Below are 72,089 nucleotides of genomic sequence, written 5' to 3'. Positions count from 1 at the left end.
AATGCTTCTAACGTTGCACTGATAAAATTCTACTACAAACCATTTCAGAAGATTCATCATCATAATCTAGATTATACTAAAATATGGTCTTAACAGTCGATATTTTCTCAACCTGATTGTATGAACGTTCGTCATTGAGCATGAACACTAATTTTCAATTACCAAATTATATATTAAACTTAATTATTATTTGCAATTATATTTATTATTACTATTATAACTGTGGTGAATTGTATATGTGTGAATAAAGAAAACAAAAGGAAGAAAAAAGGAAAATTTATATATACTAAAACTAAGTTTTAGATGGCACTATTGATCTATAGTGTGGGGACGGATTTGCCCCCTCACTTTCTTCACAACATTTAGCATTCTTTTAGATCTTGCAGCAAATTGTCGATTTTGCCCATGGTAGACGCGTGTTGGTAAGGGAACGAGGCTGAATTTACGCATTTTAGTCATCTGGGAAAAGAAGAAAGGTGGAAAACTAGAGCTCTTCCATTTGCTTCCATAGATTTCTCGAGCTTTCTCTCAAGCCTGGAACCCTAGCCTCCGTAAGCGAACCAAGTTTGTCTCCGGCTCTCTCTCTCTCTCTCTCTTTCACATATTTTTTTTCAATTCGGGACCGAATTTCAATCATCATTGGAGCTCCTGCTTCCAGTTCTTTTCCATTTTTCTTTTCCTTTCATTTCTCTCTCTCACTCTCTGTCACGATTCTCACCTTCTTCAAATTTTCAGTTTAATTCGAAGAAAATGTTACCCAGAAAAGCTAGGGTTTCCTGGTCAGTTTTATGTCGACAGTATACTTTATTTTGAACGTTTGATTTGAGTTGTTTGAATGTTTTATTTTACTTGAATTAGAGTCTTTGTGCTTCCCTTTGTTGATCGTTGTTTCTTTCGAGCGAAGGCTGGGTGGATTTTGGGAAAACAATTTGTTGTGTTTGTCTTTTTTTTTTTTTTTTTTTTCCTCCATTTGAGATTTTCAATTTCTGTCCGAAATTTTGGTTGATTTCCAGCCCAATTTGGGGGTAACTGCCTACTCCTTAATTAATTTTTTTATTAATTTCACTTTAAGCACTAATTATTACAATTCTTTCATTTTTGCTGGTGAAGGTGCAGAGAATGGTGTGTACTATGAAGGAAGCTTGCCTTGTATTAGAAGTATGTTGATGTCTTGGGCTCCCATCGAAATCTCTGATATCGCTCCTGATAGGTTTTTGTTGTACATTTTTTTCTCCTTTCATTTTTTAAAATGTATACACGAAAACTTTGGAATGTCAATGATAACGTGTCTATAGAATTGCACCAACACAATGTACCACTATGTTATTTCGATGCATTTTCTACAAATTTAGGATTTAGACAGAGTAATGATTGAGATAAGGGTACGATGTGGCTGATATGAACTCAATCCAATTCTTAGCTTCTTAACGTGGATGTTGAATGCATGCACCTTTTTAATTTTATATGCAAACAAAATCAAACCTTCTATTTGCGTTTGTTTTTTTATTTTTTTTATTTTTTCTTGCTTGCTTCTGTTTTCAAATTTATTTTAATATAATTTTTGTTTTGGGATTGATTACATGCTTAGAGTTTAGTAGATTTGGATTGAATTTTGGTTGAACAGATTGTGCAGTTGCGAATCTTGATATGATGGATAGGATTGTATAAAGAATTCATGGATTTATCTCATCTAAAATTATTTATATTTTTAAGATTTTAAATTGTTTTATGATGCCAAACTTAGTAGAAAGAAAACGCCGAAGCCACAGCAAAACGGGCAATCTACTGGTGGAGCTGTGAGTCATGGGAGTAGTAATTCCTGCGTGACAACAAATGGGAATATGCGAAGAGAAAACTGACTTGGTCATCTATGAGCAATTTCAAAACCAGGTTGTGGATTTGATCGTATCATATGGTGCAGTGCATTTGACTCATTGCACAGACTTTGTAGAGTTGGATTCATTTGACTCATTGCGGTCCTCTCAAATCCTTCGTACTTTATTTCGCAAAATATTCACTGAAATTGGCCTCCAAAGTTTTATTTTGTTCTAAAATCCTACGTTCCTTATTTTTGGTTTTGGGGAGGTTGTGTGTTTGTGTAAAGCTGGATTTGCAGGTACGAGCTCTACTCTGTACAATAGTTATGAACTACAGTTTGTGTTTGGATGGCTGTGATTCATGTTACACGTTCTTGGTTTATATGTTTAGTCTAACAAGAAAAGTGAAGGGAAAAGTTGAGATTTAAGTGGGATTTCAGGTGACTAGCATGCATATTCAATTCAAAATTAACATACATAAGCAACGGAAGCATATTATCAAAGCTATAGTCATGCAAATCTCCTTCAAGAAGCATAGATTCATATTGGTTGCATCTAAGAAACTTATTGAAAAACAAGTTTAAGGAGAAATGTGTTTTACCTTTGGACCTTGACTTGAGTCCAATAAGTGACCACCTCCAAGACCTCTCCTCTTGGAAGTTCTTAAGCCTAGCCTCCCTCCTTGCTTCCTCCACCTTGATAGGTTTGGAACTCCTTTGATTCTCCTATAGTCTCCAAGGTAGAAGACCTCTAAAGATCCACACCCACTAGTGTAGTGAGATGGATGATGGAATAACCAAAAGGAGAAGATATGATTAGCTATTTTCTCCTCTTGGTGGCCAGCTATGTGTCTGTAAAGAGAGAGAGACTTGTTTTTCTCTTGTTGAAAAGAACACACAAAAGCCCTAATGAAACTTTTTCATTAAACTCCTTTTATAAAGGTAAAAGAAGTAAGTCAACTAATTGACTATTTCTCTCTCTCTTCTTTCCTCATCTTTGGCCGGCCATTTAGTGTTGGTTTGGACTTTGGGTTTTTATCATTTCAAGTCATCCTATGCTTGAATAAAGGACCCAATGGATTTCGGCCCAATGGGCCCGAATGAACCCAAACTTTTCTTTAAGCCCGAAACAATCTTTCATCGCTTATATGGTTTCTTTAGACTTTCTAATTAATCATAACACTTAATTAATCCAATTAATTAATTCCTTCATCCTTTAGTTGTGTCACCACAAGAGTGTATTGGTGTACAATCGTTTTAGGTTCTAATTAGCGAGGCAGTGAAATAATTGATACCAATCCAATTGATTAGTATTTATCCAATCACTTAGTGAATTAAAACTTACTTTTAATTCTCCTTCTTCTTTGATGACTACTTATTCAATCATCAAAAAGGACCCACAAGCCATGAGTGACATCTAACCAGATATCATGGCTACCCAAGCTAATGTAGAATTTGGTCGGAGAACCTATTCAATTGGAATTACAATGTAATTTGATCATTCTCTAAATCAATACTCTTAATCACATTACTAGGTACATATACTTTATGTCAAACCCTTAATGTGATTAAACTATGTCATATGATTCAATTGAGTCGTATAGGAATGTCTTCCATCATTACGCTCGATACTTCGACCGAAGATTCTCGAATCATATCTTAGAGTATTCTTTCTCTCGTACTGAGGATTAAAGATTCCTTGTTGATCATTCACATGCCTCTGAGAATAAATCACTGACCTCAACAATGCATCAAAGATGAGATGCGGTCACGTCTCATTATCAAATGATCAGCAACGTATCCCCAAGACAACTATGATGTCTCAGGTCAAGGGATTACTTACATTATTCCAACCAGTAGAGTTACTTGCGTGACATGTGAGTAGACCTCCATGCAAGTACTCTAGTTTAATTGTGTTCAGTGAACTCATTCATTTAATGAGCACCTATATACTTGTCTTAGTGTCACTACACGAATTGCTTGAGATTTTCCATCCTTCCAATTTGAAGGGGACATAGTATGTACTAGTCTATGTATTGTTAGTGTCCCTCTGACAATCCTATGACCAGGAACCTTTTGGACATTATGGTTATGTGAAGAAGGTATCTGCAGTCTAACATCATTAAATTACTTCTTCCATCGATCCATTGTTCATGGATTCACTATTTTGGACGTATATCGTTTATTGAGATAGTCTTAATGAGTGACTTTGCCCTTTGCTATATTAGAGTTATCTATACATACAGACATTGTCCTGAAAGGTTTCTTCCAAATATTGACTTTCAGGGCATATCTCCAACAAAAAGACACCCCCAAATCAAACTCTGGTAAATATCAATTTCTTTTCTATGATGATTAAACTTGGGTCGTTGCTTCTTCTGCCGAGTTGTTTCTGTACCAACACCGGCGCACCATGTACTGCGCTGTTCACCACAATCCTCTTTGCTTTATCTCCGGCGTTCAAGCCATTTAGGGTAAGCAATTTCATATTTATAAAACGAATGAGGGATTACGATGTAGAGCTTTTGAATTAGGGTTCAAATTATGGATTTACAAATTGGGGATTTGGAGATTAATTTTTTATTAGGGTTTTAATTTTGAGAAATGAGTAGGGTAGTAGGGGATTAATTTGATTGCATCAGAATTTGTGATTTGGGATTGTTGATGTGTTCTTTTTTGGGGCTTTTAGATCGAGGTCCAAAAATATAGATGGTTTTTAGGAGTGAGTCCAATTACCTAATTATATGTATTTATTTCTTTAATGCTCATTTTATATTTTCTAAAAATATTAAAAGTCAATTAAAATCTTCTAATATTATTAATTTTCAACCCCAAAAAATATAATTAATATCTTATAACAAAAAAAAAAAACATATTGACATAAATCTATCTGCAAATCATTCTACCCTAACTCAAGTAACAAATATATGAATGTATATCATACCTATAAGTAAGATATGAAACTTAACTAAAAGGTAGAAAAAACATAATATATCTACAAGCAAGACACATCAATCTTACTTGATTATAAAAAATAAAAAAAATGTTATATAGGTAGATAAATATAATTAACCTGTGATATAGGTTGATTATAAAAATAAAAAATAAAATCTATTAATGAGGTTTAAAATGGGATAAAAAACAAGAAAGAACAAAAAAATAAATAATCAAAGAGATAATTAGGAAGCAACCCAACCACTAAATCCATGTGTGCTTCCAAAGATGGTGGAAGGACTAAGAAAGATAAGCAAGAGTTATACTCTGCAATCACTAAAGTTGAGGAGTTTGGGGAGCACACGATATTAGGGACAGGAGAACTCTACTTGGATTCAATAATGAAGGACCTAAGAGAGCTTTATTTGGAATTAGAAGTCAAGGTAATTGTTTGCTCCCAATCCTCATCCTCTCTTCACGTTTTTTTCTTTTTAAAGTAACTTTTCCACCCCTTAAGAACGTAAAATTTTATTTTCTTCTTTTCTTGATGGATATGCTTTTGTTTGTAGGTTGATCTTGTTGTTTCATTTTGTGAAACAATGGTATAGTCTTTGTCCATGAAATGTTTTGCTGAAACACCCAATAAGAAGAATAAAATAACTATGGTAAGAAGCAACCTACAACAACAACAACAAAGCCTTTTCCTACTAAGTGGGATTGACTATATGAATCCTAGAATGCCATTGGGCTCGAATTCTGTATCATATCTTCCGTTAAATCCAAGTACTCTAAGTCTTTTCTTAAAGTCTCTTCCAAAGTCTTCCTAGGTCTTCCTCTACCCCTTCGGCCTTAGACCTCTGTTCTGTAGTCATATCTTCAAACCGGAGTGTTAGTAGGCCGGTAAGAAGCAACCTAATTTCAGAAATTTTATGTGATTCAGTTTTTATATTAAATCTCCTAAAAACCTTTTGTAGATTGCCGAGCCATTGGAGAGAGGACTTGCTGAGGACATTGAGAATGTATATAAGCTACAATGTTCGTTTCTACAATGCAGGTTGAGTATGATTTTTGAGATTATTTATTCATTGTCAAGAACCTTCTTAATGTATGTTGTATTAGCTATTGACAATAACCTTAACCTCATTTGTGATTGAATTTGACAGATTATTTCCTTGGCACAAGAACATGAATTAACCCCAGACATCCTCAAAACTACAGGCAAGAAAGTTTGTTTCATATCATATTTTCTATTTTCATAAAATATGGAAGAATCCAACACATACATTACTTAAGATTAAAGTTGGGTCTTCTTTCTATTTTTCATTTGGGTTTCCTGGTGGCTCAATTTTAGGCGGGGGTTCACTAGACTCAGTTTGATTGCCTATCCCTGAGTATTCATGTCATATTGTATTCTTCTTCTTTCTTTTTAAAGATGACTTTTGAGTCCTATGATTTTCAGGTACTCAATCTTCAATCCTGCGTAGTAGCACCACACACCACCTATTTGATAAAAGGTACGGGAGAAACATGCACGCGCACACACACTGACACAGTGTCTAGGTTTTTTTGTTTTGTGTTTTTATGTGTTTACAGTAGTTTCTTAATCGTAAAATACTTGCAGAAATAGCTTACAAAAATAGGAGTTGTCTTTATATGATTTCTAATGAGATTATAAAATAAAGAGATTGGAAGGAATCAATTGGAATAGTTTAAATGGACTTCTCTGGATAATGAAATTTGGAAAGATAGAGTAGAAATTAGGATGATAGAGTAGAAATTAGGATGGTAAAGTAGTTATTCTTCTTCTCTCATTTTACAATTTTCCGAATGTGATGGGTTTGGTCTTGGATGCATATTGCATTGCAACTATATTGTCAAATGGTTGTAACATAAAGCAGAAGAACCAATAAACTGAACATTTTACTAAGATCATTTCATTAAGCAATTATCCCTCGAAATTTGGGGGTTTCTTAAGATAACAATGTTATCAAAATCCTTTTTCTTTTTTTTTTCTTTCTAACTTTATGATTCTGGGGTAGAAGTCAACTCTTTATCTCATGTTACTGTGGTCTTTTTATTATTAAATTTTGGTGAAAACATTGTTTAGCATAAATCTTATCACAATACAAAATAACAGAGAGATAATTTTGGTGATATTGCATCTCTGTTTGTTTTTTAACCACGTTTATGCATACTGTTCATTCCAAGCATGTCAATGTGATAGCTAAAGGATTCAATTTGTAGAACATGCTTAAAAAATTATAGCTTTAACTAATCACTCATCTTTCATCTCTTTCCCTCTCTCATTTTTGCAGTAACTCACGACGTATTTCGTTTGCTTTTGCTGCTGTTGGTCTGCAGGTAAATTTTCACTTTCCATATAAAGTATGCTTTTTTCTATTCCTGGCACAATCATTTGACGCTATATTTTCTTTGAAGTTGGTATGTGAGTGCATTTTCAACTGATCTTTTTGTTGAACTCTAAACGGAGTTCCAACTTTGATCACAACATTATTTGAATTTTTTCCTCTATCCTACGTCGTTTTCCACTGATTTCAACTTCTAATTTCTCCACATTAAATGTTCATGGTTTAAAGGCATTGTTCCAATATTAAACTATTTTATTTATTTTAACAAAGTTGCTGACAATATACTTCTTCCAGTAGAATATAATTTTGCACCTGAGATCAAATATGATACCATTCATTCAAATGCACACAACTGACTAATTCTACAAATATGTGTTATCAAATGGTTTGCATGATAGCTATGATTCTAATATGACTTATAGGTTGTTAGATACATGTAGAATATTGCAATTCGAATAAGAAATCGTATTTGATTAAAAAAAAGAATTTAGATACTAGTCTGAAAATATCTATATTTCACACTTTATGACTACTGCTTCTATATTCTATGGTCTAAAATGTACTTGCTTGCTAGGTTAGTCGGTATGACTAGGCACTAAATTGTTTTTCTGTTCTTGGGTGCAGGGAAAACGGAGGAAGAGAGAATAAAATTCTGGATTTATCCGGAACTTTGTAGATATTCCATGCATTTTTGCAACTGGAATGATTTGGTAAGTACTTAACCTTTTAATCAAAGCCTACATATGCCAAGGTTTTGTAATTAGCATCAAATAAGATAGCTTCTTTTTTCTTTTAATGGCTCTATTAGTTGTGCAGATATAAACAATAGTGTGTTTGAAATAACTTTTGCAGTATGGTTATATATATCGTGGCACATATGGAGGTGCTGTTGCTAAAATAATCATGCTAAAGGTCATGATTTCACAATTAAAGTGTATGCCACTCAGTCTCCGTGGGGCACTACAAATTCTGGCCAAGTAGCTTAGATATAGTCAAGCTTGCCTGCATATAGAACTTAGTAGGTGTTCCTTTTTTCTCTTTGATATTACAATTGAGTCTGGCATCTCTCTAAGAACCAGTATGGCGTATTCATTCATTTACACACTCATCTTATTCATTCTATTTCTTTTAGCAACTTATCCAAATTTTGGAAACCATTTTGCCAATGTTGAATATTTACGAGAGCGAGCTATTGTTACGTTAAAAAATAATATTGTAACGGAAATAAATAATTATGCAATAAATTTGTTATATGGTCAAATTAAGTTCAGATTCTTTATGCCCATCTTCTGGAAATTTTGAGAATTTTTAATATAATGTATTCTATTGAATTCCTCAACACACTTGATTTTAATAGCTTACCTTCCTGTAAGTTGATTTTAAAGATAAGAATGCCCATTATGCTGCTTCAAAATTTAAATCAATCTATTGGCTTTATGCTATTGTCATATGTAAATAATACACTTATTCTCTTTACATTATAAATCTGATGTCATGGATCTCATATAAAATATAAATTCAGTCTCTTGATTCACAGTTTCAATGAAGCCAATAAACCTGCATTCACAACGGAAACCATCTTCCAGTCAACAACTTTTATGATCTTTTTTTAATGTAAATAGAACAATAGTTTGTCATCCTTTTTGCATGTAAATAGGATAATGTTTCATAATCTTTTGTCTGTAAATATTACTATCAATCCAAAACCACAAAAACTATCCTGGTAGAATGTGTCAATCTAATTTTTTTTGCATGTAGGTAGGACAAAGTTCTAATATATTTTGAGCAAGTATTACTACCTATGTGGACTGTGTGGATCAAATTTTTTTGTACATAACAATTCATCTAACATTTTCAATGTAAATAGTGTTAATCTTTGTGACACAATCTCTTATATCTTTCAACATAATTTTTTATACATATTTTAATCCCGCAGCAACGCGCGGGTACCAATTTCTAATAAAACCTAAATCACACTAGGCCACGGCTAAAAGACGTGAGCTTGTGCCGAGCCGCTGAGCTGTTTAGGCCCCGGCTTGAAGCCATGAGTCGCACCGAGAAGCCACGGAAGCGATCTCCCACAGTCTTCCCAAACCTCACTGGGCTGCCGTCTGGCAGAGCCGAACGACGATCACCGCTGACGGCTTACAGTCGTCTTTCTTCAATGAACCTAGTCGTCTCTGACGACAACCAACGAGTTTCCAGTTGGAATCAGTCGGATTCGTCGAGATAGTTTCTAGACCTCCCTCGACGTAGAGATCCTTCTCCGTCAAAGATTTGTGGGTTCTAATTAACCTATGCTTACCTCGACCTCCGTTTGGTCTGAGATTTTCGACGAGTAAAAACTGCAGATATTAGTATATTAAGATTAAGAAAACAAGAAACTTTTCCTGACTAATAAAAAGATCAACTTTCTATAACATCCAAGGGAAAGATCACCTCATTAATATCAGATTGCTTGTCAACTTCGATGAAAATAAAACACACGATGTGCTCAACTACAAACGCAGAAACAATCTGGCTTATAGGTTATGTGCTTTCCCTGGGTCATTATGGCTACATGTTCTGTTTCAAATTCTTCTTCAATAAAATCTGCAATCAATAATCTGCACTGTCGCTCGCGCAAAAAGTTCATACGGAGAGGGAGGCTGAGGGGGAGAGAGACAAGTGGGGGAAGAATACGGAAGGGTTTCATGCGTGCAAAATTTTTCTTCAGTCGAGATTATTATTTTGTTAGGGTGTAACATGAATAATATAAACTTATTGGTAAGTCCATCATCAGATTAATTCAAAGATTTAAATGAAAGAGGACCTTAAGTGAGCATTGCTGTAACATGAATTAATTGATTTTGTGCTGTTGTACTTCACACATTGGTCAACATGGTCTAATATCATGAAGAAAGTTGAGGTTTCACCATAAAGTCAATTGACAATATGAAGAGTAATTCAACTTACTTATAAGCACATACAAGATCTATTGTTTCATTTATGCGATTTATTCTCAACACAAACTCAGTATAACCCAAATATGTAGCTAATTATTTCATTCAAAGTCGTTGAACGCGTTATGGAGTTGTCTCTAGCTAGGCCTAGGCTATGATATATGGAATGAGATTATTGGCTCGTTAGTTGGTGGTAGCAACTAGCAAGAAGGGCAGAAGACCAATCGCTTTCCCCTGTCGAGATAATTGGCTCGATCATGAAACAAAGTCATCAGTCATGCATGCATGATTGTTTAACGTTATCCGTGTCCTTGTCTTCTTTGATTAGCTGATATGATGCTAAAACAGAAAATTTAGGAAAAAAACAATAAAACCTTGCCCAAAGGATTCCTCGAGAATTTCTTTGTAATGTTGGAGAAAAGTTATCGGAACTCTTTTAAAGTGAAATTCTTTATAAATTCTTTATCATCTTACTGTTTAGTATTAATTTATGTACTAACATTATAAAATATTGTAAAAAAAATGAGATAATACAGAGTTTATGAAGTATTTTACTTATTCAACAAAAAAAAATCTTGCAAGAAAGAATACTCCAGTGACCGAACAGAACATTTTTTTTTTTTGTAAATTAGGGCAAGCTATATGATTCTTCTTGCACGGCTGCATGCACCCACAAAAAAATCTCGGCAATTATGAATCAAATTACGATTTCCAAAGCCATATCCTTAAACTAGACATCTAAGAAGATAATAAATCATTACCCAAAACATGTAGGGAATTACGGAAAGATTTTCCCAAATAAGATAATAACCGAAGAGGAAAGCCAGGGCTTCATAAGTGTTCATGCTGCCAGTTTTGGTCAATATCTCCAGTGACTGTCATGTACGTGTGATCTGTCGTCATTTATCAAGTAAGTTTCAAGGAACTGTGTCATCATACAACATCAAATATCAATGGAACTTGAATATATGTCACTATATATCCAAATTTAAAACTAGTTACAGACTTATAGTTGAAAGTAAAATGATTAATATCACCTCTGAGCCTATACCAAATATTAAGTAGTATCGTACAAGAAACACATAGATACGATTGTCTAATAACATGTGTTTTTAAGGCATTTATCACAAAAATATAAAACCAATTTAAAAACTATCACTATAAAACAACCATATTGAATTTGAAGTCTCTCTTGTATAATAAATTCTTTTAGCTATTATCGTTCATCCCGACTGTAAATTCTTTTGTGTTCATCTCTATTACGTCTGGACCATTAGTTTTGCTAATAGCCATCATGCAACATCAATTTTTGTAACTATAGTGTAGAATACTTCATGCATGGAATTGAGTGGTCAGTACACATTTAGCTATGCATCATTTAATAATCAAAATAATCGGGAGAGAATTAATTTCGATGGCTTCAATATTATTGTAATTGTAACCCAACACTTTCTTCCCTTGCTGACATGTACGCCTAGTGAGATACAGGTGCTTGCCTAGATCCTGCATATACCGTGGGGCCGCCCAGCAATTAGAGAGCTAATCAAGGTTGAACGTAAAGTTCGATGAACATGGGAACGGTCCCTACGTTTGAAAATCAAAGTGCTAGTTAGCTAAAAGGTAAATATTAGAGAGTTTAAATTTTAAAAAGTAATATTGGGAAAATCAAATTTTATAAATTAAAAGATATAGTTGTTAATGATTAGATTATTACTTAAGTATTTATTAACGTGGTTATTTCCTATTGGTGACACATCATTTGAATTTAGAAATTTAATTTTAAAATTTAGTCTCCCTAGCATTACTCTAACTGAAAATATATATGATTAGAAAAACTTCACTAAGACTGGTTTATTAGGTTAGCACTTTTTGGGTCATGGGAGTGATTTGTTAAACACCAAACACACACTTACAAACAAACAAAGGTCCAACTTACACATATAAACAAACAAAAAAAGGCCTAAAAACAAAGGAAAAAAAATAACAGAAACAGAAAGTGAGCCCAAAAACAACAAAACTTTTGAGAAGCATCCACTACTTTCTCCATTGCCACTCCAAGGAGCATCCAACCATCCTATTCTCCAACCACCGCCGATCGTCTCCTCTTTAGACGCCTCCTGTGCACAGCATAAGCAAGAGATAGTTGGCACCCAAGCAAAATAATCCAACCACCTGTGTGAAGCTCAGGGAAATCCCCGAGCGACACCGTCGAAAATGGCAGACACCAAGGAGAATGTGGTAGTGTTGGAAACACCCGAGCCGGTGAAAGTGCCGGAACTCTACACACAAACTCGACAGAGAACATGGCTGAAGATCAGAGCAAGGAAGAGCTGGGAAGAGGAATACCCACATGGGTTGAGGAATTGGACAGGCCGGATTGAAAAATTAGGAGAATCAATAGTAGATGGAAGGAGAAGAAAAGGATAAGAAGGAAAAGATGACACATCAACCAACCCCATCTGAAGCTAGGGCTGGTGTATGGGTTAAAATTTTATCTCTTTTTTGTTTTGTTTTGTTTTTTTTTTTTTTGTTTTTTTTTTTTTTGAGAAAGAAGTACATTAATTCTAAAGAACTACTAAAGAGACTATCAAAAGTGAGACTCTCCATAAACTTTCTGTTACCTCATATTTTTAGCGCAATATTTTATAATGTTAGCATGAGAATTAACACTAAATTGTGAGGTAACAAAAAGTTCATGGAAAGTCCTACTTTTAGAGAGTTTCTTTAGCATCTCTTAATTAAAAGAAAAATCTCGAGGTACACCCAAGGCGTAGGCAGTAAAAAACAAATGCATGTTTTGCTTCACTAGGAAGCACATTATCCTAAGTGCACATACTACTAACATTGTGACCTATATAAGTGATAGCATCAACTATAAAGTTTGCTTCACGAAATACATGCTACTAAACAACGAAGTCAAAAAAAGCAATCAGCCATTTGATATCTTGTATAATCATTCTGAATCTCCATGGTGATGCACATCTTCCTTTAATAGAGTTAATGACAATCTTCAAGTCTCCTTGTACTAGGATATTTTGAAGATTTTTCTACTTGCAAAGAGAAAGGCATCATGCAAAGCCAAAGCCTCTGCCAATGTAATAGCCTATGAAGCATGCATACGGATACGGATACGATGATACAATATGACATGATATGGCGATACGGAAAATTTCTAAAAAATAAGATACGATACGCTATGGATATGGAAAATAAAAATGTATATAGTAACAAAAATATAAATTTTAAAACATAATTCATCATTCAAATTCAAGTACATTTGAGTTGTTAGATAAGAAAAGTTTGAAATCTAATCCTCTTTATACAATAGAAGAAGTGTGAGAGTTGTATTCATGGTTTTAATTAGAGAGAAGCTCTTTGTATTAATCAACTTTCAATTATAGATGTCTCCTATTAATTTTCTCCTTCTCATTACTTTTTTTGAAATTGTAAATGTATCTTAAAAGTCGGATACACGTATCTTAAATGTAGGATACACGTATCCATCATGTCAAATTCATGTCCATCAACTAGAATACGTGTCAGATGAGTATCAGGCAAATATCGTATCTGATAAGAATCAGATATGAGATACGGAACTAAACAGAAGTATCCGTGCTTCATAGGTAATAGCGTTTAGGCCAAGCTTACTAGTTTCAACGACAATAAGTTAAACGAGAGATGATCTCTAATGATGAAACCAGCTGCAGCCGAACCACCCACCACAGACCCATCAAAATAATTTTGTAGAGGCCTTCCCTAGAAGCCTGACATCTAAGAGCACTTCCACTAGGGGTGAGATAAACCGGCACACAGCCAAAAAAATGGCCTGGCACCTAAAGAAGTCTCTTCAGCCCACTGGATTGCCTAGCACCCAGTCTAAGCTGGTCTCCATGCCAGCCCAAAATCGACAGACCTTAGGACCAGCCCGTATGACGCCATGTTGACGTTAGGGATAGAATCAACGACTTGGATCTACAGATACGATGCAGCCATGAAGTGTGAGTCCACCGCAGAGAGAGAGAGCGTTCGAACCCAGAGAGGGATTCGAATCATTGAGAGAGATTTAGCAGAACAGAAACCCTTGGACCTGCAAAAGCGAACAAAGGGAGAGAGATCCGAGGAGAGCTCATGTCACATCCCGGCCTAGGCCCCACTCCACTGTAGGACGATATCATCTATTTTGGGCCCCGACCACTCCCTCACGGTTTTGTTTATGGGAATAGGACATCAGGATGGGGGCGTGTTAGCTCAAGCTCTTGGCTTCAATGGTAGGACCTCGCACCATGCACCGATGCCTCATGCAAGGCCATGGTTGGGTTCCCTAAGCTCCAGGGATTGCAAAAATAATATTTTGTGTTTGATTTGTTGAAGGTTTTGAAGAGGAAGGAGAAGGAGAGCTCATGAGAGTGAGCTAGAAAAGAGAGAGAGAGAGAGAGAGAAAAGAGAGTGAATTGGTCAAATGATTAGGTAAGGCAATAGGTTTTTAAAACCTATTAAAATTATTATTTTAAAGGTTCAATTGGAGATTCATTTTATTTAATCATATTTTAATAAAATGGACAAGGCTATTTTTTGTTAGGGGTGAAGATGCATTTGGCCTATTACTGTTTATTGGGGTCTATTACTGTTCACTAAGTGGATAAATGGGCTGGGTGCTGATGCAAAGTCTTTTAAGGTGGAATTGCTCTAATAGCAGCATTATCCTTTTTGCTAAAAATCCTTGATCTTTACTTGTGCCTGTAAGAAGTCCATCCCAAGGAGTTAAATTACAGGGAGGAATTTTATGTTTTTGTGAAATGTGCTTTATGAATAACACATTGGATTTTATTTTTTTTCTAATTTTTTTTAGTCTTCTAATGTAAGTCGATTTTCAAACACTCATTAGTTTTTACTTGAGTTTTTCATGACTTCATTTTCACATGCTCATTTTAGCCTTCTATGCATTTTTTTTTTATTATTTCTAATTATAATATTAACAAAAACAACAAATATAATTAAATATAAGTGTATCCGTTCTTGTGGACTTTTTTTACCAATATATTCAGCTGTCATGTGTATACTGAAGAAAATGCCGCATCAACAAGATTTGTTAGAAACAGTTATTAGTGTAAGTGTGGTGGTGCTATAAATTTAACTTCGTATTCAGTTGTGTAATGACGAAAACTATCGATTCATTTCTTTATTTAGAGCTAAGCTTTCTCTCTGGCTTCCTTTCCTTCTTCTGCTTTTTTGTTATCACAAAGCTTCGAAACTGTAAGGCTGTAACTACTTTTATGGAGTGGAATTTCATAGAAATTCCCCCCAAAATTTGCTGATCTTGGTATTAATCAAGAATTTCATATATAACTAGAACGACTTTGACAAGTGAAAAAAAAATAGAGTGTGTATCATTTCCTTCTCGCATATACAATTGGAGCAAACAAAATTTTTTTATTGACCAACAAGAAAAAGAAGAAAACAAGGTTACTAATTCATTACTGAGTTTTTTTATTTTTATTTTATTTTTTATGCTTATATATATTATCGAGTAGCTTTCCTTTTTTCTACGATGACAGTACAGTGCATGGTGATGATTTCGCCTTCCAGGCAATCGCTGGCGCCATTCTCAGTTCTTCCTTTTTTTATCTGAGGATCTTAACGAAACATTTTTTATACTGTTTATTTTTAATGTTAAGAATATTTTGAGCTTAAAAAGTCACTCCTGGTACTATTTATTTATACATTTATTTTGTCATTTTGATTCAAACTCATAGTTTTCAAACCCTTTTTATTAGTTTTCCTTTTTTTTTTAATTTTTCCAAACAAATCAAAGTAATAAACAAAGGGGAATATACAATTTTACCCAAGATAATGTGGATGGAAGAAACAGATATTGAGAAGCAAAATGACGATGGAGAGAGGAGCGGAAGGAAGGATAGAATGAGGTGTGAAGATGTGAAAGTAAAAAAGTTTCACATTGGTGAAATGGGAAATCTTGCAAATGCATATAAGAGGTTGGACTACTCTTTATATTGCTAATTGGTTTTATGGTAGAACATCAACTTTGTTCATAGTATCAGAGCAGGGCCACGTGTGAAACCCAAGCCACACGTGCTCCTCATCACCCAATTTGTGTTATCTACGTATTTAGTTTGAAAATTAGTCACACGTGAGGGGGCATGTGAGGACGTGAAGGTAAAAAAAGTCTCACATTGGTGAAATGAGAAACATTGCAATGATTTATAAGAGGTTGAGCTACTTCTCATATTATCAATTGATTTTATAGTAAAACCTCAATTTTTTTTCATAAGGAACACCTATAACTAGGGTTTCGTTGATATCTTACTTTGAAAATAAACTGATATTTTTATGTGATTGTCTAGTCAACTGCCACAAGATTCTTTTTAATTAACATTTTTATCCACCACACTTGCCACGTAAAATAATATGAAATTACGATATATTTAGATAATAAAAATAGCATTATTATTTACGAAAAATAAAATGTAAACTCGGAGAGTGAGACTAGGAAAATAAATTAATAAATGCTAATGTACTAGTAGGGTTAACATTATGATATTATTAACTAGGCATTGTGCATTACGCGAGAGTGGGTCAGTATATAAGGATTGTTGAATGGAGTAGGATTCTCTTCTTTCTTAATTTTTTTTTTTCTATCTCCTCCTATTTAAACGATTGTGATTACGTCATGTTTATATCTTGTTTTAAAATTTTTATATCGATAATAAGACAAAAAGAAGAGTATGAGAGGAGGGGATGATAATAGAAGGATAGAAAGCATTGTACAGTGTAACGTACGGACTGAGGAGACTCTGTCACTGTGTGAAGCAAAAGGCCATGGTTTTTTACTTCAAACTCCGTTCCGTCGAGGAAGATCGAGTATAGCAGAATCCATCGCTAGGTCTGTATTACGTGCTTGTGTATTACCTGTGTGTTTAGTCTCTCGACCAAGCAAAAGATTTGGCATTGAGAGCTGTGGAAGGACAGAAAACGTTGGCATGACGATGTTGACTGATGAATTTAGAAAAGGGATCCGGATCTCTTCCATCAAATCCACCAAATCTACTAATTCGGATATTTGAAATTTGATCCAATGGCTAAGACATAAGCTTCTTTAAAAGTTAAAATAATTTTAACCGTTGGCTTAAATTTCAATAGTGAATTTGGTGGAAGGTATTTGCTGAGATCCATTTCTATGAATTTATATACCCATGTTTGATTCCTATATGAGCTAGGGAGCAGTAGCTTAGCTAGCTAGGGAGCAGCTTCATTACAAATTATAATCTTACGTACCTCCGTAGAGGCACTTCTAAGAAACCGCTTCTGTCATATATTTAAACTTTGGTAAACGAATCGTGTTCGTTGTATTAGTTGTTTTTGTATCTAATTCGTTATTTTAATAAATTGTGTTGTGTTAAACTGATTATTTTAATGGCTTCTTAATATGTGATTTGATAATGACCTGACTTATTAACGAGTTGATTCGGAATCTATTATTTTCGTGTCGTTTTGTTCGAATTAACGGGTTATGCAAAAAATTATCATGCTTAATATTACAGACCTAGAAAACGGATCGTATTAGTGTCATATCCATTATTTTAACGGATTTTTGACATGTGACCTGATAACAATCCGACTTAGTAACAAATGATTTAATAACGACTCAACTCGGTAACAAGTTGAATCAAAATTTCTTATTTTTGTATCATATTAACCGCAGATTATGCAAGAAAATATCATATCTACTTACCAAATATCACATATCAAGTAGAGTCCTATACACATAATTTTTTATTAATAGTGGTGAAAACATCTCCTTTACATAAATCTGACCCAAGGCCCCGTACATCTACAAATTCCAGTTTCGATATGATCATGATGATCAAATAATCCTACTTCTATGAAGTATATTGACAAAGAATTAGGGGCTTGCTTTGTTGAATTACCTCTCAACCTCTGTAGTTGGGTTTGTTATTATTAGTCAAATTTCATGTATAATTTTAAGACGAAACTCTAAATTTACTAGTAATTTGTAAATTAAATTAATTAGACTAGTATTGGCTGTTATTTATGAACTCTACATTATTGGTATTGATATATATTCCTCCAGTATTTTAGTCAATAGGAAGAAATGTGAGCCTGTTGGATTGTAGCTATATATGGTGGTGCATACTGCTGCTGAAGCTCGAGGGAGGTTTGGTCACATCTGTGTGCAGCTGGGCCTCTTACTTTTTAGTTTTTACCACCACATTTGTTCTCCACCTGAATTATTCTTATGGAGTAAATATTATTTTGGAAAATCCCTATCAATTTAGAGAAATCGTTGGTGGTCCGACAGATTATTGGAGAATTTGGGTACTCTCAAGCTTGCACGCCATATGCCCTGTCAAAATTAAGACTCAATAGATGGATACTGTCAGGGGCCTGTGTAGTGAAATGACAGAGAGACATATATGCTTATTTTTCAACAGTGTGTTTTCTTAAACCAAGCTCAATAAGAGATGTCAATCAGAATAAACACTTTTAGGAAAGAAAAATCGAATTTACACTTTTGTTAATAAACCCAAAAAATTCAAAATGGTGCTTTGTCTTTTAAAAGTAACGGTGTAAATGCCTCAAGTGGAAAGTGAGAAAATGTTTGAAATTCTCAATTCAACTTCAAACTTTTATGAATGAATTCTTTTAGATTGCCAATTCTGTTTTGACGTACCATTTGATTTGAAAGCCAAAACCACACATCAAATTATAGTTAATTAATTATTATACTTCTAATAGGAATGTAATTCCCCGTTGTAAATAAGGATTATACATGCAGTATAAAATGCTTTATGAATGCATCATTAACTTGGAGATCATGAGACCTCTAATACCTAATAAAATTCCTTATTAAACAAAAAAATGGGGTCAATGGGATTGTTATTGAAAACTCAAAAGAATACTTCAATGTCGAATATATAGGGAAGTTGGCTCCTGCCTCCTGGTTGTCGTAAATGTCACCTTGCCCAAATTGGCATTTGCTGCTCATATGGTTTGGTTTGGTTATGTAGCAGTAATCTTAACCTAATCGACATGCACAGCAGAACAACTTTAAATAATTGCCTACCCTCCTTTTGGATTAATTATGCTTTTGGAATCCCTATTTACACCTTTTTCCCTTTAAATCAAGCACGTAAGGATTATATATTTCTTGCCTTTGATTAACCATCTAAAAGTAGAGTTAAAGGAGCTTGCTTTTGTTTGAAAATTACCCTCCACATCAGCAATTGGTGAAAAACGTACCCCATAATAAAGAAAAAGATAAGAGTTGGATGAGTCAAAGTGAGTATGTGATTATTGTTACTCTATATTGAGGTCAAATTAAATACCTTAAACTCTCACATTAATAAGGTATGTCTCGCCTCTAATAAACGGGTAGTAAATCACCTTGTGTAATAAAAAGAATAATATGTTAGGTAACTAAGGAGATCATTCAGTTGGTAATGATCTAATTCCAGAACCAATTGACCTGGTTTAAAGCTCGATAGTGAGTATGGATTCACCTTATATCATCATTGCTCAGTGGGAATACTGTATACCAAGCATGCAAACGAACGGTAGCTAATGACATTGACACTTGTGATATGCTAACCACCAACCATTTTATGCGATTTTTTTTGTCGGGCCATTTTATGCTCTTTAAAATCGGGAAATTTGAATGTGTATCTTCAATTCTTATCGGATTTTGTACTTCTTCACGCCTTATTAAATTGGCAAACGACATAGTTGATGTGTCAAATTTTTAGAGTATAGTAGTAAAAAACAAATACATGTGTTGGAAATAAAATTATATAAATAAAGAGATGAGAAAATTAGAGGAGAAATTAGATGTCTATTATTCTCATTAAACTTAGGGTTTACTTGAAAACAAAACGCAGGTTTCCTTGGTTACATTGTTAAAGAACTAAATTATAAGATATCACATATTCATAAATAGTCACACAATTGACAAAATACACAATAACATATTATAGTTTAAATAAAATTATAACACTACGTGATGATATTTTATCTACACTCAAAACCCTCTCATTTATATTCATATCTGCCTCTTTTCCTACCTCATCTGACAATTAATTGGAGCAAATTTTATCCTAACATTATTCCGAACTTTTTTTTTTTTTTTCATTTTTCTTACAACAAGGTGTTTGATAAACATATAAAATAAGTCAAGTTCCGATTTTAAGCGATCGAAGAAATTGAAAGTAAGCAGTAGAAACTTTTGTAAAATCATAATTGTACATTCAAATACAATGATATAGCGTTTAGGGTTACAAACTTTACATATATGTTACATGTTATTCGTGGGGAGGCCTTTTTTATTAAAAAAAAAAGGGAGGAAATTAGTTGGGCCTACACTTCATCGAACTTTAACGATCTAAACTTCTATTTTTCAAGTTACACATCTTAGATTATCTTTACAAAATATTAGTCTAAATCGAAAATGTTTGAGATATCTAATTAAGTTTAAAGAAATTGACAAACACTTTGTTCTATAAGAGAAATTGAAATTTGATAATTAAATAGATAAATAGTTTCAGATTGAATTAAATTTTGCAAGGATGATCTATGAATGGAGAGATAAAAAATAGACGGTTTAAATCATTAAAACTAGATGTAGAGTGTGTTTCACAATTAATCCCCATTTTAAAAAAATGGGAATCCATTCTTTTAAAGGATTTGTTATTTGTGGATTAAAATCACGCATTGGTAACATTTTTATATTGAACATGTTTTACTTTTTGGTAATAGAAGAAGGGTAGGGAAATTAAATTTTATTAATGATATGAAAGTTGATGATTAAATTAATACTTAAATGTTAAAGAACATTCTTATTCCTTATTAATGATATATCTTTTAATTATTAAATTTGATTTACAATACCGTGTTACTCAACAGGAAAAAAAAAAAAAAAAATTACAGTACAAGATTCTATCTCGTTTATGTACTCATACTTTCAATTGGCTGTAGAAAAATGAATAAAGGAGGAAAACCTCGTAAAGCGAGAAGTGAAGAAGGAAAAAGATGAGGATGGACTGGAAAATGCCAAAAACAAAAACAAAATAAATTCAGAAAACCTTTCCTTCATCTCGCACACACAGTGACATAGTCCTCTGTTCCCGCGTTCTTACGTGCGTCATCACGACCCAATTACGGAATACAAAATATTTAAGAAATATATTCGATTCTAAACACAAATAATTTCAAAAAGAAAGAGGAAATTATAAGATCAGTGAAAACGACTAGAGCCAAAAACCTGTCAGAAATATCTGCCACCACAGTTAGTTCAATTATTACCGGAAGTAGCCGGTGGTTCTCGAAACCCTATGCTTCCAGCTCCTGCAGGACCTCCCACTCCCCCTCCCCCCCTCTCTCGTTCTATGTGCTCAGAAATGCAGAGTTTTAGAGAGAAATAGAAACGGACTGTAACAAGATTTTGTTATTGTGCAAAATCTGTGTGTGAGTGAGTGACTGCTGTACTTACTCAACTATCTCTGCGTTTATATGAGGATGCGTGAAGTGAAGCAAAAACCCAAATCCACGTCTCACTCTCTCTCTCCCCCTCTTCTGCAATCCATGCTTTGATGTTGTTGCTGCTCAGTAGATGAAGATCATCATCTTCCATCATCATGATAAGATAGCCTAGCCTCTCGTTTTCCACTATTTTCTCTCCACCCACAAGATTAATAGCCACATAGATCAAAAAAAAAAAAAAAAAAAATATTAGCCACACCCAACTCTCTCTCTCTCTCTCTCTCTCTCTCTCTAAAGAGCTTTTTCCACTCATGGCTGAGGGTTTCGAACCCTACCATGTGCCTCAACAGAGCAGAAGGGACAAGCTCAGGGTCCTGGCGGGTCAAACCCACCCGGGTTGCCTCCAACCCGGATCACCATCTCCTCCACCTCCACATCTCCACCATGCTTTGCTCCCTCTTTCATACGATCCCACCACCACCTTCATCTCCTCTTCCTCAGGTTTGCTCACGTGCGCCGACCCCGCCGTGAAAGAAGAGGGTAGTCATCATCACGTGATCGACCACTTGATGGGTTTTGCTTCCAATTCCACCTCCTCTTCTACTTTTCGCCACAACAACCACCACCATCCCTACATGGATCCACAATTCCCTCTCACTCCCACCGCCGCCGTTCAAGAAATCAACCCATTTCTGTACCCCCCTCAAAACCTCCACCCCCTCAGAGATTTCGACCACCAGCAACCTCCCTACGACAATCAAGTAGTCGTCTTCAAACCAGAGCCTCTCTCTTTGTCCCTCTCTTCTTCCCAACCCACCAACCACCACTCCCAGCACACCCAGCAAACCCAGAACAACACAAACAACAACAATCTCCAGAGATTTTCTTCGCCTGGGATTAATTATGATTCACTAAATTCTGGCGTTAGTGTTGCTTTTGTCCCTTTTGGACCGTTCACGGGGTACGCTTCGATTCTGAAGGGATCTAGGTTTTTAAAGCCGGCGCAGCATTTGCTGGAGGAGTTTTGCGATGTGGGCAGTCGTGAAATTTACAGCGCGAAAGTCTTGACGCTGGAGGATTCCTCCTTTTTTGACCCTCCTATTGAGAGCTTTGGTGACGACGACTCACAGATGGCTGGGGGAGACGGCGGTGAGAGTAGAAGGCAAAATTCCAGACTAATTTCCATGCTCGACGAGGTATCCAATTAGTTTTAACTACATTTTTAATTTACTTTTTATAAGCGATTTTCATTAAATTTATTTAAACTACGTAAAGAGATTCGACCTCAGAGAAGAGCATACTGCCACTCACATTTTAATTATTTCACGTTTCAGTTTTTGTTTTGCCCAACATTTGTTTTATGATATAATTTTGGACAGGCGTTTGTTACTGTATGTTATGCATTATATGATTTGATTGTTCATTGGTTTTTGGTCAAATTACAAACATGCGGTTCTTAACTTGGTACTGTTAATTAACATGAACTAACTAGGGTTAATTTACAACTAATTTGTGTTTATAGAATTAATAGTGGATTATGAGATTCTTGCATTAAAGGAAGGAGAGATTGGTGAGTGTAAAAACAAAATATCGTCTTTACAGAAAAGGTGATTGGAGTAGGGAGGGATATATGCACTGAGATTCTGACATGTGTATTTCTTCCACCAAATTGAATAATGAAATATGATAATTTCAGATCTTATGCAGAATGATGGATAATAGTAGGCTGCGACGAGATTTGAAATCTTCTAATTAATATAACAAAAAGACTCAAACATGACTTATTTTTGTTTTCAAAATGTGATAATTCGTTCACGTGCATATGTGATATTTATTTAGTGCATGTAGCTTTGTCTTCATGATAATAACTGAGTCGGAATTAAACCTGCTGTCGGGGTTGCATTTACTGGCTTAGCCGTGGAGGGCAATGATGAAGGTTCAGTCTCATGCTACATGGGTTCAATGGTTTCATGCATATGTAGAGTGAATGCCCATTTAATATCTAACTGACCAGGTAGGTTTTCGGTCTGCTGTGATTATTTGTGGTGTTCGTCAAGGCTGGATAGCAGTGGGACAGTATGATATGGTGTATTTGACCATAACTTGAATCTATACATATGTGATGCATGGTTGAAAGTTTTGGTCGTTAATAGAATCTGTATGAAACCTAAGGAAGTTAACCTCACATCCCCTTGTTTAGTTGTGGATCAATTACCTTTTGGAGAGCTAAGTGAACAAATCAAAGTGAATTCATTACAATTATGTGGCAAGTCAGATGCATATATGGATCTTGATTCTTGATTCATTTTATACGAGGGAAAATTATCTGTAACGTTATTCACTTTTGGGTTTCCTAACTTCACGTTCAACAATTACAACATGTATAGCGTAAACATTCAACATCGGAATTACAATAAATGTACGGTTACACTATAATCATCAAAGTTTACATAATATTGGTAAAGGTTCTTAGGTCTTTATGTTTTGAACGTCCTATTACATTATCAAGGCATATGCTGTTATGCGTGAACGTGATGGCATAACAAAATCATTGTCAAACTCAGGTACTGGTACTGTTTTATCAATGAAGGGTCCAATGAACTTGTTACTAAACGAGGTTATATACTAAGGCCAATCTTACAATAATTTCCAAACCAATTAATCAATCAAAGGCGTGGGGGTGAAATATAGGCACAATTTGATGGAAGCATATCACACTGTATCACATAGGATACGTTATTAGTTTATGTTGCAAAGATAGTACGGAAAATGCAGTAGAAGATATGTAGAATTATATCCAAACCTAAATGTTGTTCAATGAAGATTCCTATTTTATGCATCTAGGAGCTCATTACACTATATTATTGGGTAGGTTGGCAATTCCAAATTTCTGGCTTTGTACTGCGAGATTAATTTTTTTTACCTGGCAACTTCTCAAGGAATGAATTTGGTTACATCTTTGGGGTGGTAGTAGCACTGCTAAGTTTTTTGGTTAATGATATTCTACTTTTTGACATCTCATAAAGATCAAAAGCTTAAGAAATTGCACACTTTGACGTCCAAACATCTATATTGTCTCAGTTCGTGTACAATATTTATCTTATATACTAAGGGTATTTTTAAGGGCTACTTTTTGTGCGTGTCCTCTAGGTTTATAGGAGGTACAAGCAATACTATCAACAGATGCAGGCAGTGGCAAGGTCATTTGAGTATGTTGCTGGGCTTGGAAATGCAGCTCCTTATGCAAACTTAGCAATAAAAGCCATGGCTAGACATTTTAAGTGTTTGAAGAATGCTATCACCGAGCAGCTTCACTTTAGAAGTCGGAATGCTACTCATTTAAGACATGAAAAAGATGGAATTCCAATGCTTCATAGCAGAAGTGCATATGGTCAGAGGTCCCTTCATAACTCTGAGTTTGTGGAGCACCAGCCTGTGTGGAGACCACAAAGGGGTCTTCCTGAGCGCGCCGTTACTGTTCTTAGGGCCTGGTTGTTTGAACACTTCCTGCATCCGTAAGTAATTATTGAGTTACTTGACAGTTTGTTAGTCTTTTCTTCAATGAGTACGAGCCTTTCATTACTTCAATCTTAATACTTTATGTTTCAGTTATCCTACCGACTCGGATAAATTAACGTTGGCTAAACAAACTGGTCTATCACGAAGCCAGGTATGTGACATCTATCTATCCTCTACATAACCCGATCACTATATTAGTTTTTAAAGTTGTCCACTTCCAAAATAATTGAGTTTGGTGTTCAGGCAATTGCGATAACCTATTTTAAATTGAAACAGGTTTCAAATTGGTTTATTAATGCAAGAGTAAGGCTATGGAAACCAATGGTGGAAGAAATACACATGCTAGAAACACGGCAAGCCCAAAAAGATTCGCAAAGGGTGGATTTAAGTTCCAATAGGTCAAGTGATGATCATTTACCTTCGTCAAACTCACTTGGATCCGAGAATCCATCCACATCCACCCATAGGGTTCAAGACACCGCATCTAAGCGCACCAGAAGAGAACTTCATGATCATATCACTATGGAGGCTACTGAACAAAACGTATCTACAATAATTTTCCAAGCCATATGCATGTAGGTCATGTTGGTATGAACATGGCAGGGGCGAGTAGTAGTGGTGTGTCTCTAACCCTGGGACTTCACCAAAATAATGGCAATGGTTTTTCAGATCCCTTTCCTATCAATGCAGCTCAACGTTTTGGCCTCGGTCTTGACGGCAGTAGTGAGAACTATCCAATGGGTAGTTTCGAAGCTCAAAATCGGCATTTTGGAAGGGATGTCATGGGAGGGCAATTTTTGCACGATTTTGTTGGATAAACGTGTAAAAGTGATACTCAGAACACGATTGATTTGGATATTATATACGAACGAAAATGCAATAAGATGTGTTCATTTACCATGCCAGAATCTCTGTTGAAATTGAAGAATTGTTGAATGGCTAGCCTATTGTGGTGTTAGGCGGAGGTGGGTATCATTATGTCACATCCTCATGTAATATTGTATATCTTCTCAAAATGTTACTGTAACGTAATTGTATTTGGTGTTAACTCGTGTGGCGAAGGTAAATTTTGTGTTGATTGAGGTAAAAAAATAATGAAATGTTGCCCTAAGTTTATAGCTAGGGTTTGTCATCATGTGATGGCTTGTCATGCGTTGTTATGAGTCGAAAACAACAGTCTCCTAAGTATTTACAACTTACCTATTCTTTTTTAATGCAAACCATTCCTTTACTCTAGAAAGAAGGGAGAGAATTTGAACTCAGAGTTTTGTGAGTTGAAGAGAGAAACTTTAACAAATCAGGGCGCAATCCATCACTTGTTAACTTTTTTGTTTGCAAAACATGGCAGATAATAATGGTGAGTAGGGTATAATTTGTGGTACAAATATTGAAAAACCGACTGGTACGTCCTACAGGTGATTGGAAAGGTTAAGTTTGGGTTGGCAGGCTGGCCAAGCTATGGCATTTATTTGTGTTCGTAGTATTTGCGGATCGACAACAATCACAAAACAATGCAGCATATTGATTATTATTTCCGTGAACAAATATTTCCAGGAGGAATTTTCTGTATGTAATTAGTGAAATGGGACCGAGGACAATTGAGCACTACAAACGAAAGAATTTTGTCGGGCTAAATAAGGATTTCGTCGTTAAAGGGTTTGCCTAACAAGATTTCATCGGGGTAAAATTTGTCGTGCAAAGGTCGTAGCTGAAATTTTTGTCCAACGTATTATAGAACTCCGTCATGCAAGGAAAAGTCGTTGAGCAAGGAATTTAAAAGAAAAAAAAAAAAATATATATATATATATATATATATATATATATAAAATACATGCTCGACATATACTTTAATATTTTTTTGAATCCGTAATTTAAATTAAATTAAATTAAATTTAAATTATTTAGTTTTAATTATTTTAATCTTGTTTGTACCACACTTGACCAATCCCGAAATTATTGAGCACCGGTCAACATTATACCGTCAATGACCCACAAGACTTTCCCTCCAACTAGGAAGCCAATCACAATGCGACACGTGTCGGTATCAGAGGTCAATTACAGCGCAACACGTTCAGAGGCCAATCACAGCACGATACGTGTCAATGTCAGAACAAAGCTATAAACTCTCTTCTTTAAAAGGGGATCATTCTCCCACAATAATTCCTAATGTCATTTGTACTAAACTATTCACTAGAACTCACTAAAGGAGAGCTTGAACCTATGTATTTGTGTAAACCCTTCACAACTAATGAGAACCCCTTTACTCCGTGGACGTAGCCAATCTGGATGAACCACGTACATCTTGTGTTGTTTGCTTCCATGTCTCTTTCCATTTACATACTTATCCATACTAATGACCAGAGCAATCTAGCGAAGGTCACAAACTTGACACTTTATGTTGTACCAAAGTCCTCACCGATTTTGTGCATCAACAAATCTCAAAAGAAATAACAATATTAAAATAAATTATTCAATTATCTCTACTAATTAATAAAACACTCATTGTCAACCAAAATCCTATGAAATTACGAGTTTAACCCTTTAATTAAAATAGAACATGAATAAGAAATATGAGGCATAAATGTAATTTCACACAACCAAATTTTGCTGTTTTTTTTTTCAAAGCCTCACCTACATGTAATCCTAACATATATCTAATTAAAAAAAAAAAAATCTTCCCACTTCCACATTCTTTATCACTCTCTTCCTCTCTCCTTTTATTTCAACACAAAAAAAAAAAAAAATAAATAAATTCTCGCTCACTTTGTGTGTGCCCATATGCTAGTATTAACCTAAAATATCCGCATAAATCATTATACAGTCCATACTTAAGGGAAGGGAGGGCTAGTTTAACTTCACTCTCTTGTTGGATTTCTTTTCTTTTTTGTTTAGTGTGGATTCTCTGTCTTTTCTTTTGTAATTTATGGTGCCTTCAATAACTTCAATTGTTAGAGCCTATCTAGAATCATTTGTACAGTAGGTGTGAAATGATGATTTTACCCTTGGACGTTAATTAGCGTTGTAGGGTGTTTGGTTTGTTTTGTTTTTGGTTGGTGGGCTGCCATTTGGACCGCACACACACTCACACACACCATCCTTTCCCGCGTGGACCTCTCTCTCTCTTTCTTCTCTCTCGGATTTCTTCCATTTTTTTCCTCATCGTACAGACAACCTCCATCCAACCATTTCTGGCATGGATCGTGTTTATTGTTGGTGTTTTTGGACTCTTTTGAGCTCAGGAGTTGATTGATGGTGTTGGTTGGACTTGAAACCATCGAAAACCCGAGAACCCAGATTTGGTGCATTGTTTATGCACACATGATCGTGAGGTTTTTAGAAGTTTCTAAGGTTATAGGGAGCTTTAGGACGTCTTCACGAAGCTTGGGGAGTAATTTTGAAGTGTTTTGGACGTCGGGAAGCTTGAGTTCGTCGAGTTGCAGGTTTGGTTGGATTATCGAGGTTTCTCCGGTGAGATTCTGTTGGTTTTAGGTCCCCTAAAGTGATAAGGTTCTATTCTACTCGTTGTAAGCTTCATTTTGATACAAATTTCATGGAATTTGGTTGAGAATTGAAGAAGATATTAAGGTTTGAAGTTTTTCCAGTTTCCGGCGAGAATTCGAGTTGTAGACGATGACGACCGGCGAGGTTCACCGGAGAAGGAGGAGAATATTCCGTCAGAGTTAACGAAATATTTTAACGGCGTCAGGTAACGGCCGTTAACCTCTGTTAGGGTTTTAACTGAATATTCCCTAATATCGTTAAGGTTCCACACGCGTGCCAGGCACGTGCCCGCGCGTGGCTGGAGCGTCTGGCCGTGCCTTAGCCGGAGCGTGGGAGGTCGGAAAATTATTTTAAAAATATGGGGATGTTTGTGAGGTTGAGTAGAGCATGTTGGTATATTCAAACACCACATTTAAGCAATGTATGAGAAGTTATTATCTAAGGTTCGTTATGTGCGTTTTTATAGTTGTTTCGCATATAGGTGAGGAATATCCGGAGGACGAGCGCAGCCACGTGAGGCTCGTGGCTTACGACCCTTCTACGTATCAATGAGTGGGCTTTTGTTTTCAGTATATATATATATTGATTGGTATCTTTCCAGAAATTACGTTTTAATGGTTTTATAATTAAAATGCCATGTCGAATATCGTCGTTATTATTATTGTGATTGTGTTGGTTATGCTTTGGTGCCGCAGACGCTTAAGTAAGTCAGGTGAGTATGTTGTTAGTGATAGATATGGTTTTGATGAGATAGAATTATAGCTTATATTCCTGAACCTCAGTGATTGTTCTCCGCCAGAGTAGGGCCTAGCCTTCACATAATCGTTCACCTCCCACACCGTACGCTCACCTTGGATCTAAGGCAGGTGCCAGCCTGTCGTACAGACCATTATAGGTGGTTCTGACTCGTAGGTGACCCGCGATACATCGCACAGTCTTCACGTGATCGTAGCACTGAGCGTATTTATATACACCAGCCTGTCGTATAGACCACTATAGGTGGTTTCGACTCGTGTGTAGGATAGTGGTTGAGGAGCTATAGTTTCATCCTTATAGGTCACTTTAGGTGACTCCGGCTGACGTACTGATATTACTGGCATAGTATGATTTGTTTTATCTCACCTGCTTGATGTTTATACCATTTGTTTGGATATTCTGATGCGGCATATTCTGGCATGGCATATTTGAGCTTTATCGTTTTAGCATGATTTGATATACGAGTACGTATAATATTTTCAGGAAAGTATACGGGTTTTACAGAGAGCGGTTATTACTTGATATTGAAATGGTTTGAAAAACAAACTTTTTTTTTGCCCACTCACGTTTTCTGTTTTGCGCCCCTCTAGGTTTTAGGTAGTGAGGACGTGGGTGACGAAGGAGGCATCGAGGCATTTCTGACAGAACACCCTCCATGTAGGACTTTCTAGTTATCCCTTGTGTAGTGTTTGTTTATTCGGACTGCACCTAGGATACTTGAACTTCTGCTTTGCATTTTTCCTTCTATGTTTGTCATTTGTACTCACTGATCTTTTTATTGTAAATTATCTCGTCGACTTTATTTTTCTCGTATATTCACTCTATTACTTTCGCATTGCACACTTGGCTACGTCACTTCACGTGACGGCTAGCACACCTTAATTTTTGGATCCAGGTGTGTCATCAATGCTATATGTAGAAGATCCTAAACTAACTACTCTTGGGGGTGGCTGAAGGTAGCTCGGAGGATCAGGAAGGCAAATGCCAAAGGCTGCCACTGCATGCACCATTGCAGCAATGTACCATTGAAACTCCTCTTCTTCTTCTCGAGCTTCTTCTCGCTAGTGCCCTTCTTCATCTAGCTGGTGCATGGCCTCTAACTTCATCTCTACTTGATGGAGTCTAGAAGACGTCCTGCTTGGAGGCTGAGAGCTAGACGAAAAATATTTCCCAAGCTCCCGAACTCGACCTGCTTCTAAGATGCAAAACTCTCGGCCTTTTTGTTGCCTAAGCCCGTCTACCAGCAACTGTAGATACACATTTGGATCATGTGTCAACCACTCCATTGGCGTGTTCGATTGTTGCTAAGAGAGGTTGGTGAGGTACTCATCCTTCTTCAGTGACATAGAAGCCTACAAAAAAAAAAAAAAAAGTAAACCAATTAAAATTATCAATCATAATTTAAAATTTTTTAGGTGTAATGAAATTTGAAATTAAAATTTTGAATAGAATACTTACATAAATGTCTTCAACCATGTAGTTGCCATAATTGGCACGTGTATCCCCTCAGGTCTTGGTTTCCTGGAAAAGCAAACCTTTCTCACACTGTTCCTCCATGCGGAAAGTAAGGGGCAGAAAACAATGGAGATACTGCTTCGCTTCCTGGTTACCCTGATTTGCCCTTTATTTTCGTTGTGAATAAAATAAATCAGTCTAAATTAAAAAAAAAAAAAGATTAAAAAAAACATAAAATTGAAATGAAATTATATATATATATAAAAAAAAATATCTTACTAGAAATTTCGGGCTCTAAAAATGGCTGTAAGGCCAGTGCCACTCATCTATCCTTTTTGCAAACTCTGGGGTGAATCCGTTGAGCTTCAACTGAAGATGCGCAAGTTTGATAGTACATGTGCAGCTCATACTTCCACTCCTTGTACTACTCAAACCACACTCACTTTATGTACTAGGACATATCCGACACTTCCTTGTCAATCTCTAAGTTGACCTGAAATAGACAAAAAAAAAAAAAAAAGCTAAAGTAATAAAAATAATAAACTAAACAAATATAAAAAAAGTTACCAAGATCTCTTTCTTCATCGCCTCTTGAACCTCAGGGGCGAGATTCCTCCATATAGGGGCAAGCATGGGACACCTAGTGCTAGGGATGGGCAAATGAGTCTTGGACAAGTGGGGAGGGGCGGGGCAGGTCCTAGTGGTTCGATCTGGGTTCTGGGCGGTTACATATATTTTATACACAAAAACGGGACGGGAAGGGGCGGGTTCAAATTTCTGAGGACACGGGCCCTACCCGGACCGTATCCACCGTCTCATAGTGGAGATTAACTCTCCACCGTTTAATTCTCACACACGCATACACAAACCATTCACACACAGTTCTGTCAGTTCACCTTCTCCGGTTCTCAATCTCTCCCTCCTAGACTGAATCTCCACAGATCAGTTCTCCCTTTCGAATCTGATCGTCAATTTTAGACTCAGTGACTCTCCACTCTCTCTCTCTCTCTCTCTCTCTCTCTCTCTCAAACTGATTGACTCTCCTCCCTTTCGATTCTTAGACTCCCTCTCGAATCTCGATAGCTGAGTTCCTTTCCGTTTGAAGTCGACTTTGACCACCACCACAAGCTCCTCTCAACTCTGACCACCACCTGACGGTCTATCTCACAAAAGGTATTCAATTTTCGGGATTAGGATTGAAAAATAAATTAGGGTTTTCTAGATTTTGGGACTTTGGGTTCTTGATTTGCTCCTTGTGTATGAGTTTCGAATTTGGTTTGGTGCTAGTGTATGAATTTCGAATATTTAGATTTTGTGCTATTGGAGAAGATATGATAGAGTTATGGAGAAGAAAATGGGTGGAGATGTAAAGAGAAGTATGCAGATTATGTATGGATTTTAGATCCAATAGACGGGACAAAGAGCTTTATCACTGGAAATCTGTGTTTGCGGCTTTCAGTGCTCTGCTACATCAGTAAAAGACAATTGATGCAACATGCAAAATAAGAACAAGCTACTCCTCTATTAGTTTTACACTTTGACTTAAAGAATTAATCTTTAGCCGTGTGTGTTAATTTTTCCATCTGATTCATTTCGAGTTTGTTGTTTTTCAGTGTTGGATGTTTGGATAAAAGATTCATGTTATCATTCTGTTGCAAGTAACAACCTTCAAGGCCATCAATCTTTCCTTGGGTGCAAGTGAGAGAGACATAAATGAGTTCTTTTCTTTTTCTGGTGATGTTTTTTTTTTTACGTCGAAATGATGAGGTTGGGTGATTGATTTAGTTTAATGGATTTATTGTCTTTCATTATCTTGGTCTGAATCTGTCTTATTGAATGCTCCATGTAGTGATACTGAGCGGTCCCAAATTGCATATGTTACCTTCAAAGATGTACAAGGAATTGAGACTGCAGTTCTCCTTTCGGTAATGCAATTTCTTTGACCATCATGTATCACCTCATCATTTTGGACGTTTGATGTCATTGTAGATGTTAATGCGAATGTTACTTCGGTTTTAATGTTTATGTTTTTTTTTTGGATTTGGAATAGCTCCTTAATCTGTCTGTGCAGAAGCTTGAAACAACTCTTGTAATTTTTGAAAGAAGAAAAAAAAAGATTTTGACCCGTGAACCCAACCTGACCTATTCGTTTGAAACGGGCTGGGTTAGGTCTGGTTTCAAAACTCATAATCTTTTTACCCGGCCCCTCCGTTACAATTTATAACGGGTGCGGCCAGGTTCCTCCAAATTTGGGCCCGGCCCAGCATGTGCCCATAGCTGCGAATGATGGCCCCTATATTTTGCATCAATAGACTATTGGCTTTCAGGTCCGTTCGTTGATTTCATGGGTGGTAAACTACCCACGATCTTGGCATGCGTTATGTGATAATCTGGTTTGAGGACAAGCCTTTACAGGTCCCCTGTATTTTCATTTTCTTCCCACCTCAGCTGAGAGTTCTTCGTCTCTGTCGGGGGCATGGTCGCCGAATTGGCATTAGCCTCCACCGTATCACCAACGGGTGCTGGGTTGGCACAGCTCCGGGCTGTTTCTGACTGGTGAATACGTCTGCCAGATCGGGGTTCCCGGACCGATAAAGCTAATGGAGTGAACTTGATCGCTGACTCGGCCGTGGCCACCTGGGTACTGCTGGTTCTTGCCAATGGAATATCAGCCATCTCTGCCGCCGAGTCATTATGACCGGAGGCAAATCGCGGACCACCATGATCAATTGCGATGACATCCGTGAATAAAATCACAATAAAGCTAACACTAATTTACAAAATTACATTATTTCAAAATTCATACAAAATCACATTGTTAAATGACATTATTTCATAAATTTCATATAAAAATTACAAAATTGTAACATTTCTTACAAACTTACAAATTTCTAATATTTCTTACAAATTTCACAAACTTAAGAAATTTCCTACAATTTTTCACAAATTTCCCACAAGTTTCTAGCATTTCTTGTAAAGTTACAAATATTTCCTACAACTTTCTCTAATTTAACAAATTTAAAAAATTCCTATAAATTTCTAATATTTCACAAATTTCACAAATGTTTCCTGCCAATTTCATAAATCTCCTACAAATTTCATAGATTTCCTACCAATTTCACAAATTTCCTTCATCAAAACCCAAGATTTTCCACATGTTACTCATATAAATCAAGGAGATGAGCAAACCTTCCTTTGGTAATTTCGGAAGTTGAACATGACAGAGAGAGGGAGTCTACGAGAAGGCGAGTGAGCGAGAGGGCAAATTGAGGGAGAGGGTGAGAGGGCAGAGAGAGAGCACATAGAAAGAGAGAGCAAAGAATAACAACATTGCAAGGAAGAAGGTTCTAGGCCTAATTTTAAATTTCAGATAGATGCCTAACGAACCCATTCGTCGGGCAAAGGTTTTAAAATTGTGACACGTGTATTTTGAACAAATATACTTATCAAGCAAACTAACCCGTTCGTTGGGCAAAGAAGCATAGAAATGTCCACATAGTTTAACTTTTAGCGAAAAAATGGTGGAAAAGTGTTTTTATCCGACCAAGTTTACAATATTTCATCGGGCAAACCTTTTAATCCAGAGGAAAGTTAATTTTTTGAGAAAAATGTGGGGGTAATTTGGAAGTTTGCCCGACATATTTGGTACTGTTGCCCGACAACAACGGTAAATTCACATTGAAGGAAAGAGCTCATTGAAAATTTATGTGAAGGAAAACCTTTGACTTTGATTCAATCAAAGAAAGAGCTCGATTTACATTGAAAACTTGTCAAGTTAATGAAATTTTAGAGCAAATAGTGGGGAAATGATATGAGAAAAAGACTCGCGAGGGACATTCTTTGCAAGGGCGGAGCCAATATAGTCTAGATAGCTCTTGTGAATACAAACCAATTACACCGATATTTTATTTATTTTTATATGCATTTCACTATTTTTTTTTTGGTCAAATGATAGATCTTGTTAGATATTTGATTAGTTATCAACGAGATTTGAACTTAGTCCGTCATGCAAGAGCTCAATTCCTTTCCACCTATGCATCTTTTTCATTTATTTACTTCATTAACCATTACTATCTATTTCCTAAATAACCAAATATATTTTACACTTCATATCTATCCATTTATGGTTAACCACGACAATAATTACTTACTTTATTTGTACTTTTAATTCTTTTCATAAGAAGCTCGTTGCATGTTTCAATTTTTAAATTATTTTATGCATAAATTTTATTAATTTCAAAAACTTTTACAGTGTATTAAATTTTTTTGTATGTTTATTTTTATATGTATTTGTCATGTTAAAGGTCGATTAAAATAGAATAATTGGACTAGTTTTGCTTACAAGATTGTAGTAATGATAGGAAAACTAAATTTAGAGATTAAAATTGCAAACTAAATCATGTGTCACCAATAAAAATGAGCACGTCTATTAACGTTTAAGTAATAAACCAATTATCAACTTCTATGTACTTAGTTTTCAAAATTTAGTCTCCAAATTAAGTTTCCTTAGCATTACTCGTAAGATTATCGTAGAGCCATTTTTTAAGAGATATTATATTCGCATACCTCAAATTACTTCTTCCACATCTTTTTAATTTTTTAATATTTTCTACATACCACTAACCCTTGATAGAAAATATTAAAAAATTAAAAAAAATATGAGAGAAGTAATTTGAGTTGTGTGAATATAATTTTTTTTTTAAATATATATATTTTTTATACTTTTTAGCTAGCCCTTCAATCGTAAATTTTTTGACTACACCCTTGATTCTTTGTTCTTGATTTTTTTTTTTTTTTCCTTGGGTCATATGAATCATGAGGGAGAATTTCAGCTTTCTAGAAGTAACTTGAATGTTGATCACATTGCAATTTCTATTCCCACACGTTGTAATTTCACATACTCTTCTTGCATTTTGAATGGTTTCAAAAAAATTAGGAATACCTTCTTGAACGTTGGATTGACTTTAATGAAATTGTGTGGTTGAGATTAAATCACAAATCATATAATCTAACCATACAATTTTTTAAAATCAAATTTAACGATCAAGAGAATCTCTTTATTTTTTTTTTAAATAGGAATACTCTCGTTAAAGGCATCCGGACATAACCTATTTATTATGTAAACACAAACCAAAAGTCCGCAAACCCCTAGTTAGGGTTTCCACCTTTCTCAAAAGGGTCTCTCTTTGGACTCCTTCCCTGATTTTTCCAACTCTATGACTGCATAGTTTCACCCAATTCCACGGATTCTATAAGATTCTCTTCAAACCGCCAAAACCCATGTGAGATCAGCCAAGTTCGGCCGACCCAGTTTTGCAGACTGGGAAAAGATTGAAGCTTTCGAGAGGCAGAAAGAGAACGATAGAGAGACAGTTTTGGATATGGAAGCTCGAGTTGGGGTGGTGGTGGAAGGAAAGCAGAGAGCTTCGAATTTAGCGCAGGGAGGCGTGGTGGATGGGGGCGCCAGGAAATTCTTGCAGCAGCAGAGCCAGGCGAAGCAGTCTCTGAATCCGCAGTCCCAGATAGGGACGGTGAACCAGCTCTTAGCCGGCGGTATCGCCGGTGCTTTTGGAAAAACCTGCACTGCACCTCTTGCTCGCCTCACCATCCTCTTTCAGGTTCTGTTCTTATTAATTTCAATGAATTTTTTGGTGGCTAGTTTTATAGTTTTGTGATATTGGGTTTTTTGGGTTTATGTTTTCAATCATTATTGATGTTTGATAAATGGGATTTTTAAGTGTTAAAAGTTGGGCCTCTGTTTTTCTAATGGGGGTTATGAAATAGAGGGTTTATTTTTTTGAATTGTTGGTTTTAGTTTCCTGTAAGAAATGTGGAGGGTTGGGATTATGATGAAAGAAAATACAGGGCACCGTGTGTTGAAGCCTGAAGATGTTTAATTGCTTTTGTTAGATTGGTGTTAGTTCAAAAATGTTCCTATACAATTGGAAATTGACAAAGTTTTGAGAGTATTTCTTTGTGGAAATGACATGCTTAACTTAAGATAAACATTGCTAGAAAACGAAAGTTTTGTTTTTGGTGATTTTGTGTGGAGTAGAACCGTGCAAGTTGTGTTGGAATCTGGGGTTTCTGAAAATGGTTAAGAGCAGAGAAGTTTCCATATAATTCAATTGCTCGTGGGTTTATGTTTTGCGATGATGTTAGTGGTGGGAAGCTGATTTCATTTCATTACTCTGTAGCTATTTATAGTTAAGGCTGGCAATCATCCTTGGTTTAGAAAGATGAATTACCTAATGGCACACTTGGACGAGGGACTTTGTTCATGGGACTAAGGCTAAATTTGTTAGGGACGCACTAAAAACTAGAGAGGGACTTGAAAGTCACTAGATGCAATACATTTGAGAGAAATTTCAAATGACACCTTGAAGGGCTAACTTTGTATTGCATTTTTAGTAGTTCAGTAGTTTGTAGTGCAATTTTTGACAATTGAGCATAAAGTTCCTTGGAAATATAAAGCCCTCATCCAAACATAGGACAGGATGGACTGCTACATATCATTATGTGTGAGTATGGGATTTCTTTTCATTGAACTTTTCTCTTGAGCGGTGCTAGTGATGTTCCTGTTTGAAGGTTGTTAGTTGACTATTCCATCATTTTCTTTGATTAGGTGCAAGGAATGCACTCTGACATTGCAGCATTGAGTAAGGCTAGCATATGGCATGAGGCTTCACGTATTATCAATGAAGAAGGGTTTAAAGCATTTTGGAGAGGCAATCTCGTTACCATTGCTCATCGTCTTCCATATTCTGCCATCAGCTTCTATGCTTATGAACGCTACAAGACCGTGAGTTAATACATACCTTGACTAAATTCTAAGCTTGTTAAGTACAAATCAACTTTATACTTGCAGTTTTCTCCGGTTTCATCTGACCTCTTTTTATATTGCAGTTGCTGCATTCACTTGGTGGTGAAAATTTTAGGGGTAATGCAAGTACTGACATGTGTGTGCACTTTCTCAGTGGTGGGATGGCAGGGTTAACCGCTGCCTCAGCCACATATCCACTGGATCTTGTGAGGACACGTCTTGCAGCCCAGGTAATGCTAAGATATTATTTTGTGGGTTAAGATTTAAAAACTAAGAAAAAAAACCCAATTCTCATTATAATGTTGATTTATAACTTTCATTCCCTTTTCTGTTTTTTCAGTTTGAGTTTATTAATGTATTCTAATTTTGTAGAGAAATGCACCATACTACAGAGGTATTGGACATGCATTTCATACAATTTGCAGAGACGAAGGTTTTTGGGGATTGTATAAAGGACTTGGAGCGACACTGTTGGTATGCTTTATTATGCATATTTTCTCATTTATTCATCTTTTATGGCTCACTTCTTCATTCCGTTGACAATAAATTCTATTTGTCTTTTTGTTGCGGTACAGGGTGTGGGACCCAGTATAGCAATAAGCTTCTCTGTTTATGAGGCTTTGAGATCTTTTTGGCAGTCCCAAAGGTAAAGACTGCATATTTGGTTGATTTGAGGCTGAATTTCTTGAGTCAGGTTTATTGTCCCTCTATTTATTGAGTTGTAATAGTTTAGTTTTTACTTCTTTTGACATCAGACCGAATGATTCGACTGTCGTGGTCAGTCTTGCTTGCGGCAGTCTTTCAGGCATTGCCTCATCAACAGGTTAGTGATCTGTGACAGCCATTTTGGAGCACAATTAGATGAAACACTACATTAGAAGTATTATGGCATGATGGACCGTGGAGAAGTTATTTGCATCAGTACATTCCGTACCGAATTTTTATATACCATTGTGGTTTATGAACAATACTCCATGTACAATGTCTTCAACACCTATATAAATTTCTGAAGTGGATAGCTGGAAAATTATGTTAGGACTTTCCAATTAGTTTTCTAGAATCTAGCAATAAGATTTCAGATTTATTCTTCTGAATGATTTATCTTTTGCTCTTGTTTCAGCTACATTCCCTCTGGATCTTGTAAGGCGAAGGCTGCAGTTGGAGGGTGCTGGTGGTCTAGCCCGCATCTATAATACGGGCTTACTTGGGACTTTAAGCCATATAACGCGGACTGAAGGTCTGCGGGGCTTGTATAGAGGGATAATGCCAGAATATTACAAGGTCGTTCCCAGTGTAGGCATTGTCTTCATGACTTACGAGACATTGAAAATGCTTTTCGCCCGCCTCCAATCAAGTGACTAGTTGCCTCTAAATTTCCCGTTTTCCGCCATCTGTCTAGCCAATGGAATTTCTCGAACTCAGTGGGGTTTCCGATATATGAAGGTAGGGCAGATGATAAAGTCGGTCAAAGACACGGCTTAGGTAGAAACAATAATTGTGGTAGTTGAGAAATATTCTGGTGGTAAATTTTGCTGTTGCTGCCATGTGACCGTATATTTATTCATGTATAGATTAGTTTAGCTGCATTGGTGACAACATGCTCCCATTTTTGACATAAGAAGGTAGCAATTACGTGTTCGTCGGTGATCACTGTAACAATCTTGTTGAAGCTCGTCTTCTAGTTTTTTTGGGTTTTACGTTGTTGAAGTTTTACAGTCAAATGAAAGGTTAATGAGGAATCACATTTTGATGTTATTATGTAGTGTTGTTTGAGAATGGATGGAATTGGTAGCAATATATTTATACATATTATGCCCCACCCTCTTGAATGCTTAAACCTTATGTTTGGTCTGATAACTTTCTGTTTTAATTTAACCGAGGAGCTTGTTTAGGGAGCCCATTGGAAATTGCTCTTACATAAAGTTTGGTCTGGCTCTTCGTATTCCTAATATTTTTTTAGTAAAACGAGTAAAATGACCGATAAGAGACGATTTTGCGAGATGCATCCTTCGATTACGGTTGTTTTATATGTGTATAAATTCATTTACTCATCTTATGAGAATTTGTTTAACATACTGATGAGTCAATTTCATACTATATATTTTACTCTATTCGTAGTATGTTTTGGTAATTATATTGATAGATTTTTGATATTTTACTTTATATTTTCAAGATAGGATATTCGACTTTATCTTGGAGCAAAACGTGATCAAACGAATGAATTTTTGAGGGATTCAAATTAGAGGTCGTTCGTGTGTCTTTGCGTGTTCGTGTCAAAATTTTGGATTTTTCTACCAAACGGTTATTTTCTAGCAATAGAATAAAGAAACAGTGTGCGGTACTGGAAAGTGACATTTCTGGGTTTAGTTGCGAGTTTTGAAGCCCAAGATGATATCTGATCGGTTCGTGGTCTTCTAGAGAAGGGTTTAGAATATTCCAAGCTTTAAAACTAATTATTTTGGGTCGATTTTGGAGTAGATATGGGTCCAAAACATGACTGTGCAGATTTTAGGCTAACTTAATTATTTAGTTTCGAGTTATGTTTCCTATTTTATTCTAGTTTGGTTGGTTTTCTAGTTTGATTGGAAGACCTTTTATTAGGAGGATTTTATTTAGTAGATTAAATAAGCGTGGGCGACCCTAACTATTTCTTCTTCTTCTCCGTGCGATTACGAGAGAGGAAAAGCATAGAGATTTTCAAACTTTTACATTCAAGGTGTTTTCAATCTTTTATTATTTCAATGAAGAATTTTGTGACTTTTATTATGAATATGCGTAACTAATTCCCTTTTTGCTAGGGTAAGGCCACGAGCCTTAGCAAGAATATGTAGTTTCTTTTCAATTTGCTTATGATTATATGCATTTAGGTTTTCAAATTATTAATCACCGGTTTATACTAAGTGTCTTGATGATTCACGACCATTAGGATATTTAGAAATGTAATTTGATGCAATTTTGGTAGGGGTCCTTGAAATTGACGAAGACTTCTTGTAATTAATAATATGTGCAAGTTCACTTAAGATGAATACCACTTCTTAAGGGTTACATGATTTTTCAAAAAGTTTCACAAAACTTAATGAATCATGCATGTTTAGATTTGATCTGATTACCACAGACGAATTGCATGTTTGAAATACGCTTTATATTGGGGGTCCAAGTAGGTATGTATTAGGAAAACCTAACATTCGAAATATGCATGTAGTAGGTCATAAGTAATTGAGAAAACTATATAAAATTATTAAGGTGACAATGACTCCCTAGAGCTTTCTTAATTTGATTTTTACAAAATTGTTTCCTTTTCCTCGTCTTTAATATTGCAGATTTGTCTACTTTCATTAATTAAATTCGTTTTTATTAAATTAGATCATAAAATCACTCATCCCAAATCTTTGCTTTACAATATTTAATTGGAATTTGGTTTGCTTTGAAATATTTAATAATCCTTCTATAGAACAACCTTACAGGAATCATTTATACTACAATATCCTTATCATGCTTACAAGTATTATAAGTGTTTTTAACCCTTTTGCACGTATGATAAAATCCTACCACATACCTATTGGATTGTTGGATCTATCTTATAGTTTTGTATTAAAGACGTACTACAATTATGAAGATCATACGAGGACTATAAAAGTTAATTTGCGATCATAGGATATATGGCTTCTTAGTGCTGCTAGTGGTTCTAAACTTTTATTCATATGTCAATAAAAGATACGCTATGAGAGAAAATTTGCAATTTTTCTTTATTAGTCAGGGAAATGAACGATAAAGACTGACTCTTAAGAAGTTGAACAGTTAACTCTAAGAAATCTAACAATAAAGATCGTTTTAAAAAAGCTAGACTACTTGGTAGATTTGACTATCAAAGATATACCCGAGAATTTGAGTAAAATGTACGTAAATGATAAATGGTAACCAAGAGCTGAGAGACGGAGATGATAAATTTTGAACAGGGAGATACTACAGGGAAAGGAGCTTTAAGATTGATTCCTATGCTTTGCATGATCCTATATACAAGACTAACTCCACATGGAACGCTCAGTGTAAAGAATGGGAGAGACTCTCCGGCACCTAAGATGTCACGAATACAGTATTTCAAGTCAATTAAATTCTACTATGTCTCATTATTCGTTTTAATGTTTTAATTTTTATTCACATAACAGCAGGGCACGAATGATTTGAGAAACAAACACGGTGGCTTAGGTGCATGGACGCCTTATAAAAAGTGTGAGAGACTAACATGAAGTAGAAACACTAAATGACAGTGTTCCAAAGATATCACGCATTGCCTCATGTGTTACCTTAACTACCATTGGCGGAGCCACACCAAAGGTTACGGTAGGTTGTAGTCCAGGAAGGATTTGTAGCAAATTAGCAATATGGATATGTATATATATTTTCTTAAATAGCCTAATATAAGAGACAAAAAAAGTGCAAGAAGAATTATGTTTAATGAAACTAGCTCAGTGAGTATTTAGCACAACTAAAAATATAAAAATGACCATGGAAATTGTGATATCATTTTGTTCAAGATTATTGTGCTTTATTCAGTGGGTTTTATATTGTGTTCAATCATTTTTTTTTTTTTTTTAAAGATACCTTTACTGCTACTTTCATTGTTTTGTTTTGTGCTAGTTGTTTTGTTGTAATTGAGATAGTTCATGTATCAAGTCTTCTATCTTTTTCTTGTGTTTGCATCTAAATATACGTGCAATTGGATGATTTATTGTAGTTTTTGCAATTTGTAATTGCGAAGCTTATTGAGTTCATGCCGAACAAATGTTAAAGTATGTAATACAAAAGTTAAACTTAAAATTTTTGCATACAATACGTATGTAGCAAAATAAAATAAAAAATATCATTTGATTTTAAGGAAAACTAATGAAAATGCTTGAAAACTTTGAGTTTTAATGATAAAGACAAAATAAAAGGTAAAGTGAATTGTATCAGGATTGACTTTTTAGTGTAAAAATGTGGTTTTTCGTTAAAGTTATCTTGATTTTATGGTATTTTTTAGCTAGCCCACCCATAAAACAATTTTGGCTCCGCCCTTGTTTACTACTAGGCATCACATGATAAATTTTGAATACCGCCACCTTAATGTTCCTGTTTCATGTGAGTCGCCCAATCCGGATAGGGGTCTTGCTGCTGATCATGCTTATCTAAGTTCACTTCGGTTAATAAAGTTGGATGTTCGGTATCATTTTCATGGTCCTACCAACATACTGAATATATGCAATATAAAGCTCCCTACATATCATCACCAAAGAGTTTAAAGGAAGCTCCTAAGGTAAGTTTTTATATTTGCATATATACACACACACACACACACACACACACACACGCACTTGCAGTTGCAGGTTCTTGTGGAATAAGGTGATCAATTTAGCACCTATTCTTCTGTATTTTCAGGTGGGACCTTGACTATGACAGGCTAACAAATATACCCTTTGTTTTGGCCTAAGGCATGATCCATCCATTTCCAGTCCAGCAGTTTGCATGCAATTGAGCCAGATAAACACTAATATTACTACATTTGTATTTAGTCCAGCAATGAAACAAAACGGACATTGTTTATTAGATAGAGCTAGACAGTAAATATGAAACTGATAATTATTTATACAACACGTACATACATATTATCAATGCAGTTTTAAACAGTATTGATACATAAAAAAATGAACATCCTGCACAATGAAAGTATATTTAGTAGTCTAGCCAAGATTTAAAAGATAAAAGAAGTTGTTGCCAAATTTCTGCATCTAAACAAGCTCTGAGTTGGGGGATGATAAGGCACATATCAGTAGGTAAAGGAATAAAATTTGCTGCTGCCAAAAGCTGATTGAGACCTTGAAAATCTGCTGCAGCATGTAAATGTGGCACTGCCTTTCCTTTTCAGTTCATCAGCTTTGAAAGAGAGAGCTATTTAGGTAATACTCATGATAAGCTGGTGCAAAGTGTAAGCGAAAAGTTTTTAGAAATTAGAACCATAAGACGCATACCTTGGCGTATCAAGTTAGGTAGAACAATATGTTTCACCATCTACACCTAAATTCGAATCTCCCTCTCGTAGTTTAGATTATGCTAGAACATTACTCAAATACTGTAATACTTTCACCACTTTTGGGTTCCTATACCCAAAATTGATAAAAATCTATAAAAAAAAAAATGTTGAGAATCTTTTATAAATCTCTCTCTAATTGTCCTGAAAAAGCAGTCAAGGAAGAAACATCAATTCCTTTGAAAGGTTAATTCTGTCCCTAACCTATCCATTGGTTATAGACGAACATCTTTTTGTGAGCCCTATCATGGAGCTCCAGTGTATACAAGCAAAGATGCACGCGTTTTGCTGCGGGTTTTGAAACCATACCCATAATTTAAAACACTCATCTCCAAATAATTTAGAAACCAATCAAAGCAGTTGAACCCAAATGGTAGAAATAAGTCTTCACTTTGCATGTATGTTCTATACATTAAGAGAGTATGTACAACTAAAATGGCAGCTTTCTAAGTACAAATCACAGAGTAAATAAATTGTTCCCATCATCAATTTGCACCTGATCATACTAACTTTATATTAACAACCTATGTACAACAAAAATGATTCACATGCTTTACTTCTCAGGATTTAATTTCTTACTTCACTGTTCTTAGGGCTCATCACATTCTTCTCTTGTTTTGCATTCGGAAACACTTTGGAACTTCCTTTTAAAACTGTAAAGACACAAATTTAATCAATTAAATAGAAATATATTGAAACACTAGAGAAGTAGAAACAATATTGAGACATATAGAGTTCATGGAAAGATCAAACAGTGAACAAATCATGATTTTTTTATTTATTTAGAAAACATACTAATAAATAACTAAATGAGTACCGACTAAAGCCCTTAAACCATTGTTGTAGAAATAAAGAGAAATACTTTAGAATAAAGTTAAGATAATTACGTAGTGAAATAACTAATTGATTTTGGAAGCCATTAAATCCAAAGTCTAGCCTCTAATTCATCACTATATCTCAAGCATACATGGAAATTTACAGTCATCAAACACAGAAAAGATAAATCCCACATACAAACCCACACTAAAGGGTGCTTAATTTGTCCGAGAGGTATACAATTCTAAGTATTGGGTTTACTTCATATTGTGTGGCATCCTATTTAGAGAATGTGGGTGATTGTTGGTCTAATCATTAATAACAACCTCCATGCGATGTGCAAAACACTTTAAACATTATCAGCATAGAGTTGATCAGCAATTACACAGTGGGTGGACAGTCCTTGGTTTAACTGAAGACTTGAAGACGCTTACCTTGATTGAAATATTTTCCTCGCGCTTTTTCAAGATGTCTAGAAGTACCCGGGTCCAAGGTCTCCTAACTCAAACACCATAAAACACATGATTGAATAAATCACAACTTAAAAATGGTTGAAAAATTAAAACTTGGTAAGCAAAATCTAAGAGGGCTAACAAATTACCTGCACTTGGAGTACAATACAAATATACTCAGAGGCAAAGAGCAGATGTGCCACCTGGTGATGGCGGTGGTTCCGCTGCGGGAGAGAGTTCGAGAAACATGGCTGTGGTTCTTTGGTTGAGGGAACTAAACATGAATCAAAGTAGTAGTGCATTAAGCAAGAGGGAGGAACAGAGACGGTAAACGCAACAACGGTGGGTGGTACTTGCTATCAAAACGAGAGAAAAACAGCTGAATAATCAAAGGGCAAATTAATCATTCCACTGTTAAGCCGAAAATGATAACGGGAAAGAACATAAAGGCGGGGGGCGGTTCCGTCTTTACACTGTGCTTAGGAAAGTGTTTTTTGCCTTAGGGCTTTAGTGTATATAAATTTTAACCTATAAATATACAGAATATATATCTGCTCACTTTAAGAAGCACTATAAAATTATAAATAGAGAAGTCCATCATGCATATTGTCCTCACACCTCCTTGCTACCAACCAACTTCTCCTTTGAACTACATTTACTTTCTTCTCCGTCATCTCCGTCTTCTCCATAGAATCGATGACTAGATATTGGGTTAGGATTGGGTAATCTGCATCCTGAGGTTTAGATCAGCACACACGTAACTGTTGTAGCTAGTCCTCGGGATGCGGATTACCTTGTCCTCACCGCCAATGCAAGAAGGCTTGTTAAGCTCATGAGGCTACTACTTGATGCATGTTTTGATTCTTTTATATTCTTGGTCTTTTTGTGTATTTCAGATCATATTCCTTACAATATTGTTCAGATGATTCTTTTATGTTCTTTGCAATTCGACTGAGCAGGAGCTCTATCATTTGCGCGCCGAGGTTCTTCTAGCTTATTTCAGAGGAGGGATTGCTGCTCATCAACTTTTCTGTTTGCGGCAATTATCAAATGATGCGATTTTGTGGAATCGGGTATTTTTTTTTATTCTAGATCAGGAAACTGACGGAATTCAAACCTACACCGTGGTGCAAAGGTAACACTTTTCTCCACCCATGGTAGAGGGCCAATTGCATGGAATCAGGTAATTTGATCAACACTAATAATTTCTACTAATAAGAATATGATTTTTTTTTTTTATTTTATCACAATTGTTCTTTGAAATTGATTTACCTCATCATTTTAGTATCTAAAATTGAAAATCGATTAATTTCATCCTTGAAATTAACCTAACATATTAATTTAGTCACTGTTGTCAAATTCTATTGAATTTTTTGTTAGTTGTAGGGGTGGGTTTGGTTTCAATTAGTTCGTCTTTTGTCGAATTCAAAAAACGAATCGAATTGTTTGGTTCAGTTTTTATTTTATTTTATTTTATTTTACTGATTTCTATTTCGTTTAATTTTGGTACGGTTCGGATTATTTGTTTAAAATCTGAAATTAGTCCTTTGTAAAGAAAAAGAAGGAAAAAAAAAATATAGAGATTTGGGGAACTTAAATCTTCAACTTCAACATTCACAAATCATTTAAGAAACAGGGGCAGAGCAAGCAGAAGGGGGTTGATGGAAGAACCTGGCCGAAGTCAGTATTGTGTTCTACTAATAAAAATTCAAATTTTGAAGTCTAAAATAAACATTACAAAATTAAAAAAATGTCAAACTTCAAGTGAAAAATAAACTCATTAGAATCATTTCCAAAGCACTGTATCTTTCTTGCACAAAGGGTGTAAGAATGCTGAAAAGGCAACTCTTCAAGTAGAAATTGCATTGCTTACCCAACAGAGTACCGGAGTCCATGCAACCGTAACCCAAACTTATACCACCAATCAGGTATTTTTTCTGTATGTGGGACTATAAACTAAAACAATGGAGCAGATGTTTTGATTGTCCTGACAGTAAAGCAAATCATGTTGCCATAGTTTGCACAAAGAACTTCCAAAAAAACATGTCAAAGCAACCAGTGGAGAAATAACTCACAATTGGTCCGTTCTTCAGAGCATGCTCCTTAGCAAATGTTAAACATAAAACGCGTCATTTGAAGGGTTTTGGTTCGGCTTGGTTCAGTTTTCAAAACATTTAAAATCGAAACCGAACCCAAAAAATTCACTTCAGTTCAGTTTTCATGCCACATCAACCAACTAACAGAAAATTTAACAAAATTGGACAATAGAAATCAAAATTGGAATTGGACAGAGCAGGTGAAGGTGGAAGGTGATGCCTTCATGGTGATTTCTGCAATCCAAAACAGAGGAACAACGCATAATGGACCTTTTGGACATCTCTTTGCTGATACACGCCAGATTTTACAGAGTTTCACGCAATGGAAAGTTTCCTTTGGCCGACGAGAAGAGAATAAGATGGCTCACCGCCTAGCAAGATTTAGTTTAACTGTCAATCATCCGGTTTCATGGTTCGAGGAACCCCTTGATATAGTTTTATTATTTTTTTTTTATCTTTTATTGGAGGATAGTATTAGTAGTTAAGTTGTTGGTGTGAGACACTCTTTTTTCCTTCGATCAGGTTCAAACCCCCGACAAGGTTTTTATTGAGGCCCATTGTTAGCATCCTATCCTCAGTTTTGTAAGTTTTTCTCTATTCAATGAATATCCAACCTTACTTCAAAAAATATGAAAAACACAATTGATTAGTTTTCAATTTAAGGACCAAAAAAATGAGTTATGTCAATTTTAAAGATCATTTACGATAAAAATTCATGCTTGACGTTTATGACATAAAACATGCTTGAAATATTGGTCATATCTACTGTATCTAGACGAAAAGGAATCGCAGTTCATAACAATTTTTAAATCAAATTTTGTTAAGGTACCAGAATGGAATAATTTTCCTGTTTCTGAATCCACAAACTGAGAAAAAAAACAAAAAACAAACAGAATGGCAACTGGCAAGGCATACGATTCGTGCCGCCGGCTGTAGCTGAACACTAAAATAGCTGTGGCATGAAAGTGACCATTGTTATTTGGACTTACTAGTTCGATAAGATTTGATTTCGTTCGAGAATCGAAAAACAACTAGCGTTTGCCGAGTTCCAGCTTGCCTTGGTACTAGTTGATCTTATGCATCACTTTCTGGGCTTTCAATCTGCAACACTCCAATACCTTCTTCCCTGCTTTCAGTAGAGTTTTTGCAATCTTTGAACACGAGGAACTCCGTTGTCTCCACATGGAAGAAAATGAAACTTCCACTCAAATGTGTGATGCAGGACCCAAAGTTTTTGCCCACTACACAGTGCCAGGCAGTGCCATATGCTTCATCAAATTTCTGTTTAGCAGAACCAAGTGTTATGAGCTAGAATTCACAAACGATGTAGCACATATGATAAAAACTCAGTTCCGTTAGCAGAAAACTGCCGGTTTGCCACTTTAACTCCCTTCGGTAGGTTGCCTGACTATGACAGCTCTCTCACCAGGTGTGACCATCGTGTGTGGTCAGGAGGGATTAAATGTCGAAAACCACATGTTTTCGTCAAAGCTGCCCTACAAATAACGTGGTTCGAGTTCCTTGATACATATTAACCGCATAATTGGGGAAGTGTAATAAAGTAGAAGGGGGAATATATGCTTTTAGCATTCACACGTGAGATTCAGCTCTAAAGCAAAACCTAATATCCTATACAAACCAGAACACAAAAAGGAAAAAAGTAGCACACCAAATCAAACCTATAGCATCCCAGAACCTTTTTAATTAATTAGCTTAGCTAAAAAGATTAAGCTTTTTCTCCTAACAGAAAGGAAGTTATACCCCTTTCGGAATAATCACTGCCACTATGCCTTGCTGCAAAAGTTAGCGTTTGAATCCTTTTAATCACATAATTAATCTCGGTTGCCTAGTGACAATTTAAAACTTAATCACATAATTAGATATGATGACGATCAAAAAACCACTTTGCAATCCTTCTTTTCTGCTGTTTAAGAAGAATATCTTACGTAATCAACAAGTGAAGATTATTTAATTTTCCGGTGTAGACCCGGACCCGGGCTTAAGAGTGCACTCATCTCTTCTGCACGCAGTTCTCCTCTCCGTAGTTTGGTTTATATCAAATTAGAATATAACTCGAACCAAAAAGCTTTGTGGATAAATATAATCGAACCTGTTTGATATAGTGAGCAACGGATCGGAAATCAGAAACTTCATGGAGATCAAGAGCCTTGTAAGCCAACTCCATGGCATGGCTCTGCATGTCATCTGGCATATCTGTTTCCCGCACCTCAGCTTTTCCTTCCAGCATCTTTGTCAACAATGGCGATGAAGATATGGCTTCTCTGCAGAAGCTTCTAAATATCGATATATAGTTTAAACAGTAAAGAAATAAGGATTGGATTAAGTGGTGGAGGTTTAAAGTTCGATGAAATTGAATAAGTTTGATTTGCTCAATAAATTCACTTTTTGTCACGTAGTATTCGAAGGATGAGAACCAACTATGTAGCATCCTATATCGAGAATTCAAGTATTGTATACGTCATTAGTCCTATCCTTTATAGGAACTACTCATAATTACGAACTCGTGCTTTAGTAGCTGGGACAAAGGATCGCGATAGACAATTTGGAAGTTTGTAGAGAAAATATCTGTGTGGGTAGCTCAACTTATTACTTCCACAAGTGGCAGGTGGCTTCTTGCTTGGTTCATTTTTTTAGCTAGGTTGCAAGTGGTCCGTAGAAATGACCAAATTCTTTGAAAAATTGAAATCCCAAAAGGTACATACTAGTAAAAACATGACCTGTAATCGGAGTTTGTTCTTACCCCCGAAACATGAAATGGGAGCGCCAAGTGGAACTATCTAAATCAATTACGCATTCCCGTTTCATGTAAGGTTCTCTCCTCACTCGTTCCCTCAGTAATAGTATTCGAAACCAGAACAAAAATAAAATCGTATTCACTCAAATTCACAGAGAAGGTGCAAAGCTGAGAAATGATCTGAAATTTCGTCACGATTTCGATTTATTTGTTGATCACCTCTGAGATGATACACAATGTACAGTTGATATTGTGGGATTCAGCTAAGCTAGCCCTAAAAAAACCTAATCAATCTGCACAAAACATAATTACCAACCTGTACGAAAAATAGAATTTCTCTTCCACGAAAATCCCAAAATTCCCAAATCCTAAAGCTCCAGAAAACACCTAGTTTTCAAATTCCCACTTCATCAATTGATTCAATTCAAAAGAAAGAAAACTGTGGCCTTTGAATCTTTGCTCACGGAATTAAATAAAACTGTGGTCTTTGAATCTTTGCTCATTGATTCAAGAGTGCCTGGACCGGAGAAGGAAGACACTGAGTTCTTGACCCGGGCACTGATCCGGGTTAATCAGATGAAACGACTCCGAGTCAGCGCTCCCCACCACGTGCTCATAATTCGCCCTCATGTACATCACTTCCTGACCCGACTCCGCCTCCGACCCGAGCGCGAACCCGGCCGGCATTACCCCGGCTCCGACCGTTGTCGACTGCATCATTTTCAGCATCAATTTCACCTTCTCGCTCGCTTTTCTTCTTGCCGCGGACCCGAGTTTGCGGCCGTTGCAGTGAACGGTCCAAATGGGGACAGATCGGAGCGGGCAATCAGCGAGCTGGGGCCGGTCCGACTCGTCGCACTCGAGGGTCACGCGGACGAGCCCGAATCGCATCTCGTTGACTAGCTGGTGGGTCGAGACCGAGAGCTCGAGGAGGAGGGTGGGTTTGGTGGAGAGGCGGTCGTGCTGGATGCACAACCACACGTGGCCGCGGCGGTGGCCGAAGATTGTGCCGATGACCATGGATTTCGAGGGGCGGGTCTGCTGGGGCGGAATCGCCACGCCGTCGTTTTGGGTGGGCGAGGTGGAAGATTGTGAATCTTGGTCCTTGGGGTCTAAGCTTTTGGCGGCGGCGGCGGCGTTGGTGTCGTCCAGGTCGTCGCGCAAGGAGGTGCTGAGGCGTTTCTTGGGGGCGGCGGTGGCGGCGGAGTGGGTGGATTTAGCGGAGGAGGGGGACAAGCAGGGGAGGAGAAATCGACGGAGGGTGTCGATCTTGGTCATGGTTTTTGGGTAATTCGGGTCCGATTTTGGGACTTGGGATTTTATGGTTTCGAATTCCAAATGTTGAAAGGTTGAATCTTCTGGGCTTTAGGAATTTGAGAGGAAGGGGCCTCTGAGAGGTTTTCGAAGTCTGGTGGTGGTGTACGGTTGGTGCAGAGGGAGAGATATATATATACATATATAAATATATACAGAGACTGCGCGGGAAAAGTATGGCAGTGAAAATAGCCGTTGCAAGCGAAGCCTCAGAAACATGACACGTAGCCTAGTCAGCCTTTTGCCTCGTGTAAATAAAGAAAATAAGAAATATGTGAGATCAAATCCAGTTGGCTAGAATACTGTGGAGCTATATAGCACTCAATGTTATAAATGTATAGCTACAAAAGTTAAGGTTTGGACACCTTTCGTTTGTGATTTAGGGTTTAATTTGACAACTTAATCTTCGTCTGATTTCACTATTTACTTTTTTGGATTAATTTTCATTGTTTTAATCGGGTCTCGTAGTTTTTCTTGAATTTTAATTTGTTCTTCATAGTTTCATTAATTCAATCAAGTCTAAGAGTAACAATTAGTTGCAATTTTTTTTTTAATACAAACAACAATAAGAGAGGAAAACATTGAATAAACAAATTATATGTTTTTAATTAACTGAACTACAAACTTAAAAGCAATTAAATAAAATTAATAAAGTAAAAATAAACTCATGGAGTCCCGTAGGCCTCACTCCAAAGGAATGCAAAAGCCCGGGGCTATAGCTAGCACTAGTAGCCTAACACTGGTTGGACCAGGGGGGAACATGGGGCCCTATCTCAATGAAGTGCAGGCTCCATCCTCACGGAGATGAGCTGTTCCTATGGTGGCAGCCTAGGTGGCTACGGCCACTCTGATTTCTAGGACCCCCCTATGGATTTCATACACGCAGACTAATACCGATAGCGGTCCTGAACTTGTTCTCGTGTTTCACTTTAGTCATTCAGTTCAATTTATAATTTGTTGGTACTCCAATTGTGTTACGTGTTTCACATTAGTCATTCTGTCTCACGTCAAACATATTACAGCCACACATTATTCGAATTGGCGCATAAAAAACATCCTAAAGGCTAAGCTTTCGTTTCGTGTCTGGCATTTTGGGAAGAAAACCAACGGCCCTCTTCGTTGTATAGTACAATGTCTGTTGTCTAGAAGACTACAACCCTTTTCCATTGCCTGAGGAGGCACAGTCGGACGGCTTTTCGGAGTGTTGAGCAACGTCGTCATCGTCGGACAGATAATGGCGCGCGAAGAAATGGAAATACACGAAATTTAAGACCCCGAAGGCGGCTATCGTGTAATAGTAGTAATCAAGTCTGTTTTTGTTGAGGTCATTACCTCCCAACCATGATGAATTTCCGTTCAGTCCGCTCAATTTTTTGACCACGTTGATGAGAATGGTGGTTAGGTAGCTTGCAATGGACAAGCTGAGGAAGAAAACCGCCCCGGCGAAAGTCCTCATGCTCTGAGGCCATTGAGTGGTGAGCAGCTCCATCAAGGCAATTGCAGCAAAGGCTTCAACCAGACCCGATAAGGCGAACTGCGGCACGAGCAACGCAACGGTTATTGGTGACTCGAGGGTCCCGTGTGCCAAAGCTGAGTCGCGGCGCTTCATTTCTGTGAGTCCAGCCACTACCATGCAGAGAACTGAGATCACAATACCAATCTTAAACCTCTGCTCCATTGTCAATCTTCCAGTTTCGTTCTTGCCCCGTTTCTGCATTTGAGGAACGTAGATGCTCTCGTAGATGATGATCCATATCGAAAGTGCAATCATCGGTGTTAGGCCCATCCAGGCTGGTGGAATCTGGAATTTGGGGCCAATCGATTTGTTCATTTGAATCGCTTGAAAGATCCCGAATGAACTCATTTGCTGCATGGCTATGAAACAAACAATTCCAGTTATCCAAACAGGCAAAATCCTCACCACAGATTTTAGTTGCTCCACTTGTTGCACACTGCATAATTTCCAACTGTTCTTGGGCTTCCCTTGGCTGTCCAATTCGCTCAGGGTCTACGATCATAGCAGCCTTATCGAAGAACTTGAGTTTGTTGGTACGCGGTACTGTTTCTCTCTCTGACTCTGATCCAACTAGAGGATCATAGTATGACTGCCCTGAAGTTTCTCCAGCATTAGATTTCGAACCACATTTTCTGCAGGTGGCTACTAGAACCTTGATAATGTCGGAAAAGATGCTTCCTTCGGGCTTTACGCGCACGTAAAACCTAGTTCCGAGCAAGAAAATTATAATGGAGAGAGCAAAGCAGCCAGTTGGGACGGCAAAACCCAAAATCCAGCTGACATTCGTCTGAATGTAAACCACGATGGTGAGAGCGATGAGGAGGGCTAGAGTGAACAAGAGGTACCACCAATTGCAAAAGCTATCGAGCTGCGCTCTTCCCTTCTCCGTTGTGGTGTCAAACTGATCAGCTCCAAAGGCAATGTTGCATGGTCTAAGGCCTCCGGATCCAACAACAAGCAACGCGAGACCCAAATACAGGATCGCTATCTGCCAAGTACTCGGCTGTTGGCATTCTGCAGTTTGTGCGATGCAGGCAGACGGAGTTAGTTTATGTATGCCTGCAGTTAAGGTCAGGGTCCCCATTCCCTGTCAAATTGAAACAAGAAGTGTTCGTAGAATCGTTATAAAAATATACACAACGAAAATTCTAGTGAACTAATTTACAGAGTCTTACCAGAAGTGATGCTATCGAGCTGAAAAGAAGAGTATTAAACTTTCCCAAATATTTATCAGCAAGAAAAGCACCAAACAGTGGTGCAATGTTGCATGAGCCAGACCATATATTGAACACATTAGCTGAAACCACATTGTCCAAGTTGTACTTTGTGTGCAGATACACCACCAGATTCGCAATCAAGCTCATGGAAGCCAACTTCTCGAAAGTCTCGTTCCCTTTGGACAAAAAAGGAACACGAATCAAAACACATCGGTACTGGCCTAATCCATCACATTGATAAGAAACCTAAGACCATGAACATACCGAGAATGTATCTGACGGCTCTCCATCCTCCAACCGGACTTTTCTGAGGAAGAGATTGACTCTCTAGCCCTTCAGATGAAGAATGCGCTGCATGCTCCATCGCTTTCCGATGACTTGTTCTCCTCCTCCCTTGTCTTGCTCTGTCGCGTTCTCAATCTTTGTTGCATAGATTGTGGTGGTCTCTGTAAGTTATGGTTTGTTCGACTGACAACTCACACCAACACTTATATGTTGCTGCCTGCGAATCCTGCGGGTAATAAATTTTCTATTTATAACTGATTTGTTCATGAAATAAGGGAAAATGCAGAGACCATGTAATTGATGACTTGTCTTAACGAACTTCTCCAAAAATGGGGGAGTAAACCCGGAACTGCAACACTCACACATAACAAATGAAACCGTACCATGTTATTATTCCCCTCTTGTTTTTCTCTTTTAACTCTAAGCTCAAGTCGTTAACAACAGTTTTATATGTTATACCTTTACCAAGACTCTGCGTTCGATTCTCCCTTCCTCAGTATGTCTTATAAAAATAACGGACTGTCTTCATTTTTTATCTTCAAAATATTGATCTACTTTTAAAGAAATTTTGGCTATGCACTCGCTGAATGTATAATTCACTGTTAATCAAACTTTTATAAGTAGCCAACTCAATCCTCAAGACTTTCAAAATTTTCATCCATTATTCCTTTCATGTTTGTCACTTGGACAACCCGTAAGCCACTTAAGAGGCTATAAACATTTCAAGTCGTGTCTCATCTAAGTGCAGCAAAATGACATTTTTACCCTTTTAAGCGAGTCCACGTGACAAATATGGACAGAATTTTGTTTGAAATGTTGGGGAATCTAACGGTTGAGAGGTGATTGTCTGTTCATAAAGTTGAAAGAGGTAATTGGCTGACATAAAATCTCGTGGTGTAAATCAACCAAAACCTCTTCGTGACTTCGCATCAATCTAGACAAAGCTGCATTTTTCCAGAGTGACCTTCCAACCCATGAACTCCTTTTCTGCGCAGCCTTACGAGCTAATTGAGCGAATACTTGCAGAGAAAGAAAAAGCGACTTTGAGGAAGAACAAATGAAAAGAAGCCAGCATTTTTATTACATCAGGAGCACACCACTCGCAATGCAAGCACTTACATGGTGCCAATTTGAACCATTCATATCCGAATTACCCTGTAAATCCAGCATCTTGTTTATCGATAGAAAAGTACAACACATTCTACTCAGCTTTTTCCAAATTACACAAAAGCATCAAGGATGAAACTACTACGGGATTTAAACTCTTTGGGGGTGACGATTTTGCGCTTGTATAACTGATAAGCAAAAGCCATATCACCAGAAGAGTTGAAATCTGCCCCAGCTAACCTACCCCTCTAAAGCGTATTAGTTACTGCACCCCACTCCATCTAGCCCAGTCTACGAACTGCATTCCCCCATAAACATTGTTTGAAAATCGTACTCCAACAGTAAAAGCCATTGCAACAAGTGGGTTCTGTTTCGCCAAAGGCGATGCCTCTACCAAGCGTTCAAGTCCATTGATGATTTGATAGCGGGTGTTGGAAGAGACAGCAAGGAAAACACCTGGCAGTGGGGGGTGGACAAAAAGAAGACCAAATTATGGAAATGTACTACTCAAGTGACAACGTAAGTAGAGGAAATGCCAACCAGAACCATATGAAATTAAAACATAACGAAACCAAAAATGTTGATAATAGCTCATGGAAGCAAAACTTAAAATCAAAACAGAGCAGTAAACTCGACAATCTAAAACAAATGTAAACAACGAAGAGACGCATACCCCAAAGAGCTGCACTCTTAATTAGAGGTGGAACAGGTATGTCCTCTTCTGACTTCTTTATGCTCCTGACATTAGAAAAATAATTGAGGTCAGCACTTATGCATATTGAAAAAGACTTCTAGTGTTGCATGACCGCAGATAGGCACACATGCACACAATCAGAGTATGTCTAGATAGAAGCGTACCGCTTGGCAGTCATGATCAAGTTTGCAATTCCTTGGCCTATAATACCACATCCAAAGCCTACTGCTCCATACAAAATGCCCTGAAAACAGAGAGGTTAATAAAAAGAATATAATGGACCCAGACGTAGAAAATCATTTGATTATGTATGTGTACATCTTACCTTAAAAAAGTAAGTGGCAATTCTCTGCTTTACAGAATATCTACATCCTGGCCTTTCCGCTTCAAATACACTGCATAAGATCAATTAAGAAACATAATAGATACCCATTATTTTCTAAAGCTGCGAATGAGATTTGACAAGTATGAGTATCATATTACTGTGAAAGGTAAAAAAAATTACGAGTGAATTATAGCTTCAAGTACTATTTTTGGCATGAATTATTCACCTGCTAGGAAGAGCTCCATAAGAATGTTGCAAGCGTCCAAGCAACCCTTTAGATAATGATGGTTTCCCAATACGAGCATAGGGGGCCAACATCCCAACCAAAGCAACATTAACCACCACCCCAACCAAAAGATCTGCAACATACAGCTCAAATTCTGCCCAGAAATCTTTGCCCCTCTTTTGAACTTCCGCAAATGTAGCACAACAAGAATCAATGACTATCTGCATTGTGTTGAATGAATTACTCTCTTGCATATAGAATAAAGAAAAGCAGCAATGGGAAAACCATATCATAGATAATATCAGCCTCAAGCTTATACCAAGCCTTTACAATCTATGATGAACACAAGGATAGCTTATCACAGAATGTGAACCAGGTTTATATATGAGACAAATTATATCCACCAGAATGGAAGATGTATCACACATTAGAGTTGGTACATGAGACAAACTGTATCCATGGGAAGCCAGATTCGAGTACTCACACATTAGAGTTGATAACATCCATGTATTCTTTTTTATGAACAACTGTTGCACTATCTAACATCAATCAGGTAACAAGATGAATAATTTGTGTAAAACTATATGACGACAAGCACAAACCTCCGTTCCAATTTTGAAGAGAAATGATGGATCAGCAAGCATTCGATCACGAAGCATAGAGCATGACCTCATTAAGAAACCTAGAGGCCAGGCTGACCCCTGAAAATTTAAATGTTCAACTATATTAGGAGAAAGAAATACTAGTACTCAAGACGTTAATACACAATTACTGAATAGGAATTTAGCACAGCTATACCTGCAAATCCAGATATCTAAGGAGAAGCACTTTGCGAATTCCCACGCTCTTGGCAGCCTCAATCATATCAGAGGGAAGACTAGCCCCTCGAGCCTCAGTCACTTTCATAATCTCTTCAAATTTCATAATTGGCCCAAACTCTTCTTCTTCTTTATCACCCCCATCACCGTCACCACCACCACCACCTCCTCCTCCACCTCTACCGTTCGTATATTTACCATTACCACCACTACCATCAATCATATCCTTATCACTACCACCACTCTCGGTTTTTGATCCACACTCATTCTCCGAAATCCTCATTTCCTTTTCTACAATAACATCCCCTTCCTCATTCGAAACAGCTATTGTGCCTAACTCGGATTGTGATTCAGCTCGAGCCTCGGACATAGACATGACCGTAAATTTCCGGTCTTTCTTCACCGAAAACGAATTCAGCCTATCTCTAAAGCTACTATTCCTATAGAGCACTGGACAAGCAACCTCCTTTGCATCATTCCTAAACCTTAGTCCATAAGAAATCAAATTCTGGCTCCACATCTTCCCCCGAACGACCTCGTTCCGCAAAGTTGCAACATTCGATATCCCAAAGCTCAAAGAACAAGCCGCCATATATGCCTTTCGAGATCTCAAAAATGTCTAAGTCGATAATGCACTCCCAGAGAAGTCGACGAATTATTACGCAATTGCCACAAACACAAAATCTATGGAATCAAATCAAACAAATTCAATTTATACTCATACAGAGATACACACATATATATAATCGAAGGTGATTAAAACCACAAATCTAAAGAAAATGAAGCACCAATCAGTGAGAAGTTCGTACCTTTAAAGTCTGAGGCAAGAGGTGATTGCACGGAGAAAACGAAGCAAAGTGAGAGGGAAAGTGGGTGGAAGGTAAAATTGATGTTTGGCTGCCGAGAAAGTTGAGGGTTTGAGGATTCGATTCCGAAAGCGATAGCTGGGATTTGGTAGGTGGTTGAGTGAGTGAGTGAGTGAGGGAGTGAGGGAAGCGGAAACTCGAAAGAGAGACGACGTGTTTTTTGGGCTCCTTTTATCCTTTCCTGGTGGAGGCGTTCTGCGCCGTGGTATATTCGTTGGTTTTCCTTTGTTGGGGTTTCATTTTTTCCGCACGTGGGAAATATACGAGAATCTAGGGTTTGAATTGAACACACCACTTGGGTTGCGTTTGATACCGGGAAATGAATTCAACAAAAATGAGAAGGGACATGTTCATTGTCTAAATTACATAGTAATAGAATATTTTTTGTCAACTAAAATAGGGTGAAAGATCATTTAGTCTTTTATCACAATAACAAAAATTAAGGGCAGTAATGTAATTTTACTCTTTTTTGCTTAAGACCTACTCCAACTATTGGAGTAAAACTCAAATTTTAGGTTCTAAACTTATCCCAAAGTGCTCCAATCATTGGGGCAAATATGAGTTAAAACCTAAAACTCATTTCTGGGCCAAATTTAGCCCAGAATTCCCCCTTGGGTTAGCGGGGCCGACCCACCATATATGTGTATTTTTTTTTTTATTTATAAATTCATTGAATCCAACAGCTCAAATCTAATTTGATCAAATCCAACATTAAAAGAAAATATCTAACTGTCTAAATTTAAATCCAACAGCTAAAGTAATTAAAAAAAAATTTATGTGTTTCGTATTCTTTTGTACTGTTCCGCGAGTTTCATGGTGCTGGTTTAGTGATTTTTTTAATATTTATTGGAATCTAAATATTTTTAGATTAAAATGTCCATAAAATTAAATTAGGATAGTCAACATAATTTTTTTTAAAGTTACTTTAAGAAAACAATTATCATAAATTTATTCTTTAATAATCTCGGGCTAACAAATTAACCTAGAAGGGTTGGAGAAGAAAAATTGTTTCTAGGTTAAAAATTTTAGGTTTTAACCCATAGGTTGGAGATAATATAAGCCTCACTACAGATGATTTTAACACCTCTGATTTAAAAAAAAAAATTAAAAAAATTAAAAAATAAACCTCTCTCACTCTCTCCCTATTCATCACTCATTCAATTTAAAAAACAAAAATAAAAAACTTTGCACACACTTTGTGTGTGGGCATGTACTAGTTTATAAGAAATAAATTTGTAAGAAGTGAGTATTATTTATATTTATTTCATATAATGTATTTATTGGCAACTAAAAAATATATAAGAAAAGGTAAATGAATGACGAATAAGAGTTGATGAATGATGGTGGGGAGACGTGGAAGAAATGTACACAAAATTAAAACTAAATACTCAAAAGTTAAAATTATTTTAAGTTTTTTTTCACTTTCAAGATTTTGTTCACATTTATTCTTCCTTATTTCGTCCCCTCCCTCCCTTGACATTTCTTCATCCTTCCCCTTTACCTCATATACTCTTATCTCATCCCAAGTAGAAAAGTAAAAACAAAAAACAAAATGATTATCGAACGGGCACTAAGGGAAAAGAGCAACTTACATGGAACATGTTTACTATTGCATGCTATCCTGATCCAATAAGACAATGCTATAAATTTTTTGGATGAGACGCCACGATGGTATGAATTTGTTCCATATAAGTCTTTCTCCTAAAACAAGAACATTGTTTATCATGTATTTCATTCATTCTAATAACGACTCATGATTTCTCAAACTCCAAGCAAGCAAACATGTATAACTTGCACATGTAATCTCCTCTCACAAATCTCCTATTATGTATTATAAATTTGGATGTCTGGTAGCTATGGGTAACGTACCAAATGATATAGTTGATATTCTACTTTGCACTAATATAAACGGTAAGAAAAGTTTCAAACTAGGATCTCTTAGGGAGCACATTCGCTCTAGCTTATCAGGCAGCAGCATCCACAGCACTTGGAGGGACTTTGTCCTCCACATTCTCACCAGTTCAACCAAAAAATAACAACAAACTACTTTGGCGATGCAGCTTTAATTCCTTAACGATCATAGTATAGTTGTTTAACACTGTCATAGTGTTCTCGTGATTCAGAAAGAATGAGAAGTTTGTGGACGTCCATGGCAGGTTCTAGAAAATTCTTCTTGCCTTGAGGTTTACTATATTACAACGTGTAGTGAAAGTAAACTTATTACACAAGAAACAGTAGCGGCAACAGGTAAAACTTAACCCTGAAACGAAATCTAACAAGCTTAAAATCCAGTGGAGAAAATTCCGTTGAGTGAAACCAAGAAGTCACTTTCTTTCTCAACTGTCAAGGAGCTCCCCTGCCTTAAGCTTTGCAGCCTTGGTGACACCGCTTGGCTCCAACCAACCACGGCTGAAAACAGTGAAAGAATGAGAAGTTAGATGAGAAATTCCATGGCGGTTTTTGGAAAATGCTTTAGGGCAGCTGGAGATGGTTTTGTGCAATCTGGACTACAAGGTTGCCTTCTTGCCATGAAAATTAAATTCTGCAGGGTTCATGTCTTTACTTTTTTTGGATTGCCATGCAGAATGTTCTTCATCAATTATGCAAGAAAAGTCAATTTATTACATCAAATATTTTGCTTCGAGACCGAACGGCAATTATTTCAAGTTAAATGGTTCTTTTATTTCATGACTCATTCGTCACGATTGCCGGCTGTCTATTTAAAAATGGGAGGGAAGGAATAATTGACATTTTTCTTTCTTTCTAAACTCAGTTTATTCAAGTAGCAGATTGGAATCCTAATTGTTTCGAAAATGATGCTTTGCACAATATGTATAGTAAAACATGCACAAATCCGAGACGTCGTTGGTTTTTCTTTTGGGTTAGGCAGTAGCCACGGCAGTATGTGTGCCCCTTGCAACCAAGTTCAATTCCTCTTTTTCATAGATTAGAGTAGTTCCGAGTAATTCAAACTATCGCTTGTAATAAAAGAGTTAGAAATGAAATAGCAGTACTTATTTTTACAAAAGATGCAGTTAAAGTAGAATTTTAGAGAAGCAATTTTTTACATAATCATCTCTCTAACGCTTAAATTGCAATTACTCGTTGTGTGGAGAAGCAACAGCAGATTCACCTTCACATGCAACAGCAGTTTCACCTTCACATGAAACAGAAGATTCACCTTCACATGCAACATCAGATTCAACTTCACATGCAACAGCAGATTCACCTTCAAACGCAACAGAAGATTCACCTTCACATTCTAGTAAAAACTATAGTACTGAATCCATGGTTGGTCTTTTGCTCATCTTCGTCCACATAGGAAATTGATGAAATTGAGGTTCCACCATAAAATCAATTGGTAATATAGGGAGTAGCCCAAGATCATATAAGCACATAGCAAACCTTGTCCCTCACCGATGTGGGACAACTCTTAACACGCCCCCGCATATGTGGTGATTTTCAAGCCTACATGTGGACAACAACTGAGTGACGTGGAGCGCGTGTGGCCGTTGGGCTTCACACATGAACAACCTTACTATGATACCATGAAGAAATTGAGGTTCCACCATAAAACCAATTGGCTATATGGGGAGTAGCCCAAGATCATATAAGCACATAGCAAACCTTGTCCCTCATTGATGTGGGACAACTTTCAACATAAATCCCAATCTCAACGATCTTTGCTGCTTGGATCCTATTGAACTGCCCTTGCAGCCAAGGGCGGATCGACATAGGGACCTGGGAGGTCCCAGGACCCGTCAATGATTCTAAGTCGTTATTATAAATTTTCCGGGGACCCCTTGTACTCGAGTATGAGGTCTGTGCAGGTTGTAGGTTGCAGGTTGCAGTGGCTGTCTTCTTCTCAAAGAAGATGACCGCGCACAGAGAAGAAAGAAAATAGGGACCCTTCCTGCCTCTCTCCTCCTTGCTTCTGCCATGGTCTCATTCGTCGGTGCCACCCACTTCTCCTCTAACCTTTCTCTGTTGTCTGGCAGGGGTAGTACATAAGTCCAAATTTCCCCAAATTATTTCAACCATCTTAGTAATTTTTCTTATGGGTGAAATTTCCTTCATAAGGTTAGTAAGATGGATATGATCTGTCATGGGTTGGTGAAATTTGGGGGTGGAGCTGCTATGGCTTCAGGAGAATGGGGAAGGAGGCTGTTGGTGGAGGTATGGCTGCTTTGTTCTTAGTGGGAGAGAAGGTGGATGTTTGGAAACTAGTAAAAGAGAAAAATGGTGTGTTTGGTTAGAAAGATAGTGGGAGTTTGGAGAGAGTTTTATTTGACCGGTGTTTTAAATTTAGCGGTTCATATTAGATAATCAATAACTTAGGTACTCCCTAGTAACTTATGAAACCTCGTAATAGACGCTTGAATTATGATTTTATAATTTGTAATATTGTTTTGCATATAGTTTTTGAATGAAATGTATTATATTTAAATTTTCAATGTTATTTTTTTCTATAAATTTTTTGACCTTTATAATTAGGACCCCGAGTTTAAAATCCTGAATCCGCCACTGCTTGTAGCCTTCGATTCATCATATCCTCGATCCATAGATCTTTCACAGATTGAATTTTTCGCTTCGCTACCCTCACAAACCTTGTCAGCTCCGGTTCTTGATCATCGGTGTCCTCAACTGCCCAACTTGGAAGGCGAATGCCCTTCATTATCTTTAGAATTACCACCCCATAACTATAAACATCCACTTTTGCAGTGATCAGAAGGTTCAGAGCCTACTAGGGAGCCATATGCCCTTTTGTTCCTCGAATTTGAGAAACCATTCTGTTCAGGTTGCCTCTCTGGGTTAACTTTGCTAGCCCGAAATCTATGAGATTCAATGACTCATTCGTCACGATTGCCGGCTGCCTATTTAAAAACGGGAGGGAAGGAATAATTGACATTTTTCTTTCTTTCTAAACTCAATTTATTCAAGTAGCAGATTGCAATCTTAATTGTTTCAAAAATGATGCTTTGCATAATATGTATAGTAAAACATGCACAAATCCGAGACATCGTTGATTTTTCTTTTAGGTTAAGCAGTAGCCACGGCAGTATGTCTGCCCCTTGCAACCGAGTTCAATTCCTCTTTCTCATAGATTAGAGTAGTTCCGAGTAATTTGAACTATCGCTTGTAATAAAAGAGTTAGAAATGTAATAGCACTACTTATTTTTACAAAAGATGCAGTTAACGTGGACTTTTAGAGATGCAATTTTTTACATATTCATCTCTCTAAAGCTTAAATTGCAATTACTCGTTGTGTGGAGAAGCAACAGCAGATTCACCTCACTACTAAGCATAACTGCTTGGGCGAAGAAAGGACATATGTCGCGCAAAGGCAAATACGGTTGCCGAAAACATTGGGTGGTGAAGAAGACATCATGCGAACTCTGCCGCTCAAAGCTCGTGACTTCAGACATTACGTGACGGAGGAAAGTGCTTCGTTGCACGAATTGAATGTTGCACGATGGATCAAGTGATCGTTGCGCAAAACTAAGAGCGACAAATGATTGTTCATTGCGCATGATACTCCGAGCGACGAAACTTGGGTTCGAACCCTAGACCCTTGCGCGACAGACATAAGGCCGTCGCAATCAGATTTTAAAATTAATTTTTTTAAATAATTTTTATTTATTTTTTCCTTTTAAATTTTGATAATATTGTTTTATGTATAAATTAATTTAATGAAATTAAAAACAGAAAATGTAAAGAAGAATATTGAATTAAAAAATTATTGAAAATGTACATACAACGGAAAGAAATATTTTGAAATTTGAAAACAATTTCAAAAAAAAAAAAAAAAAAAAACTAGAATATGTAGTCTTCTTCGTCATAATCGTCTGCTGGTGTTGTTGCTGCTGCGTTAGGGGGGCTGGGAGGTCATTGCTGGAGGTGGTTTAACGCCAGGGAACCGAATGCTAGAAATTTGAAGGGTGAGACAAATTTGGTTCATCAAATTGCTTTGGGCCACAAGTTGAGACTGCTGGACGACAATCTGCTCATTAAGGTCTGTCACTTTAGACGTCAGCGATTCAACCTCTTATGTTCTCTGCCTGGAGGATGAGGCAAACGGGTCCCGAAGGCGGGCTTTCCCAAGCCCCCAGTGAACATTCCCATGCCAACGACCGAGGGTCTGATCGAGTGTGTCCGTCATGATCTGAAAACCAGCATCCTCAGGAGGAAACACCTCCTCGATCGGGGTCTTTGGGGGAAGCTAGGAAGCCACCTCCTCCAGAACAATCTGGGCCTTCTCCACCATGGTGGACTAGAAAAATAAAATAAAATAATTAGTTTTAATATACATGTAATTAATATTAATGCTAATTGAATATTAAAAAATTGGAATAACTTACATGAAGCTGCTCCGTCAGCTCATCCCTAGGCCAAACGTACACCTCCTTGAACATGTCAATCTCAAGAAACTTAAACCCCCCTGAAAAAAAAAATTATTATCACATAGATAACCAATTGTGTAATAGAGAGTAAAAATAATGGAAACTTAAAATAACTATACTGTTACCTTACGTTGCTCCTCCAACCTATAAAAGAAGCATTGTGAGCCGGAGCGGTGAAAAAGTTTCTTCTTCGACCGATTGATCGAGTTTACCTTCACTTTTTTTTTTGTTGAATTAAAAAAACGTGTTAGTTTAAATATTTAAAACAAATTATGAAAAAATTAACATGTTATGTAAAAATATAAAATTTTTGATTAAATATTATTGAAATATATATATTATACTTGGAGGAATTTTTTGTCTTGAAAATGGCCGTAGGGCCACTCCCACTCATCCTGACGGTCCACCAATAGGGCACCCAACTACTAGAGTGACCTCCGGACCGTCAAATTTCTCATAATGCTTGTGGAGGTCACTCTTTCATTGAGTAAACCTACCAGCGCAAAGGTCGTTGATGTACTAGTTTTGATTGGCATCGAGGTTCGTGATCTCATAGTGACGCTGCAAAACTCAACAAATAAATAGTAGTTAAAATTTATAATAATTTGTATATTTTAACTAAATTTAGTATTTGAGGTTGAAAGTACTTATCGATAATTCATGAAGAACGGCTCCCTTGACTTCAGGTGAGACAGCTTTCCATGACTCCCACAGGAGGGGGCAATGATTCCTGATAACCGAGACAACGTTGATGGCCAATGCACTATGCTACTCCTTTGTTGCAGCCGCACGATGTTGAGGATCCCACATAATGGTGATCTTCTCGGTAGTGATGCAAGTGGTCTGTGGCGCCTTTCAGAAGTCTGCATGGGCCTTTAGCTTTTTTTTTTTTTTTTTTTTTTTTTTTTTTTTTTTTTTGAATACCAAATAAACAAAGTAAACATTAGATGAATTCTATTTTCTACCGAAAATTCAGCAAAACCTCCCTTAAAACTATAACATTTCCTAAAACCTGCAGACAATATAACAACAAAACAACACATCCACCCAACAATTGAAACAGTTTATACAAACTGGGGACTTTAAAACAAAATTTACAACTTGTATCAAGTGTTTTCACTTCTAATTGCCATTGGTCGTGAATCAGTGAAGAAACTACACATTGGATTGCACATGTAATTATGTAAGTTGAGAACAATATCGATGTGAGTAGTCTCACCTCTTTGAAATTTTAACACACCATATTCGTAACTTGAAAAATATACTAAAGACTTTCACTAATGAGAAAATAAAAGAATAAGAAAGATAACATTTTAAGAGTGTAACCAAAGAATTTATCAACCAACTTTTTCTAAAGAAGATTGGGGATCTTCTTTTTTCATCCACCAACATATTTCAGTATCCTCCTTGACATTATGTTGTAACTAATGACTTTTTATGAACCTACCCGAAAAACCAATTAATTTAAAAGTTTGATTTTCACAACAACCAAAAAAAGGTTCGAAATTTCGATTATACTATGAGAAAGATGCATTACTTGTCGAGAACCCCTCTCCATGGACAAAGGAAGCCTCACTAGACTGCTCAGCCTTCTCAGAACTCCGGGGCAGTCGATGAGTCCGCTGGGCGCTTAGTATAGGATGCGTCATCGAAGAAGTCGATGACGCATGAGCCGTAGACACTGTTGGCCCCAAAAGAGTGACCAGATGGACACCCGTCATGGCCATATCAGGTGGGGTGGTGGCAGCAGCACTACCTACTGGAGAAGGTGTCTGACTGACCCTACTAGCTGCCCGACGGTTTGAAATTAAGTTCGACATCTACAAAAATAATTAATAAAGAAGTTACATTCCATTACTTTAATCTGGTTGGAATATACTAAAAAATATCCTAACTTTGAAGCAAAAATAAGATATATCTTTAATTTCATTAATACCATTAAAGAAGGAATCGAATTATCAAATTCAAGGACAAGGAAGCATGCAGTCAATAAACCTTGTATTGAAAAATAGTTTGCAAGGCAATGCAACTTGCAAGGAATCGATGAATGATGGAAGAGGGCAAACATGTACTTATTCTAGCTGAAGGTAAGGATGACTACATGTGTGTGTGTGTGTGTGTGTGTGTGTGTGTGTGTGTACTTATGTATCATATTCATGACTTGGACAAAGGGAGAGGCGGACAACCCACATCTCCACATATGAATAAAGTTTTATTCAGCAGTTGTAGACAAAGTTCGAAAAAGAAAAAACAATCATGAATTTTTTATACGATTGCAGTCTATACATACTTGATCATGTAAATCACTCAAAATTTGATATCTCATAGCAAGAACATCAGTAATGTACCTAGTTTTCTTTAGCCTTGGAGATAAAGAAAAGCCAGCACTTGATAAAGTGCGGCAGACAAAGCTATTGAATCGCAGTTGCATTTGCATTGTAGAAACAAACAACCACAAATGCTTATATTATAAGAAAAGATGACATAAAGTTGATGGTTCAAATAAAACTCAAATAAGCTGCTAAACTCAATTGCATTAGGAGCCGTAATCTTAGTTGTGGTCCAATTGTTCAATAAGACTAAACAAATGTTGTCCAAAACCTTTGACATGAAGGGTTTGGGTGAAGTTTATTATGTATTAGGCATTGAAATTGTACGTGATAGAATGAAAAGAATTATATTGCATTGGGGTTGATGTTCCCATTGCCAAAGGGGAGTGTGATGTATGTATAGTTTGCACTAGATTGGTTTTGGCCTTTGCACTGAGTGTGTTAGGCAGATTTCAATCAAATCCTAGCATTGCACACTGGAACGCAAGTAAAAAGGTTTTGAGATACTGAAAGAAGACACAAGCTTCTGTCCTATGTTTTCATTGAGTTGAGAATTTGGAAGTGATTTGTCATAGTGATGCATAATTGGGTATGTTTTCATATTAGCTAGTGGTGTAGTCTGATGGAGAAGTAGAAAACAAACCACTAGAGTATATAGGCTGTTTTGAAGCAATGAGGCAAAGAGTGTGGTTAAGAAACCTGATCTATGACATGAAGATAGTGAGAAGTGTTGAAAGACCAATTGGTCTTTCAACAGAAAGTCAGAAGCTTCTGTGACAATTCCTCAGCTGTATTCTTTGGCAAGAATAACAGAAGGTCAAAAGCTTCAAGAATCATGGATATTAAGTTTTTGAAGCTCCAAGATGAAATCAGAAAAGGAACTGACGATTTGGAGCATATTGGTACTTATCACATGGTTGCAGATCTATTGACAAAAGCATTACATGTAATAGCATTCCAAAGGCATTTTGCCAAATATAGGAATACAAACAATATAGATTATGTTTGAATGTGGGAATCCAATGTCTTAAGTATGTGTTTTGATTAGAAATTGTGCTTATAATGTTCACTTGTATTACATGATGATGTAATTCAGTTGTAAAAGCTCAAGACTAGTCGGATACAAAACTTGAAGAAAGTTACAAAACTTCTACAAATTATGAATGGAAGACAATTACAAAACTTGAAGAAACTGATAGCAAATGCTACCAGGTTTTGATCCCCTTTTCTCGGGTAAGTTACAAGGTTCTCATAATGTGAATGCTTGCCCTATCAAGAGCAAGAGTTCCAATTCGAAAGGAAGGTCCAAATCTCATCTCAATTCGAAAATCCTAACCCAAGATTCCCAATTTGAATCCTAAATCCTTAACCCAGGATTGCTAATTCGAACCCTAAATCCCTAAATGTTCTAATTAAAACAATTCAACAAAAAAAAATGAAAAATTGCACTAATAAATAATTGAATTACGGGATAGTGAATTAAGGGATACTGGGTGCTTACCTAGTAATGTTGCGATGACAGGGGAGATGGTGTGGCATCGGAGTGCGGCGGATGAGAAAAGGAGAGTGACAGAGAGACAGAGAAATAGAGAGAGTGTGAGAGAGGGAGAGAATGAGATAGTGAGTGATGAGAGCGAGAGCTGGAGAGAATCAAGAGAGAGAGAGAGGAGAGGAGAGTGAGTTCGGACATATTCAAGAGAGGAAGGAGACTGAGTTTGAGATTGAGCTTTTCGCATGCAGAGAATGAGAGAGAGATAGAGTGAAGGCGTCAAAATAAATACGCACCCAATTTTGGCAAAAAAAAAAAAAAATCAAATTTTTACATGTTTGTGCGACGAGGGTGTTCAAATTTTCGTCGCGCGACCAATTTTTAAATAAAAAAACAATTTTCAAATATTTGCGCTACAAACGTTTCCAAAACGTTGTCGTGCATATTTGTAAATTTAATTCATTTTTTTACAACATGTAACTGTGCATTCTCAAACTATCCAAAATTTTGGGATAATTCAGAATTAATTGGACCGCAGTCATGCTTTTGCATCCATTCGCGAAATTCAACTAATTCTCAAATGAGAAACTAAGCTCATATGAACATTGCAAACCATTTTTTTGTACATCCATACAAAAATGTTTGCATACAAATACATAAACTCACAACAATTATAAACTACATACAACACAACTTAAATGATTGGAAATTAAATAAGTTAGTTAATAAAATATACCTCCAAGACTAACGGCAACTCAACTTCAATGTTGCTAGAAATTCCAGCAAGAAGGCAGCTGTTGCAATTGTATTGCAGCTTTGCCTTCCTACATTCTGGTTAAATTCAGTAAAGTGATAAGACTTTGAGCGATGAAAGTATCGTCGCACAAAACATGCTGCTTCCTTTTGGCACCATCCAATTATGCTTTGCCGCGTTTTTTATAACCCTTTGCGTGATGAACCATAATTTGTCGTGCATTACCTTTTTTCAAAAAAAAAAAAAAAAATTGTTTTCTTTTAATACAAAAAATTTGAATTTTTCCATTCAGTCTTCAATTTTTTAAAACCACATAAATACTTAATAAATCAAGAACTTATTTCATTAAACTATTTTCGCATAATTAATTAATATAAATATTTATTAAAATGCATTAATTTTATTCAAAATAAACATTAAGTACATATTTAAGTAAACCGTTCATAATAAAAAAAAGTTCTAATTCATATCTCATTATTAAATAAGCACTACAATTAAAATAAAAAACACTATTCTACTCCTCCGCCGGTAGTTCTTGTTCTCGCTATAGTTCTATCACACGTTGATTATCAAACTTCCACTTCTGGAAATGGGACTTGAACTTGTTATCGACTACCGTAATTAGTATCTTAACACATACGGCTATCATGCGAATTAGGCTATCATGCGAATTAGGCTACCGTATTTAGGTTACTTTTGCCAATGTCCCAATTAGGCTATCATGCGAAAATTAGTAAATTAAAATCTAACTATTATATTAAATTTAACAAACATAATTATTATTTAATTAATATCTTAACACATACGGCTAACTCATCAATCATGTGCATCTTCAGCTCCTCGAGGATGGCTTTCCAAGACTCCCAATCTGCAGCACATTTGTCACACACCAATGCTCCAACGTCGGACCAAAAGCTGGCGTGTATATTTGACTTCACAACCCCCATTAATTCATCAGCAGTGATTCGGTAACGGCTCCTACCATAAGTGTGTCGGACCCGTACCGCATCTTTTTTCTTCTTGTCTATCAACAAAATATATATTCATAATACTAAAGCTAAATAAAAACTTTACACAAAATGCAAAATTTACAACGCAAACCTTTTCCGGAACCTTCGCCATCCGTTGTCTTTGACAAATGCGCACCACCTTGGCCATCGCACCAACAATCAAAGGACAAATTGATATAATTTGTAAAATTGTAAAGTGTTTCCAAAACACATTCTAAAGAAGAAGAAGGAGAGTAGAAGCGCATATTTATAGGAAGGTTAGGGACTTTGAGCTACAAAGCCTTTGTTGCGCAAACATCTGCAGTAAATATGGTTGATTCCTTTGATTCACATGCACTTAATGCTCTGACCTAAAAACTGGACGACCTTTGCATGATGAAGCCTTTGTCGCGCAAGGTTTTATCACCTAACATGACGAAAGTTTCGTCGTGCAAAACATATAGATTTGAAATATGGCGGTTAGGTTATTCGCGTTTTTTGCGCCCTTTGCGCGACGAAACCATTGTCGCTAGAAATTTTGCACGACGAACGTAAAAGATTGTAATTATGAAGCTTATGCAAACATAGATCTTTAGTATCTATATTTACGTAGACTTCATAATTACAAACAAATATTCATTTATAATATTTATTCTAAAAATAATAAAAAACTTAAGTAAATTAAATTAATATTCCATGGAATTATTTAAACAACAAAACATGAATTAAACCCTAATTAAGTCCAAATACATAACCGATAAAAAAACCTTAAAATTAAATATTGTCCTCAAAAATATAAATTTAAAACTACTGTTTCGATGATCCTCCATTCTACTCCATGACATAACGCCACCACTTGTAACCCCCTTTCAACGCCTCCTCCATCAACTTCATCAACTCTTCGTTTGTATCATCAAGAGTACAATTACACTATTACACATATATGCAAATAATTAATTTCAACATATAACAAAAAATTTAACAAAACTATATATTTTCAACCTTTATCACATTTACTAATAATTGATCCATCACCGTCTTCTTCACATTCTTGGGCACATATTTCCGAGAACTCCACTTAGCTGTAGGACAATTATTCTGCATTTCTACATCAATCGCATGTGCCAACTCCACATGTTGCCTCATATCATAGGGCCCTGAGGGCATGCTCTACTCCCGGTTTTTATCCTCCATGAAGAGAATTGTGAAGAATAAGGAAAGAAAAAGTACATATTTATAGGAAGGTTAGGGACTTTGCGTGACAAAGCCTTTGTCGCACAAACCTCTGCACTAAATACAGTCTTCATTCCTCTGATTCACATGCACTGTATGCTTTGACTCATATTGCGTGACGAAGCCTTTGTCGCGCAAGTGTTCCGTTGATTACCATGCATTGAATGCTTTGACCCAAAAAATTGTACGAACTTTGTGTGACGACGTCTTAGTCGCCCAAGGTAGTCGCGGGAAAATCTTCGTCACACATTTTTTTGGGGCAAAAAAATCACGGTTTTCTTACTGACTTTGCATGACGAATATCTTTTTTTCATCGTGCAAACTTTGTTGCGAGACAAAGTTGTTCTTTGCAAAGTGGCACCAACCTTGCGTGACTAAGATGTTTTTTCGTTGCGCAAAATTCACTCGCGCGACAAATTTTGTTTTGTCGCACAAACATCTGTTGCGCAAATAGTTTTTCCTACTAGTGCCTTCATATGCCACAGCAAATTCACATTCACATGCAACAGAAAATTCCCGTTCAAATTCAACAGCAGATACACCTTCACAAACAACAGAAGATTCACCTTCACATTCTAGTAAAAATTTTACTACTAAATCTATGGTTGGTCTTTTGCTAGTCTCTTCCTTCACACAGGAAATCCCAAGCTTAACCATCTTTGCTGCTTGGATCCTGTTGAACTGCCTTTGCAACCTTGGATCCATCACATCCTCAA

General features: G+C 36.6%; 5 protein-coding genes, 2 long non-coding RNA genes and 1 pseudogene across 7 annotated transcripts; 4 read left to right on the top strand and 4 right to left on the bottom strand.

Annotated features, from left to right (window-relative positions):
- Positions 1-390: 390 nt before the first annotated feature.
- On the top strand, positions 391-1,434 carry LOC108868714. The gene is made up of 3 exons (XR_007254500.1): positions 391-564; positions 736-779; positions 1,111-1,434. It is a non-coding gene; the product is annotated as an uncharacterized LOC108868714 (long non-coding RNA).
- A 20,407-nt stretch (positions 1,435-21,841) lies between these two features.
- On the top strand, positions 21,842-25,996 carry LOC103967317 (BEL1-like homeodomain protein 9). The gene is given in 5 exon segments (XM_009380585.3): positions 21,842-22,768; positions 24,723-25,087; positions 25,182-25,242; positions 25,368-25,632; positions 25,635-25,996. Coding segments are annotated over 5 exon segments (1,851 nt in total). The 5' UTR covers positions 21,842-21,883; the 3' UTR covers positions 25,910-25,996.
- Positions 25,997-31,836: 5,840 nt separating this feature from the next.
- Positions 31,837-32,752, top strand: LOC125472535. The gene is made up of 2 exons (XR_007254499.1): positions 31,837-31,976; positions 32,417-32,752. It is a non-coding gene; the product is annotated as an uncharacterized LOC125472535 (long non-coding RNA).
- A 3,178-nt stretch (positions 32,753-35,930) lies between these two features.
- LOC103967328 (mitochondrial substrate carrier family protein B-like) lies at positions 35,931-39,381 on the top strand. Its single transcript, XM_009380593.3, has 7 exons — positions 35,931-36,421; positions 37,429-37,605; positions 37,710-37,856; positions 37,999-38,100; positions 38,202-38,272; positions 38,382-38,449; positions 38,747-39,381. The coding sequence occupies exons 1-7, from the start codon at positions 36,185-36,187 to the stop codon at positions 38,986-38,988; spliced, it is 1,044 nt and encodes a 347-aa protein (XP_009378868.2). The 5' UTR covers positions 35,931-36,184; the 3' UTR covers positions 38,989-39,381.
- An 8,451-nt stretch (positions 39,382-47,832) lies between these two features.
- Positions 47,833-49,422, bottom strand: LOC103967319 (probable dynein light chain). The gene is made up of 2 exons (XM_009380588.3): positions 49,165-49,422; positions 47,833-48,335 (listed from the first exon to the last, which is right to left on the bottom strand). Exons 1-2 carry the CDS (start codon positions 49,300-49,302, stop codon positions 48,129-48,131), a joined length of 345 nt encoding a protein of 114 aa, XP_009378863.1. The 5' UTR covers positions 49,303-49,422; the 3' UTR covers positions 47,833-48,128.
- Positions 49,423-50,000: 578 nt separating this feature from the next.
- Positions 50,001-51,422, bottom strand: LOC103967320 (protein MIZU-KUSSEI 1-like). Its single transcript, XM_048572449.1, has one exon. It carries the CDS (start codon positions 51,085-51,087, stop codon positions 50,317-50,319), a length of 771 nt encoding a protein of 256 aa, XP_048428406.1. The 5' UTR covers positions 51,088-51,422; the 3' UTR covers positions 50,001-50,316.
- Positions 51,423-52,273: 851 nt separating this feature from the next.
- LOC103967360 lies at positions 52,274-54,220 on the bottom strand (annotated as a pseudogene).
- A 979-nt stretch (positions 54,221-55,199) lies between these two features.
- On the bottom strand, positions 55,200-58,371 carry LOC103967322 (protein RETICULATA, chloroplastic). Its single transcript, XM_009380589.3, has 8 exons — positions 58,121-58,371; positions 57,292-57,995; positions 57,096-57,194; positions 56,494-56,714; positions 56,268-56,337; positions 56,107-56,186; positions 55,922-55,986; positions 55,200-55,704 (listed from the first exon to the last, which is right to left on the bottom strand). Exons 2-8 carry the CDS (start codon positions 57,901-57,903, stop codon positions 55,511-55,513), a joined length of 1,341 nt encoding a protein of 446 aa, XP_009378864.2. The 5' UTR covers positions 57,904-57,995; positions 58,121-58,371; the 3' UTR covers positions 55,200-55,510.
- Between the last annotated feature and the right edge of the window lie 13,718 nt (positions 58,372-72,089).

Source organism: the organism of the source record quoted next, unplaced genomic scaffold, assembly GCF_019419815.1.
Source record: "Pyrus x bretschneideri cultivar Hongxiangsu unplaced genomic scaffold, Pyrus_bretschneideri_v1 Contig11, whole genome shotgun sequence".
NCBI classification, from domain to species: Eukaryota; Viridiplantae; Streptophyta; class Magnoliopsida; order Rosales; family Rosaceae; genus Pyrus; species Pyrus x bretschneideri.
Note: the sequence above shows the minus strand (reverse complement) of the source record. Positions and strands in the feature narration are given on the sequence as shown.

Bases quoted from the DNA above. Each gene is read 5' to 3' on its own strand.
- LOC103967320 (XM_048572449.1), bottom strand. From the start codon at position 51,087: ATGACCAAGATCGACACCCTCCGTCGATTTCTCCTCCCCTGCTTGTCC.
- LOC103967322 (XM_009380589.3), bottom strand. From the start codon at position 57,903: ATGGCGGCTTGTTCTTTGAGCTTTGGGATATCGAATGTTGCAACTTTG. The intron at 57,195-57,291 runs GTATAGCTGTGC...TTAAATTTTCAG, and splicing joins TTAGATATCTGGATTTGCAG to GGGTCAGCCTGGCCTCTAGG. The intron at 55,705-55,921 runs GTATGCGTCTCT...CCCCACTGCCAG, and splicing joins TAAGAGTGCAGCTCTTTGGG to GTGTTTTCCTTGCTGTCTCT.
- LOC103967319 (XM_009380588.3), bottom strand. From the start codon at position 49,302: ATGCTGGAAGGAAAAGCTGAGGTGCGGGAAACAGATATGCCAGATGAC. The intron at 48,336-49,164 runs GTTCGATTATAT...TCTGCTAAACAG, and splicing joins TTGCTCACTATATCAAACAG to AAATTTGATGAAGCATATGG.
- LOC103967328 (XM_009380593.3), top strand. From the start codon at position 36,185: ATGGAAGCTCGAGTTGGGGTGGTGGTGGAAGGAAAGCAGAGAGCTTCG. The intron at 37,606-37,709 runs GTGAGTTAATAC...TTTATATTGCAG, and splicing joins CTTATGAACGCTACAAGACC to TTGCTGCATTCACTTGGTGG. The intron at 38,450-38,746 runs GTTAGTGATCTG...CTCTTGTTTCAG, and splicing joins AGGCATTGCCTCATCAACAG to CTACATTCCCTCTGGATCTT.